Source organism: Andrographis paniculata, unplaced genomic scaffold, assembly GCF_009805555.1.
Source record: "Andrographis paniculata isolate CXL003 unplaced genomic scaffold, ASM980555v1 Contig36END, whole genome shotgun sequence".
NCBI classification, from domain to species: domain Eukaryota; kingdom Viridiplantae; phylum Streptophyta; class Magnoliopsida; order Lamiales; family Acanthaceae; genus Andrographis; species Andrographis paniculata.
In genome coordinates, this window is record NW_026137569.1 from 2741480 (window position 1) to 2809764 (window position 68285).

At 37.0% G+C, this 68285-nt stretch overlaps 13 protein-coding genes across 17 annotated transcripts; 8 read left to right on the forward strand and 5 right to left on the reverse strand.

Moving 5' to 3' along the window:
* The first annotated feature begins 3384 nt into the window (after positions 1-3384).
* On the forward strand, positions 3385-5211 carry LOC127250022 (cytochrome P450 CYP82D47-like). The gene is made up of 2 exons (XM_051273167.1): positions 3385-4360; positions 4523-5211. Exons 1-2 carry the CDS (start codon positions 3419-3421, stop codon positions 5129-5131), a joined length of 1551 nt encoding a protein of 516 aa, XP_051129124.1. The 5' UTR covers positions 3385-3418; the 3' UTR covers positions 5132-5211.
* Positions 5212-6699: 1488 nt separating this feature from the next.
* LOC127249789 (cytochrome P450 CYP82D47-like) lies at positions 6700-8514 on the reverse strand. 2 transcript variants are annotated; one of them, XM_051272784.1, is made up of 2 exons: positions 7568-8514; positions 6700-7495 (listed from the first exon to the last, which is right to left on the reverse strand). In XM_051272784.1, the coding sequence occupies exon 1, from the start codon at positions 8351-8353 to the stop codon at positions 7841-7843; it is 513 nt and encodes a 170-aa protein (XP_051128741.1). In that variant the 5' UTR covers positions 8354-8514; the 3' UTR covers positions 6700-7495; positions 7568-7840. Both variants share the same exon structure in this region, with proteins under 2 accessions (XP_051128741.1, XP_051128743.1).
* Positions 8515-10110: 1596 nt separating this feature from the next.
* LOC127249568 (uncharacterized) lies at positions 10111-15066 on the reverse strand. 4 transcript variants are annotated; one of them, XM_051272450.1, is made up of 4 exons: positions 14688-15066; positions 13830-13996; positions 12511-13314; positions 10111-11904 (listed from the first exon to the last, which is right to left on the reverse strand). In XM_051272450.1, the coding sequence occupies exons 1-4, from the start codon at positions 14947-14949 to the stop codon at positions 10378-10380; spliced, it is 2760 nt and encodes a 919-aa protein (XP_051128407.1). In that variant the 5' UTR covers positions 14950-15066; the 3' UTR covers positions 10111-10377. The 4 variants fall into 4 exon arrangements, with proteins under 4 accessions (XP_051128407.1, XP_051128408.1, XP_051128409.1 ...); XM_051272451.1 differs by lacking the exon at positions 14688-15066 and adding an exon at positions 14132-14589; XM_051272452.1 differs by having other exon boundaries at positions 12511-14250; positions 14688-14836.
* A 3617-nt stretch (positions 15067-18683) lies between these two features.
* On the forward strand, positions 18684-20933 carry LOC127249436 (uncharacterized). The gene is made up of 4 exons (XM_051272196.1): positions 18684-19238; positions 19560-20009; positions 20107-20416; positions 20557-20933. The coding sequence occupies exons 1-4, from the start codon at positions 18825-18827 to the stop codon at positions 20691-20693; spliced, it is 1311 nt and encodes a 436-aa protein (XP_051128153.1). The 5' UTR covers positions 18684-18824; the 3' UTR covers positions 20694-20933.
* A 1962-nt stretch (positions 20934-22895) lies between these two features.
* Positions 22896-25520, forward strand: LOC127249796 (probable serine/threonine-protein kinase At1g09600). The gene is made up of 5 exons (XM_051272795.1): positions 22896-23381; positions 23483-23764; positions 23850-24158; positions 24239-24466; positions 24931-25520. The coding sequence occupies exons 1-5, from the start codon at positions 23049-23051 to the stop codon at positions 25387-25389; spliced, it is 1611 nt and encodes a 536-aa protein (XP_051128752.1). The 5' UTR covers positions 22896-23048; the 3' UTR covers positions 25390-25520.
* A 2491-nt stretch (positions 25521-28011) lies between these two features.
* LOC127249795 (proton pump-interactor 1-like) lies at positions 28012-33247 on the forward strand. Its single transcript, XM_051272794.1, has 8 exons — positions 28012-28167; positions 29018-29390; positions 30569-30760; positions 30867-31046; positions 31163-31357; positions 31840-31938; positions 32035-32562; positions 32644-33247. Exons 2-8 carry the CDS (start codon positions 29058-29060, stop codon positions 32980-32982), a joined length of 1866 nt encoding a protein of 621 aa, XP_051128751.1. The 5' UTR covers positions 28012-28167; positions 29018-29057; the 3' UTR covers positions 32983-33247.
* Positions 33248-33520: 273 nt separating this feature from the next.
* LOC127249794 (dynamin-related protein 5A) lies at positions 33521-38947 on the forward strand. The gene is made up of 9 exons (XM_051272792.1): positions 33521-33894; positions 34062-34253; positions 34338-34544; positions 34694-35122; positions 35221-35448; positions 35531-35726; positions 36631-37303; positions 37384-37561; positions 38813-38947. Exons 1-9 carry the CDS (start codon positions 33625-33627, stop codon positions 38816-38818), a joined length of 2379 nt encoding a protein of 792 aa, XP_051128749.1. The 5' UTR covers positions 33521-33624; the 3' UTR covers positions 38819-38947.
* Positions 38948-38949: 2 nt separating this feature from the next.
* On the forward strand, positions 38950-39291 carry LOC127249712 (VQ motif-containing protein 4-like). Its single transcript, XM_051272644.1, has one exon. The coding sequence runs from the start codon at positions 38950-38952 to the stop codon at positions 39289-39291; it is 342 nt and encodes a 113-aa protein (XP_051128601.1).
* A 900-nt stretch (positions 39292-40191) lies between these two features.
* LOC127249797 (probable bifunctional methylthioribulose-1-phosphate dehydratase/enolase-phosphatase E1 1) lies at positions 40192-43709 on the reverse strand. The gene is made up of 12 exons (XM_051272796.1): positions 43244-43709; positions 43003-43139; positions 42786-42881; positions 42579-42698; positions 41869-41958; positions 41603-41773; positions 41346-41501; positions 41112-41258; positions 40906-41007; positions 40696-40805; positions 40492-40610; positions 40192-40401 (listed from the first exon to the last, which is right to left on the reverse strand). The coding sequence occupies exons 1-12, from the start codon at positions 43509-43511 to the stop codon at positions 40310-40312; spliced, it is 1608 nt and encodes a 535-aa protein (XP_051128753.1). The 5' UTR covers positions 43512-43709; the 3' UTR covers positions 40192-40309.
* Positions 43710-44431: 722 nt separating this feature from the next.
* Positions 44432-45577, reverse strand: LOC127249868 (early nodulin-like protein 1). Its single transcript, XM_051272918.1, has 2 exons — positions 45134-45577; positions 44432-45026 (listed from the first exon to the last, which is right to left on the reverse strand). The coding sequence occupies exons 1-2, from the start codon at positions 45330-45332 to the stop codon at positions 44590-44592; spliced, it is 636 nt and encodes a 211-aa protein (XP_051128875.1). The 5' UTR covers positions 45333-45577; the 3' UTR covers positions 44432-44589.
* A 688-nt stretch (positions 45578-46265) lies between these two features.
* On the reverse strand, positions 46266-50333 carry LOC127249859 (uncharacterized). Its single transcript, XM_051272902.1, has 6 exons — positions 50207-50333; positions 49847-50135; positions 48732-49110; positions 48293-48514; positions 47593-47705; positions 46266-46829 (listed from the first exon to the last, which is right to left on the reverse strand). Exons 3-6 carry the CDS (start codon positions 48915-48917, stop codon positions 46490-46492), a joined length of 861 nt encoding a protein of 286 aa, XP_051128859.1. The 5' UTR covers positions 48918-49110; positions 49847-50135; positions 50207-50333; the 3' UTR covers positions 46266-46489.
* Positions 50334-51983: 1650 nt separating this feature from the next.
* LOC127250015 (squamosa promoter-binding protein 2-like) lies at positions 51984-53190 on the forward strand. Its single transcript, XM_051273156.1, has 2 exons — positions 51984-52578; positions 52691-53190. Exons 1-2 carry the CDS (start codon positions 52265-52267, stop codon positions 52878-52880), a joined length of 504 nt encoding a protein of 167 aa, XP_051129113.1. The 5' UTR covers positions 51984-52264; the 3' UTR covers positions 52881-53190.
* A 5350-nt stretch (positions 53191-58540) lies between these two features.
* LOC127249713 (probable membrane-associated kinase regulator 1) lies at positions 58541-59251 on the forward strand. Its single transcript, XM_051272645.1, has one exon. It carries the CDS (start codon positions 58541-58543, stop codon positions 59249-59251), a length of 711 nt encoding a protein of 236 aa, XP_051128602.1.
* Positions 59252-68285: the final 9034 nt, after the last annotated feature.

The following is a 68285-nucleotide window of genomic DNA, read 5'->3' on the forward strand; positions in this document are numbered from 1 at the left end:
TAATATTAAGATTCATTGACATGTATAAATTAACAATGGATTTGTTCATGCAAGAGTTTTTTAGAATTGTAATTCCCAATAAATAATATTTTATATTTTTTTACACAATTATTTATACTATACATAAAAAAAAATAATAATAAATCAATATTATTACAAAAGGTCAAAAAAAAAATCAAATATTCAATTTAAAATAATATATATTTTATTTTTTTAATACAATTCTTTTAAATATAACCAATATAAAATACTGATAAATTCTTTTAGATAATGGTTTTGGATTAAAATAGTTTAAAATAACTCAATTAATTTCATTTATTTGACAATACAATAAATTTTAAATCCATGAAGTCAGCAATAAATTTCAAATTCATCAACCTTTAATATTCTAAATATTATTAATATTATATTATTTCAAATAGTTTTTCATACTATATACTTATATATTAAAAAATATTTTGAATTCATTTATTTAAAATCGCTATGAAATTCCAATTCATCTAACCAAGTCTTATATATATAAGTCTTTTGTACTTTAAAATAAAAATTTTATTATTTAAATACAATAAAACTGAATAAACAAACAACAAAAATATATCAAAAGGAATATATTTGATTTTTTTTATATTGTGATAATATTAAAATTTTAAATTAAACAATTATTTGATAGATATTATAGATATAAATAAAATTTTAATATAATAACTAAATAAAAATTAAATACAAAACGTAATTGTTTTTGGAAAAAAGTATATTACATCTAATAGTGTAAATGAGCTGTTGAAAAATACAACAAAACAAACTAAATAATTTTATCAAATTATTACTTATTCCTATAATTTGGTAATTCTTTTCAACATATTTATAATTTTATGATTATCTATTATATATTAAAATTATTAACAAAAATAATAATAGTAATAATAAGTCACACTAGGCGAATTATGTGGCGGTCACAAGTTCACTTTTCATGCTACCACGTCATCTATTACTGGACTAAATCAAATTTTTCTTATAAATATGAACAGTAAAAAATACAAATTAAATACAAATTACATAGAGCTAAATAAAATTATGATTTTTGAATAATAAATTAAAAAAAATTGTTAAATAAAAAAAAATAATATTAACTTTGTAATATAATTAAATTGTAATACTCCCTCCGTCCACCGCCTATCTATCCGTTTAATTTTTGCACGTAGATTTTAATATATTAGTATTGTATTAATATGTGGTACCATTGATATATATATAAAGACTATTATACCCCTTAACATTTATGATATTAAGCGGTGTTATATGATGACATTTGTGTAATATTATATAAAGGATGGGATAATTTTATATTTTAGTGAAAAGTACATTTACCAAAAAAAATTGATACATTTGTGATGGACCGATTAAAATGAGAAAATGGTTATATTGGTTGTGGACGGAGATAATAGAAGAATCGGGTGTACCAATTTATTCTAATTTTAAATAATAATGTAACATCTTAACATATTAAAATTATTTAAAATAGAGTATATATATATATATATATATGTGCATGACACGACTATATTTTCACCATGTGGTTGTCGTTATGTGTAACTTTAATGGTTACTTGTGCATATTTCATTAGATATTTTCACCATGTGGTTGTCGTATTAACTTTAATGTTACTAACTTATTTAAGAAAATTAAAAGCTTTTGAGGCTAAAATTATATTAATACTATATTTTACTTCTAACTGTAAGTCTTTTAATACCTCCTCTGTCCGGCTCTAAAATTCTCATTTACCTTTTGTGTTATTATACTTAAAATTAAAAATATATTTATATTTATATAATATTTTGCACAAATATCGTTATAATAGTATTATAAGATAGAAGTATTTTTGTTATTTTTTCTTAATTTGTACTACGTTTTTATATAATAATTAATATTCAAATATCAATACGTAAAACGTAAATGAGACTCTTAGAGTCGGACGGAAGTAGTATTTATTTACAAAATATATAGTAATAAAATAAAAACAAAAAAAATATATTCGTTTCGTCTCACTCGAATGTACCTTTTATGACTTCATATTAGATGAAAAAATAATAATATTTTAATAATTAGTAGAAATGTGTAAAAAAATTTGATATTTTTTCCTTTTGACTTCATGTAGAGTAATTATATATGTAATGATATATTTGTAATTTAAGTAAAAATTTATGATATTTTGATATTACTGTATAATTACTTTATTAAAAAAAAATTTTAAAAAATGACATTTTTTAGTGAGATAAATAAAAATAATAATAAAGATAATTTGAGATAGGAAAGAGGTAGTAATACATTATCTAACACCTCTGTATAATATGGGTTAGGCATCAAATTAACGGTTTATTTATTTAGTATTTTAGTTTGAAATATTATTTTTATATAAGCTATGATAATATTAAAAAAGAATATTTTTTTTATTGAACATTGATTTTTTTATAAAATAAATTATAATATATTATATATATTAAAAATTGTGTCCATAAAAATTTGATTGAAAGAATAAACTTAGATGTCTCTCATAGATAAGATATTTTCAATTGGCCTATCAAAGAATTAATTCATCCCTAACCATGCTAATTAGGTAGTTAACTAATTCCTCATCAAACCCACCCACAGTATATATATGGCTATGGTTAGAGATAGAGATTTTTCGAGACTTTCAAAATTTTGTAAGTTTAACACAAAAAAAAAAAAAAAAAAAAAAAAAAAAAAAAACAAAAACAAAACAAAACAAAACAAAAGAACAAAAATACTTTCGTCTCTCAATAAATTATTTATTTTTCTATTTTGGTATGTATCATAACTAAAGTATACATTTTTCTTTTAATAACTATACTATTTTTTTAACATTAGAAATACTCTTACAATTTACTCCTCATCTCAAAACTATAGTCTTATTTGGATTGGACACGGAGATTTAAGAAATATTAATAGTTGTAAAAGGTATGAGTAAAAGATTTTTTTGCCCCTACTAGTGTATTAGTGTAAAAAGTAATGACATTTGTGTAATAAAAAAAAATAAAGATAATTTTATGATAAAATGAGTATTTATGGAAATAAGACTATTATTTTGAGACGAACAAAAATGGTAAACAAGACTATTGTATTGGGACGAAGGAAGTATAATATATTACAAAAACGTCGTTACCTTTATATTACACCATACTAATAAGATTATTTTAGTTATTTTTACTTTATTTTTACTATATATCAATATAATAACATAATATTAATATACTTTAATCTTCGTAAAAAAACAAACTTATACCCAGAAAAAAAAATATATGTTTGATGTGATATTTAAAAAAAAAGAAAAAAAAGAATAGTGTCTATGTAAAATGAACCTATATATAAAGCCGTAATGTGATCAAACCAAATATAAATCATGGAATTGTTTTTCGTTGCGGCGGTAGTAACGATTATCTTTATCCTTCTTTCCTATTATGCATTCTCTTCTTCAATCTTCCCCAATTCCAAATCCAATTCAAGAAACCGGCAGCCGCCGGAAGCCGGCGGCGCGTGGCCCATCACGGGCCATCTTCACATCATGAGCAAGGGATCCCCCGACAAGCCCCCGCACTTAACTTTAACAGCCATGGCCGACACCTACGGTCCCATCTTCAGCATCCGGCTCGGCTCCCGGCGAGCCGTCATCGTGAGCGGCTTGGAATTGGTCAAAGAAATATACACCACGTGCGACGTGGCAGCGTCGTCCCGACCAAGAACCTTGTCGGGGGACCTCCTCTGCTACGGCTCGGCAATGGTCGGCGCCGCCCAATACGGCCGCTATTGGCGCGAGCTGCGGAAGCTGATCTCAGCCGAGCTCCTGTCCAGCCGCCGGCTCCACATACAGCGGCACGTGCTCGTGTCCGAGACTGCGCAGTCTGTCCGGGAACTGTACGATCTCTGGAACGAGAAGAAGAACGCGTCGGGAAGTGCTCCGGTGGAGTTGAAAGAATGGATTGGGAATCTGAATCTGAATACATTTTTGAGGATGGTTGTCGGGAAGAGGTATTTCGTCTCCTGTGGCGGCGACAGAGCCGAGGCGAGGCATTGCCGGAAAGTTATGAGGGAATTCTTTCGTCTAATTTCACTACTGACAATCGGCGATGTCGTGCCGTATCTCCGGTGGCTGGACATCGGCGGATTCCAGAAGAAGATGAAGGAAACGTTCCTAGAATTGGATGCTCTCGTCTCCAAATGGCTGTCGGAACATCGCGCCGACGGCAAGCAAGAGGATTTCATGGATGTAATGATTGCAGTCGTCAAAAGTGCAAAGCTTGGAAACGAGTACGATGAAGACACCATAATCAAAGCCACTTGTTCGGTAACTGACTAACTTGTTCCAAATTAATATCACAAATCAATCCATCTCATTTGGAATTAGAAAAATGGAACTATCTCTATTTGTTTTCTGCAATTATCTGTGTGCAATTTCATCTTCTATACCTTATATTAGCACCCTAACGCTATTATATATGTATTGCAGAATTTGATTACGGCAGGGACTGATACGAGCGCAGTGATGTTAGTATGGCTGCTGTCTCTATTACTGAACAACCCAAAAGAGCTAAAGAAAGCCCAGCAAGAACTCGACGAGAAAGTCGGGAGAGAGCGGCGGGTGGCGCCGTCGGACCTGAGCAACCTCGTATACCTCGAAGCCATAGTGAAAGAGTGTCTCCGGCTGTACCCGGCGGCGCCGTTGGGTGGGCTACGGGAATTCAATCAGGACTGCAACCTGGGAGGCTACGAAATAGAGAAAGGTACGATATTCTTCGTCAACATATGGAAGTTGCATATGGATCCACAGATTTGGGAGGATCCCGACAAGTTCTTGCCGGAGAGGTTTCTTACCTCCACCGGCAATAGGGATTTCCAGTGGATTCCGTTCAGCGGCGGCCGGAGAATCTGCCCCGGAGTGAATTTGGCGTTGGAGACGATGAAGCTGGTGACGGCCAATTTGGTGCAAGCGTTTGACTTATCGACGCCTGACGATGAAGCCGTTGACATGACCGCAAGTCTTGGTGTGACCATTTCCAAAGCCACTCCATTAAATGTTCTTGTTGCCCCTCGACTGTCTGCTTCTCTTTATAACTAATTTCGGACATGTTTCCATACTAGTGTCTTATGTCATCTTTTTAAAAAATTAAATATTACACATTTTATTTTTATTTTAAATTTTTCAATTAAATTTATTTTAAATTTTAATTAAATTAATTAGTTATCCTAGTTTATCGTCTCGTAATAGCACATTCAATATAGATAGGACAAAGAGAGGTTATAAATATGTATTGGCGGCTTCAAATTTTCATATTAAAAAAAAAAAAAAAAAAAAAAAACCCGATTGTCCTTATGGAAGATAAGGAAGTAGCTAAAATATTACACATTTGAATTCATTGGTTGTAAATTGTAATCACATTACACGCATCAATTTGTTCTAATTTAACCATTTAATTAAACTATCGAGGGTCATGTTTTAATTAATAAAATAAAGTTATATCTATTATATTTATTTAATACTATAAACTATAGTTATCTTGTAATTTATTTTAAATAAAGTTAATTTAAGTTAGAATGATTATTTTATTATTAAGTGATTCAATTTTCTTACATATAATTTTTTTTTTATTTATATTTTATTTATATGATATAAGTATATATATGCTTATTTTAAAACAACTTACGTCACAATATTTATTATTCTTATATCAAAATTGATGTTTATTTAATAAATTAATAAAATTTTATTTTATATTTTTATTTAATAAATTAGTAAAATTATTATATTTTCTCTTTCTTTCATTGTTTAATCAAATACAAAAATATTAATTTTCCTCCCACTCTTTTCTTTTTCTCTCAGTGTGAACCAAACACACTATTACAATTTTAATATATTTTTCTTCTCTTCCATTGAAATCTCTCCTTTAGCCTCCCTTCGTTTAAACCAAACATACCCTTACCACTTGAAAGTCATTAAAACAAATTGTTTTAATTATATTAATAATACAATTAATTATAAAAATTAAAATAATTAATTTATAAGTATTAGCATGGATGATTAATATAATTATTCAACATATGATCTAAATTTTTTTTTTAAAAAATCCAAAAAAATATTATTCTCATAATTAAAAGTATATTTCTACTACTTTATATTTCTTACTCAAAAGCCTATATTAATTATTATAGTAAAAATCACACACTGGTATCATAATATTATTAATTTCTATGTAAATTATAAGCATAAGCATTACACATATATATATATATATATAAATAATCAAATTATCTTATGTATTTTTATTAATTAATAAAATATTATTATTTTTTAATCTATTATAAAAATATGAATGAATATTTTTGTTTGAGATGAAAAAAATACATATTTACTTTCATATCTATCTTACGTAGGGGTTATGGGTTATAGTACTGTATAAAAATATGTCATGTGTTAAAATCAATTATTGTATGTGATATATGAGACTATAATATGTGTTGATAGTTCATGTGTATTATATTAATGTATATAATGTGCTATTTGTAGTAATATTGTATGGTGTCTCTAGTGTTGTCAGAAATTATAGCATATGTTGTTTGTTCATGTATTGCATTTGTATTATATTATATACACAGTGTGATATCTGTATTAATATTATGTGTCGTAAAACACACTTTTTGAATTACTCAATTTCATGATATAAAAAGCTAGAAACTGCACTATTTCAAGACATACATGTATAGACTTAGGAATTTTATCTCCAGGAACACCCACTATTTTATTGACATTAAAATTTACGTTACTTTTCTTTCTTTTAGGAATTTTTATCTTGGTAACAGTTACTATTAATTTAAAAATGCTTTGTAATTAGTTATAAAGAGAAGCAGACAGTCGAGGGGCAACAACAACATTTAATGGAGTGGCTTTGGACAAGGTCACACCAAGAGTTGCAGTCATGTCTACGGGTTCATCGTCCGGCGTCGATATGTCAAATGATTGCACCAAATTCGCCATCACCAGCTTCATCATCTCCATCGCCAAATTCGCTCCGGGACAGATTCTACGGCCACTGGAAATCTTTATGGCTGCTGGCGGTGCCAAGAAACCTCTCCGGCAAGAACTTGTCGGGATCCTCCCAAATCTGGGGATCCCTCTGCAACTTCCATATGTTGACGAAGAATATCGTACCTTTCTCTATTCCGTAGCCTCCCACGTTGCAGTCCTCATTGAATTCCCGAATCCCACTCAACGGCCCCGCCGGGTACAGCCGGAGACACTCTTTCACCACAGCTTCGAGGTATACGAGGTTGTCTATGTCCGACGGCTCCACCCGCCGATCTCTCCCGACTTTCTCGTCGAGCTCTTGCTGGGCTTTGTTTAGTTTAGCACTTTAGGGTTGTTGAGTAAATGGGTCAGCAGCCATACTAACATCACTGTGTTCGTATCACTCCCCGAAATCAAATTCTGCAATTATACATATATATATTACATGTATATATAGTATTTGGAAAAGAAATCGACTAGTTAGTTACTTACCGAACAAGTGACTTTGATTATGGTGTCTTCATCGTACTCGTTTCCAAGCTTTGCACTTTTGACGGCTCCAATCATTATATCCATGAAGTCATCTTGCTTGCCGGCGCCGGCGCCGGCGCGATGTTCCGACAACCATTTAGAGAGGAGAGCATCCATTTCGTGGAACGATTGCTTCATCTTCTTCTCGAATCCGCCAATGTCGAGCCACCGGAGAAACGGCACGACGTCGCCGATCGTTGGAGTTCCGATAAGCTCAAAGAACGCCTTCATGACCTACCGGCAATGCTTCGCGTCGGCCACGTCAGCACCGGAGACGGCATATCTTTTCCCGACCACCAACCTTAAAACTGTGTTCAGATTCAGATTCCCAAACCACTCGATCATCTCCACCGGAGCACTTCCCGACGCGTTCTTCCTCTCGTCCCAGAGATCGTACAATTCTCTGACAGACTGCCCGGTCTCGGAGGCGAGCACGTGCCTCTGCACGTGCAGCCGGCGGATGGATAGGAGCTCGACTGAGATCAGCTTCCTCAGCTCGCGCCAATACTGTCCGTACTTGCTGAACCCGAACATAGCCGAGCCGTAGCTGATGAGTTCCGCCGACTTAAATATTGGTCGGGAAGCCGCCGGCGTGTCGGAGGTGGTGTATATTTCCTTGGCCAATTCCCGGCTGCTCACGATGAGGGCTCGCCGGGAGCCGAGCCGGATGCTGAAGATGGAGCCGTAGTTGTCGGCCATGGCGGTTAAGGTGATGTGCGCCAGCTTGTCGGGGGATTGGTTTCTCATGATGTGGAGATGGCCCGTGATGGGCCACGCGCCGCCGGCTTCAGGCGGCCGCCGGTTTCTTGAACGAGATTTGGGATTAGGGAAGATTGAAGAAGAGAATGCATAGTAGGAAAAAGGGATAACGAAAATTGTGACCGCCACCGCAATGAAAAAAAACTCCATGATTTATATTGAGTTCGATGAATATTATGACTTTATATAGTGTAGGTTTTGATCAATAATTGATTAACTAACCATGGTTAGGGATGAGTGATTCGATAAGCCTATTGAAAATATGTAATGTATATCTCTATATATATATATATTTATTTAATGGCGTTGGAAATTGCCACTACTATTCTTGCCATTCTTTATCCATGGATGTAGAAAATGCTACGGTTTCCATTCTCATATGAGGTCGGAAAGTGGATTGGCAACATATAGGCACAAAGTGATTCATCATGGAATTCACAGCATAATCAAACTAAGTTTTACAAAACAAGTCATATTAGAAGAAGAATATTATGCGACTAGACAAAATCTGAACACATTGAAAGTTTAAATTCATATTTTACGGTCATGAGTCCACCTCGTACCATCAAATAATTCTTTACAAGACGTACTCTGGATAGAACTAGCAAAAATAGACCTAGTTCGAAAATTCAATTCAAATTGGACACAAGAAATGATGTTTGGGCCTAAGAAAATATCCAAAAAATTTTAGGTTATGCTTACCCGATTGATTTTAAAATTAAATATAATTTTAAAAATATATTAAAAAATAAATTTATATGAAAAATAAATAAATATAATCGAATGGTTTAGAAAGAAAATAAAAACCCGGCATGATAGGCCAGCTCGGCATAGCTCTATTTCAAACCAGGCCATGCTCAAACTTGCCGGGCTGAGACGGGCCGGCACAAAAAATATCAGATCATTGAGGTAGTTAAAATCAACCCGACCTAGCACGAAAAACATCAGATCATTGAGGGAAATAAAATTAGATTTTTGGATAGAGATTTGAAAGGACACAATATTGATAAGCTAAAATTAGATTCTTGGTATCTAGAACAGAGAGCAAATATCATAAAAAGCTAAAATTCAAAATCAAAATGATTAAAAATATATGTATATTATAAAAAAAAAAGTTGGTTTGGAAGACAACGGAACCTCGGGTCTCCTTCATGTGGTTGCGGCACTAGGCTAAACATAGTAATTCATTGCGACGAATATGCTTGCTTTAACCCGACAATGGGTAGGAATGTTAAATACGACGGGTAAGCCCGGATCTACTTTTAATGGGACAAATTCGGGTTTGAAAATATATATTTTGGATGGGTTGTGGATTTTAAATCAAATTGTTTCGCTTGCTGTCAGACGGCCGTCACTATGAACAACTGTCAACACTAAATTGTTTTTGAAAAATTTTGCCTCGTCTGCCCCCAACCATCATCACAGCGAACCACCACCAAATATTTGATTGTTGTTATTCTTAAAATTAAAATTTTTATAGCGCTTTTTACACTTATTAGTGTAGTATTAAATTACTAAAATAATTATATTTTATTTTAAAAAATGAGTTTTACAAGTTGGCCCCACATCCGGGTTCGGAGCTAGGCAAATGAATACATATCATTATTATTAGTACATTTTCACACACACGCTCACGTGTGTATATATATATAGATAAATATATAACCGATTAAAACAATTTTTCACATGTGATCGCCGGATCTTCCGCCCGCATCTTCCGATAGCAAGCGAATTCCCACAAAATATAAAATAAAAATATATATATTACATACTTGCTAGATATCTTTTCCTCCAAATGTTGACAAAAAAAAATTCAACTAATCTATATTTCATCTTACAAATCACCCCATCACATCATCATAAGAACCAACATATCAAATATATATATATATCATCTTGATTTTCCACGTTCAGCCATTCACTCCACACACCAAATTCTTCATGTCTTTCTTCTTCCCAGTCTCTTACACTATGAACATCCAACGATGGATCATCAATCAACAACTCACCACCTATAAACGTGTCGCCATCAGCATTGCACGAATTTTGACCCTCAGGTCATCGGGGACCTCGGTGGCACTTTCAGGGAGGGGTTGAGATGGAGCCCTCTCTCTAGAGCTCGTACCCTCAGCAGAAGCTTCTCCGCCGACATGACCATTTGCAACTGCGATTCCTCTCGACTCCTCTGAGACTCTGGAGCTTATCTCACCCTCTTCCAGATTGTTTCTTTCATGGCGTGATCTTTTTCTGTGCTTATTCACGCCACTAGCTTTCCGGTGCTCTTCGTCTGAAGAGGTCCCATTCTTGAGGTTGGATTCAGATTCTCTGTTTCTAGAAGGACGCTTACTCCCGTGTCGATGTTTATCCCTGCTATGATGGGAGGAGCGGTGGCCTTTCCGGGAGTGTTTCCTCTCTTCTTCATCGTGATCATGTTCGTCTTCTTCCTCAGGATGCTGCTTTGATGAGCCCCTCTTCCTGGATTGATGTTTCTTGCTAGATCGTTTATGATTCTTATCCTTTCTATGTTTATCACCACCATCCCTGTCGTGTTCATCTTCCTGCTGTGAACGAAGAGACCTGCGCTTTGATTTGTAATGCCTGCCGTCGTCCTCCTCTTCACTGCTTCTACCTTCATCGTTATTGTCATCAGAAGAATCACCGTGATCTTGGTCCCGATGCCTGGATCTTGATTTACGATCCCTTTTCCTATGGCGCTCATTGCCGTTATCCATTTTGTCTTCTTCATCATCATCCTCAACATCAGGTCTAGATCTATATTTTCTATTCAAGTGTCGCTGAGCATGGTCGTCGCCGAAGTAATTCCTCTCCAACTTTTCACTGTCAGCAGGCCTATCGACATCTGCCGGAGCTATGCTGCCTTCTCTTTCTTTAACATCAACCTTACTGGCAGACATCGAGATTAGAGCTTCTGGAGGTTCTAGCGATGAGCCATGGGAGGTTCCTGTTTTAAATGGCACTTCACCATTTTTCAGTAAGGCGACGAACATTTTAGCCCTCTTCAGCCTCTCCGCCTTCAGCTTCTGTTCTTTCGTCAAGTGTGCCTCGCCAGAGTCTGCTTCATTGGCCACTTCCACAGCAGCTTTTCTCCCAAGCATCTTGGCGACATTTGATTCATTTTGAATCTCAATATGTTCAGACTTTGAAACAGCATAATCTGTTGGTGGAGAGACATGATTGCCTACATTTCCAGGGTTTCCATCTTCACTGCTATTTGTATGAAACAGAGCACCGGAAGAATTACTTGAACTCAGCTTGTAACCAGCATGTTTGGTTCCCCTTGTGGCAGCCTCAAGGATAGCAGCTGCAGCTTCAGCATCAACCATTACTCCAGATTCGGGTTGGGTTCCTTTCGATTCTGTCTCCTGCATTTCTTTCTTTGATTTGCCAATCACCATTTTGAACTTCTCTTTCTTGTCTGATTCCAGGGGCATGTCATCAAATGCAGAATCCTTTTCCTTAAGAACAGAACCCTTTTTACGTTCCTTTCCAGAATACAAACCCTTCCCATTTGCTTGTGACTGCAAATAAGATAAGAGATGTTAGAAGAAAAGAAAACACAGGATTATTTCATTGAGATACCACACTATAATACTATATATAACAAGGTGTACAAAATTTAAGCTCTTGTTTAGCTAGACCATCTTGCTGTAAATCAATTGATCCAACACGGTTCAATAGATCTTCGAGCAACTTTATTGAGATCCCACATCACTAGGATAGAGATAAGACGAGAAAAGAACAAACTTGCGGAAAATTAGCCTCTGCAATTAAAACAGCTCTCTTTCCAGATTGAAAGAGGCTTGCTTAGCAAACAAACCAAATCTGAGGCGTTCATATCTTGGATTGAAAAGACTCACTTTGTAAGATAAAACGCAGACCAAAACTAAAACATAGTTAGATAAGCACCCACATAGGAAGGCGTAGGGATTTATCATATGTAGGACAAAACCAGTTCAAGGGAATATTATATATAAAATCTGGTAGATCCCACCATAAATAAGGGGGGGAAAACAGATCATCACCAGGCACAAACAAAAATAGCAGGAGGTGTCCAAAACTATATAAAAGAAAGACATGCCCATGTGAAAGTTTACTTTTAGTGTATCATAATGGATCTGCCATACCTCCTGAGCTGTCTCGAGGACCTTCAAGTAGTAAGGATGATACTTGTTCAATGGTAGAAGAAAAGGAAATCGTCCGTACTTTGCATCCTGCTCAATAAGAGTTGCCTCAAACTGTTTGCCATTTCTCATAATAAACTCAACAAGCTTGTCAATCACTCTCTTCAATTCAGGTGGAGGCTCTGGAATTACAGGGTCGATATTTGAAGTCACTCCAACAGCTGATTCTCTAGCTTTATCAACATCAGCATGAACTAAATGAGTTTCCCTTTCCACACCCTTAGTTGTTCCAGATTTCGACACGGTGACCAAAGTATTCTTCTTTACAGTGTTAGCCTTCTCTTTAATGGAAGGAACTGTGCTTCTAGGTAATGATCCATCCTTCCCTACATTTAACTGTGATCGAATCTTTGTGGCATCCTGGTGAATAATATGAGTGCCAGAAGAATTGCTGTCCTGTGTAACATCTTTGGCAGATTTTCCACTATCCTGAGCGTCCTCTTCCTCCCCAGATCCATACACAGAACCAAGCAAGGATAATGCTCCACCAACACCATTGGAGATGCCATGATCATTACTTGTCTCTTTCCTGTCATCCTGAGGGCTTCCAGCAGATTCAGAGTTTAGAAGTTCTGGGTGGTCAACTAGATATCTGAAGTAGGGATGAAGTTGATGGTCAGGCATCAAGAACCCAAATGTTGGATTATCTCCTTGTTTCACACGGAGTATAATCTCTGACTGCCCACCATGTTTACTTACAAACAAGGCAGTCCGCGCAATTATCTGATGTAGCTTTTCTGTAGGAGGCTGTAAAAAAAAAAGAAATGCAGAAGAGAAGGATATAAATACAGAAGAATATCTTAATATCAGAAGTACAATAAATAAAATAAAAAATTCACACATCATATCACAAGGACAGAATTTTAACAGAGTTATAAAATTTAATGAAGTGTTAAGTGAAAATGATTGTTGAATAATCATGGTGTACAACCAATGCAAGGATCCATATGAAACATATACATAATGTTTACCCTCTTGAACTGACAGCCTTCATAATCAATATTAACTTTCCTAATCCCACCTGCATTGCCCTTGTTATGAGATCAAAGGGAAACAAGTTGCCAGTGTACGGCAACCTAACACAAGTAGTCCACCCCTGCTCCAAGCATCTGAAAATACTTGACATGGCAAGCCTTAAAAATTGTATATATAAGCATGTTCGGAAATCTTTAAACACCATACTGAGGGATTCTGATTAGCAAGCCAAAACATATTAAGTCCAGCCAGAAATGCAAATGTTAAATCCAAGAGAACAGGCTTACCAAGCTGTGCAGAAGGTCACCAGGGACAGGGAATTGAGGGAGAAATCCAGAAGATTCCATATGAACATCAGTATTTTTTTGATCAATGGAATCATCAGTGCTTCCATACAAGAAGGCAACGGCATGAAAACCAGAAGCTTCTGTTCCATGTTTATCCTCTTCTACATCTAGACATTAGATAAAAAACGGAATTACTTTGGTAGATCTATAAGATCGATAAATATCAAATCTCAAGTAGTGAGTTGTAATCAACCGTCAAAGAGATAATAATGACAATTATCAAAAAATTAATGAGCCCTTACTTGAGAGTGGAAGAAGGATATGATATTTTACATCAGCCCTGCAAATTTTGGAAGTACAATACAGAAGTATGCTAGCAGCACAAAATAGATAGCTATTACACCCATTGTATCGCCCTACCCTGTGTATTAAATATGTTTCAGCATAAGTATCTTGATGACAGCCATAACAAACACCAACCTTCATAACATGATCTCTAGCAAGTTCAGAAATTTTATTCAAGTAGCTAGTAATCAAATTATTCATATATTTAGTACTCCCTCAGTTGCTATTGAACAAAGAATTTCTATCCTTTCTGCTCAAGATATTTACCAAGGTGAGAATCTGGTTAAACCTAAACAGCTGCAGTTAATCAATTCAGCCTATATCCACATTATCCGCCATGTATTATTCTCCTATCGAACAACATGCCAATAGTCTAAATTGATTCCTTTACTAGCTGCCACAAATCTCATCCCACCTAATAGAAAAGACAATCACGCTGTAACACTACATCTTGTAATGGAGAAGCACAAATTAAAATCCTGACTAAACCAATATCAAAAGAAAGATCGGTACCTGGGTGATCGTCCTGTGACGGTAGATCAAAATATCGTTCGTGATCTAGCTGAGATGCAAGGGATAACTCCTCTACGAGAACATGTTCTGCCGCTTTATTGCGGCGGCGCGAGGGAGGAGGAGCAGAGAGGAGGTGGCGAACATCGTATCGATCAATTTGGAGGGAGTGCCACTCCACGAGGGCGTCGCCGGAGTTGACGAAAGCCGCCATGGCGTCGTCGTCGAAGAGCAGGGCATGGCGTCCTACCACCTCTAGATCCATATCCGCTTCACTGCTTCGTCAACCGTAGGAATCTTGCGGTTTGCAGATGGGAAGAAATTTTCACGAAGGATCTATGTGTTTGAAATTCAGGCTGTAAATAGGAACCCTAGAAAAGAGGAATTTCACGAGCACCCGTCGATATTTCTTTCCTATTATTTTGGGCCTAATTTTATTAACTCTACTGGGCAATTATTACAAATTGGGCTTTATCATGGGTCAATGTAAAAGTTTCTTTGGTATATATAGCCGAGTGCGGGCTCTACTATTTTTATTTTTATTTGTTATTAATTTTTTCTATTTATTTTACTCCCTCTACATCCTTATACCGTCAGTTTTTTTACGGAGTTTTAAAAATATTAATATTATATTAATATGTGGTATGAATAAAGTAGAAAATATTAAAATAATTTTATTAGTAGCTTATGATATAAAATTAATAACTTTTGTATGATATATTGTAAGTTGTAAGTATATTTTTAATGTTAATAGAAAGTACAGTTACTAAAAAAATAAATATTTTGTTATGGACGGACCAAAATATAAAAATAAATAGATTGTCAAGGAATTGAACAAGTATTACTTTGTGAATGGTGTCAGGGTTAATGTAGATATGAGAATTTAAATAGAGTATGATTAATAAATTATTAAAAATATATTAATAAAATTAAATATAATATAATATAAGTAATTATAAATTAAGATTAACATACAAATTAGTTTGCCAATAATTTTCTTTCTGAGATATTTTTAATATATATATCTTTTATAAAAAGTTAACATTAAACTTAAAATAATTTTTTATATTACCGTAACAATTATTTATACTTGACACTAAAGGAAAAATAAATAAATAAAATTCTTCAAATCAAAAGATTAAGCAAAAAAATCCTATTTTATTTTGAAATTTTTACAATATGGTCATTCTATTTACTCTAAGTTAGGTTTTAAATTGAGAATTGTAAAATTTTAACTTAGACGAAGGTAAGATATAATATATTATAAATAGAAGTTTGTGTTTTTAATATTTTAAATCAAAGTTAACAGTATTTACTTCACATTATTTTTTTCTTACAAATATATTTTTTTTCAAAATTATCACATCAAAATACTGTTTACACAAAAATTCAAATAATATTTTATTTCAAATCACAAGCAAATAAAGTTATTTGATACAGTATAATATTTTTAAAAAAGAAATACTTTTTTATGCGATAAAAAAAATATGTACTCCATCCGTCTCATCTGAATATACCATTTGAGATTTTGTAGTAGATTAAAAAATAATACTTATGTCATTTGCTAAAAGAGTTACATTTGTTTTTTTTTGCATATTGATTTTTAAATTTTAATTACTATATTAAAAAATAATACAAATTAAGAAAAAGAACACAAAAATATTTCTATTATAAAAATTAAGGGGTGTTTGGCAAATAGCTTTTTGAAGAGCTTTTAGTTTATTGAACAGTTTTAGCCGTTTGACCAGTCAAAAAGCTAATTTAGGTGTTTGGTAAATTAGCTTTTTTGGAATAGCTTTTTGACCCAAAAAGCTAATTTCTGAAAATCTAACTTACCCGGCCTTTTGAAATAGTTTTTTCTGTAAAAAATTTTTTATTCATTATATGCCCTTAAAAATTTATTATGCATTTTACACAAATAAATATATTTTTTATTATATTAGAATATTTTATTATAATATAGTTTTACTTTTATAAATTTAAAATAATTAATTTATATATGAATTATTTTAATTGTAAAATATATAAATTTATTAAAATCAACATAAAATATAAATATTAATAATTTATTTTTATATTAAAATTACATTATATAAATTTTATACTAAAAATAAATTAAATAAATTAAATTTATTAAAAATTATAAATATAATGAACTAATCGATAACTAACATAATAAATATATACACGAAAAATTTATTATTTTATATTTTACATCATTTTCAATAGAAAAAACTATTTATATATTTTAATAAAAATATATTATTTTTTTAAATCTAACTCTAATAAAAATAAATATTTTTATAACATTTTTACAATTTTCAATAACTAATAACAAAAATTTTTAAACATTCTAAGCTCAAGAGAACATAATTGAATATATTAGAAACAAAAATAAAATAGAAATATCCTCAATTGCCATCTTACGTATAAAGAGCTAATATCAAACAATTCTTTTACCAAACATTTTAATACAAACAGCTAATCGAATCAACTAGTCAAACCAGCTAATTGAATCAGCTGACAGCTAACAGCTATCAGCTAATTGCCAAACACGCCCCAAATGTAACTCTTTTAGTCAGACGAAATAGTATTTTATTAGTTAGTGAAAGTATATAAAATATTTTGATATTTTTTGCTCTATAATTTTATATATAAAATAATTATATATATATGATGATATATTTATAATTTAAATGAAAATTAAAAATATTTTAATATTAATACGTGATTATTGAGATAAACCTAGTTGGCTTCCAAACACACCCCAATATTTCGTCCATGTATTTTCTCCATTAAGTTCCTGCCAAATCTTACACCAAATACTTGACCAACCAATTTTCTTATTATTTTTACCATTAAATAACTTATGTGATGGTATTTGTTCGTCCGTATGTCTCATGTCTGTTCACGGACAAGCCATGTGGCCAGTCAACCCGATCGACCTAATCTCTCGCCGTACACGTGTCCTTGTATGTAGACATATTTATGTATTAAAATTATTCTATTCGTCGACACCAATTTTGATGTTGTCCACTACGCCACAAGTCCACGACAGCTATAATTCATCGGAAATTTCTTTATATAAATATTTTGAAAAAATTTGGTATTATAATTTTTTTCAAATAATATTATTATATCAAATAATTTTTTCTCTCAATAAAATACTATTCTCTCAGTTCTAGATAACATAGGTTATTAGTGTAAATACAAAAATTTAGATAAAATATATTTAGCAAGTAATTAAAAAGTATATTAATAAAAATAATTATTATATATTAAAAATAATTATAAATTAAGACTAAATAGTTGAATTAAAATTAAAAAAAATTAAATTTTAAATTTTAAAATAGGATTAAAGTGTAATTTTATTTTTTTTCAAAAACAAAAATAACAAATTATGTAGGACAGACGAAAATAAAAAATACCGATAAATTATGTAGGACGGATAGAGTATTAAACTTCAAACTTTTATCTAAATAGTATCTTAGTTTTTGTAAATGATACTAAAAAATTATATAATAAATAAATAAATAAAAAACTACACATATTTTAACAATAATTTTTGGTATAAACACGGCCCCGTGTTTTTTGCCTGAGATATTTTCCATTTTAATAAAGTAAGGGTGTGTTTGTTTGGAAATTAGATTTTATTTCCACTGTTCATTTCAATTTTTTCCCCAAAAACATCAAATCAAACAATTATTTTTTATTTTTTATATTATACTAAAAATCAATTTTACTTCTAACACCTATTTATATCACATTATACAACTATTCAAATCTCAACTCAAAATTCAAATACCCAAACAAACACACCCTAAATTTTATTGGAAATAATTCCGTAACGCTGTCTAATTAAAAACGTTAATAAGAATACCATATTTGAACAGTCCTTTAGTCACGCCTAAATCAGATGCTTTTAATCATTATACACAAATACATATACAAAATTTATACGTATGTATGTATATATATATATGTATATATACGCGTCTTCAAATTTAGATCATCATCAGGGCCACCACCAGATTTCAGATCGCGACTGATCTCTGCATTCAACCGAAACTGTTGGAAATCGCAGTAGGGAAGCAGCAGTGGTGGATTGGATTTCATGGTCGCCGATAGCATTCAGTGGAGATGGGTGATGAACGCCAGTCCTTGCTCGCCGGTCCCAACAAGCACCGGAATTTTGCGCGGTGTGCTTCGCATGCGCACGACGAGCTCCGGAGCTTCCGGACATGGCTCACGTGGCTGTGCGTCGACCAGTCGAACGCCTGGACGACCTGCCTCTCCTGGATCGTCTTCCTCGGCCTTGCCATAATTGTGCCCGCCCTGTCGCACTTCGTGCTCAATTGCAGCGGCGACTGCGACAAACTCCACAGCAGGCCGTACGACACCGTCGCGCAGCTCTCGCTCAGCGGCGTCGCCACCATTTCGTTCCTCTGTCTGTCTGCTTTCGTCAGGAAATTCGGCCTCCGGAGATTCCTGTTCTTCGATAAGCTCCGCGATGAGAGCGAGACTGTGAGGAAGGAGTACACTCAACAATTCAACGTATGTATACGCTGTTGCCCTCGCATTGAATTAGATTTTCATTTTTGTGCTAATCCCCCAAAAAATTCCAACAGAATTTTCGTCAATAAAACCCTAATTGGATGAAATTGTTGCTGTGAAGATTAGAATTCCATCGATCTGATTGATTTACACTGCGGTTTTGCTCTATTGGTGCAGCTTAAACCTAATTGTTTACTGAACTAGGGTTCTTCCGATTCACAGTACTGTAAAAGCTTAATACCTTATCTTTACTGGATTGCTTGTTAATAGGAGCAGTATACTCGATTCCTTATTGCAGAATGATTTTCCTTGCACTTGCAGAGATCATTCAAAATCTTATTCATCTTTGTGCTACCCTGTTTTGCTGCTGAGGCTGCCTATAAGATATGGTGGTTTAGCTCCGGAGGAACGCGCATTCCGTTCTTAGGAAATGTCATTTTGAGCAACGCAGTTGCTTGCATCCTGGAATTGTGCTCGTGGTTTTATCGAACGGTGGTGTTTTTCCTAATCTGCATCCTCTTCCGCCTGATCTGCTATCTTCAAATTCTTCGAATGCAAGATTTTGCTCTAGTGTTCCAAGTTGAGTCGGATGTAGAATCTGTTTTGAGAGAACACCTCAGAATCAGAAGGCATTTGAAGATCATAAGCCATAGGTACAGAGTGTTCATATTGTGGGCATTGATATTCATCACTGCCAGCCAATTCACCTCTCTTCTGGTGACCACACGCCCCAATTCAGGTGTCAATATATATCACAGTGGCGAATTAGCGGTAATAGTTAACTAACTCGGCCATTCGATACGATTCATATCAAGTATCTATGCTTCTGTGCTGATCAGTGATCTCTCATTTTACTTTGGATGAACAGGTTTGCTCGGTGAGTCTTGTTGCCGGGCTCCTTATTCTGCTAAGAAGTGCAGCAAGAATTACACACAAGGCGCAAGCTGTGACTTCCCTAGCAGCCAAATGGCATGTTTGCGCAACCATAGAGTCATTCGAAGCTAATGATGCAGAGACACCAGTTGGCCGAAGAATTCATGAACAAATCTTCACTGGTAGTTCTGATGGTTCTGCTGAGTTGGACGATGTTGGTGATGAAGAGGATGAACTCGACAACACAAAATTTGTTCCCTCCCATGCCCAGACCACAATCTCCTTCCAGAAAAGACAGGCTTTGGGTGAGTTGAGCTAATCCCACCGGAATAATTGCTCTGTTGTTTTCATATTCCAAATTTTAAACCGAACTACACATTTATGTGAGATATTGCCAAGAATGCGTCGTATGGAGTGATTATATCTGAGTTTTGTTGTGCTGCAGTGAATTACTTTGAGAACAACAGAGCTGGAATCACAATATATGGATTCATGCTGGATAGAAGTTACCTTCACACCATATTCGGGATAGAGCTATCTCTAATGCTCTGGCTGCTAGGGAAGACTATAGGCATTTCTTGATTCAACCACACCCACGGCTGCTGGTTGAGTCGCCTTTTTTGGGACTTCAGATTTGTCGTCGATTCGATTCATTCCACAGTTGCTTGGTTTGTTCATCCTCTTCCTCCTCATCATCATCTCTTACCATTTGTATATTTATACACATGCATATATATATACACGTATATGTGGTTACACTTGCACATTGTCTTTCACTTATTGTTTCTTGGTTCTTTGTGGTTTTGGTGTGGTGTTGGTATAGTGACCTATGTAATGCAGAAGAGAGTTGTGTAGTTAGTTATATATGCAGAGTTTTTTTTGTGAGGATTCTGTGCTTGTCTTTCAGTGGACACAAGATGATCATATGATCCTTTCCAGACTGCGAATCAAACTGGCAAGTTATAAGTGTTTGTTTGTTTAATGTTTTTATTTGAAAAAGAAAATTGAATATAAAAAATAATATTTTATATTAGAATGTTAATTTTTGCAAAATGAAAAAAAAAAATTATATCGGAGAAAAATTGGGCAAATAAACCCTTTGTCTATTTATGTTTTTATTTTTAGTTTTAATATAATTTATTAACCTTTTTTTAAATACTGGATTTGATTTTTATGTTTCATTTAAAATGTTATTAAAATTCAAAATTTTTATTTAAAATATTACATAAAAAATAATAATAAATGTAAGGAAAGGTTAGGTTTTAAATTGCTATGTGTCTTCGTATCATTTATTATTGTTTTCTATATAATGGAGGAAAAAAGAATTTCTTATTTTATATGATTGAGAAAAAGTATAAATTTAGCATGTGTAGATATTGCAAAACAATATTTTATTATTAATGTATAGTTATGATATTGAATGTGTATTATATTATTTTTTATCATTTAAATTTATTTTTACTTTTTTAATTCAAATTTATTCTAGTTTAAAAATATCACTTTTATTTTTTTTACTATAATTTTTTTTTATCTATTTTTTTTTTTTAAATTCAGTTTCTGGTCTGGACATAATTTTAGGTGAGGTACTATTTGCATTATAAGAAAAAATTTAATACTCCGTATTATATAAGTGAATTATAATGTAAATAATAAATGACATATATGATGAAGAGAAGTGTTTGTCTGGGGGATTGGATTGCATTTACACTATTCATCCTATTTTTTTACATAAAAAATATCAAATCAAACACTTATTTTTTATTTTTTATATTATATTAAAAATCAATTTTACATTCAAAACATCACATTAACACATATTTATATCACATCGTACAACTATTCAAATTCAAAATTTTTACTATTCAAATCCCAATTAAAAATCCAAACCACCAAACAAACACACCTTAGAGGTGCATATTTAGCAAAGTTAGGTTCTATGAGTTTCAATCTTAACATCGACCTATCATTAAAATTGATGGGTGTTAATAATGAAAGAGGTTTTGCTAAGGCATTTTCTTTTTTCCTTTTTTTTTTATTCCCTATTACGTGGGAATCCAATATATATATATATATTTTTAATGATGTGGGAATCGTAACTGTTATCCGAAAGTCCGCATTGGGTAAACTTCCGGCTGAACCTAATACCCTGTAAACCAGGCTCGACGAAAAAGTCACACTAGACCAACCATGTATGACAGGTAACCTGAGGCGTCGGAAGCTTGAAAATTGAAGTTTATAGTTAGAATAACTACGACAAATTAGATGACACAAATGCTTAGTTAGATAAAAAAAAAAATCATTATAATAATAGTAATCAAAATTGATAAATATTTTTTTGAATAAAACTAATTTTGATATGTTTTTTTAGAACTATAAGTGATAAAAGTAGTATTGAATGACATCATTGTTTATTTTTACTCTATTAGGGTTTACTAATTTAAAAAAAAAAATCAAAACTAAAAATATTGAATAACCAATATCAATTAAATGATTCATTTTTATCCACAGTTACTATATGCAATTCAAATTCTCAATATGTCAAAGTAAATTTATTATGAAAAACAAAAAAAAAAAAAAAAAAAAAAAAGGACAAAACAAAACTGTGGTAAGTGAAATTGAATGTTTAAAAAAAAATAGAAATTAATTTAATTACTTAAAGAATTATTGAATATACCTTAAATCGAAATAAACATATAGGATTATAGAATCATGTTCAACTTTCTCCTAATTTAATTCTCAACCTTAACAAATTTAAAAATTTCTCCCATTAAGTAAAGTTACTTAAAATGTTTGATGTTTGGATAAAATGTAAATATAATAATAATAATAATAATAATAATAAGCTTGTCCCAATATTGCAGCAGCTGGAATTCAACCTCCACAACGATGGTTTGATCATCAACACCAATCTTTATCTCAAATTGCATCTAATCGTGAATGGGCTGTGTTTGCGTTAAGCCCACCGCCGCCTCCGCGGCGACGGGGAATCGGAATCCACGGCCAAGCAGGTTTCCCACCACGGCGTCGGCGCCGCCAAGCTGGTTTTCCGGTGATCAAAATACTACTGTCCAAGTCCACAGTTCACCCAAATTTCGAGGAGGCAAGATGAACCATACCCCTAACCACCCAGGCGCTTGGACGGTCCCCGGAGCCACCGCTGGCGAGCACATCGCCGCCGGTTGGCCTCCGTGGCTGGCGGCGGCGGCCGCCGGCGAAGCTGTCAGAGGATGGGTTCCCAGAAAGGCCACATCTTTCGAAATATTAGAAAAGGTCCCTTAATTTCTTAAAATATAATATGTAATTAATAAAGTATTTTTTTTATAATTTTTTTTATTTTTTAATATTAAATTAAAAAATTCGATACTACACAGGTTGGTCACGGTACTTACAGCACAGTATACCGCGCCCGCGATCTCGAATATGGCGGGAAGCTAATGGCATTAAAGAAAGTAAAGTTCGACAGCTACGATACCGACAGCGTTGGCTTCATGGTTCGGGAGATCGTCGTCCTCCGCCGCCTCGACCACCCGAACATCATCAAGCTAGAGGGCCTTATTACATCAAGAATGTCTACAAATCTCTACCTTGTCTTCAATTACATGGACCATGACTTATCCGGGCTGTCGTCGCGGCGGCCGTTGCCCGAGCTGCAGGTCGATCGATCACAACCGTCCGATCGCTTCTTCTTTGATATTTCGCCGTTGATCGGCTAATTGCTCTGTTCTTGCTATGTTTCAGATTAAGCTTTACATGAAACAGCTCTTCCTCGGCCTCGATCACTGCCACGGCCGCGGCGTTCTTCATCGAGACATAAAAGGATCGAATCTTTTGATCGGTGGCGATGGAGAGCTTAAAATAGCCGACTTTGGGTTAGCTAGTTTTGTCGAGAGTCGCCCCATGACGAGCCACATCGTCACTCTGTGGTACCGGGCGCCCGAGCTGCTACTCGGGGCAACGCATTACGGTCCCGCCGTCGATTTGTGGAGCGCCGGCTGCATACTGGCGGAGTTGTACGCCGGCGCGCCTATTATGCCGGGAAGAAATGAGGTTTCTTTATACGAATTTTGTCGTAATTGTCGCTCGATTCGTTTGAATACTTGATGTTGTATCGAACAAATCGTGCGCAGGTAGAGCAGTTGCACAAGGTCTTTAAACTCTGCGGATCGCCTTCGGAGGAGTATTGGGCGGCGTCGAAGTTGCCGAATGCTACGATCTTCAAGCCTCGACAGCGGTATAAGCGGCGTGTTGCGGAAATATTCAAGGATTTTCCGGCACCGGCCTTAGCACTCGTGCAACGGCTCCTCGCCGTTGATCCTGCCGATCGTGGATCGGCAGCATCCGCCTTAAAGAGCAAGGTATATTGTGCGCATATATACAGTGACGAAACTAACATCTAAATTCCGAGGGGCAAAATATGATAATATATTTAATATTTAACTAATAAATTTAAATAAATAATAATGACAGAATTATATATATAAATTTAGATAATTTTTGGGGACAAATTGTATATAAATATATAAAAATTAATATTTTTAATACTAAAAAAATCATTAAAAAATTAGCTTGGGGTCCCCTAAGCCCTAATATAATTTCGTTTCTGCATATATATATATATATATATGAAAGCTGTTACAATGCTGAATTTTGTTGAGTTGACTTTTGTGTATCGTTTTACAGTTCTTTAAAACAATTCTAATTGCACATATTCAGAGGCCGTTACAATGCTAAAGAACTCCGCACATATATATATATATATATATTGAGCTGTTATAATGTTGAATTTTATTAAGTTAGACTTTTACGTGCCATTTTACAGTTTTTCCGGACAACTTCACATTCCGAAAAAGTGATCGATACGAAGGTCCGAAGCAAGACAAGAGGATTACGGCGCGAGTCTCTCCCCGTCGCTCTGATTGAATACATTCCAAGTAAGCAATCAGTTGGGGCTTTCGGGGCAAAGGCTAGAAAGGACATCATCGGAGGCGACCGGAGAAGGATTGGCGCGGATGCGGGTGATCTATCCGGCACATTGTCCAATTCGGTTGGTCCGAGGACTATGATGTCGGAAGATTTTCGACATATAGGACCGATGTCAATACATGGTCCGAGGCTAAATACTAGGTTTCTAGGAGTAGCAAAATCTACGACGAGGCAAAATGGCGGAGAGATGGATAATGCGAGTGTTGATCGTCGGCGGCGCTGCGGAGCTGACGGATCCGCCGCCGGCGATCGACGCCGAAATGGCGGCTGTGGATCGAATAAGAACCAAATTTGATACTCGGGGCCGCTGTTAGCTGATCTATTGTTTAAAGATATTAATGATTTTGGTATCGAAAAAATTGTTGGAGGTCAAGTGGGTAAATAAGAAAAGCATTGTTGGTTTTATTTAGTGTGTTTGTTCGGAATTTTTTTTTTCAAAATTTATTATTTATCAGTTTTTTAAAAAATATCAAATTAAATATTTATTTTTTATTTTTTATATTATATTAAAAATTAAATTTACGTTTAAAATATCACACCATCAACCATTCCTTACGGGACTACAACATACAAAAATTTGTATTGCCTATCTCTATAATATAAACCCAAATCTAAAAAAGGGAATGCATCCCATATTTTAAATGTATTGTTTATTTAGATTAAAAATAATATATTTCGAGATAGTTCCTATTATTCTTTAAAATATAAATACAAAGTGTGTGATGTAAATCGACATAAACGTTGCTGTGACCAATTTTAGACGGCTCCATTTATTTGCATTATTTATTATTAATATTTTATTATTATTATTTAAAAAAATTCAAAAGTTCTGAAATTTTTATTTAAACAAAATGAAGCATTTTTTATACAGAATAAACGTGAGACTTTAACAATGAGGGACATGTTTTTGTCATTGCCAGCATCAATTTATGTGGGCAGCTTAAGGTGTCAAAATTGAATTCCATCCGAAAATCGAATCCATTTGATCTGAAAAATTGTTAGATTTGGGTTTGGGTGTTTAGATTTTTAAAAAAATCAAATCAATTTGAACCCGAAATGAAAAAAATGAATTTGATCCGATCGAGTTTTGAGTTGACCTAATAATTCGAAATATAGAAATCAGGTCATCAAACAATTCGAATCTCAAACCCGACTTAGTTTAATAATAATAATAAAACAAAATAGTAAAAAACCCCATGTAGTTTTCCGAATATGCTGAAAATCGATTGTGGTTCTAAAATTTCAAAAAAACTTACTTGTGATTTTCAAAATGTTGCAAAAATCCCCCTCCTTTATGATTAACGACAGTTGCATTTCACAGGCATGAAATGCTATTTTTGTCCATAAATATTTTTGTATAAAATTACTAAAATACCATAATAATTGACTTCTTACAACAATTTTTCTTCTTCCTCATTCTTCTTAGTTATTCTTTTCTTTCTTATTCCTCTGCATATTTTTTAAATTTAATATCTATTCTTTTTTTTTCCATTTTAAATCAGCTAAACACGATTAAATTTGAAATCAATCTCAAATTTATAACACTCATCTAGTTCCAAACCGCCGTTTCTTGAACCGACGATTACGGTTCAAATAGAAATCAGATTCAAACCGGGAGCTGTTGTGAAGAACAAGAAGGAAAAAGAAAAGGGAAAAAACTTGGTGCAGCTGGTTGCGGCAGTGAAGAAGAATTCGGGATGAAAGAATAATTGGGGAGAAAAAATAAAGAAGAAGAAAAATTGAAAAAAAAAAAAAACAGAAAATTTGAGAAAAAAAACAAGATGTAGCTCCATCCCTTCAAACCCACTTCTTACTCCTCTTTTTCTCCTTATTTCCTGCTCCATCAGCTTACGTCGGTCGTTTTCTTTTTCTTTTTATTCTTTAATAATTCTTAATTCTTTAAAGAAGAATTCGAGCTGAAGAATAAGAAAAAAAATTGAAAAATAAGAGAAAAGAAAGAACTGGGTAGGGCTGCGGCCGCGGCCACGTGAAGAAGAATTAGAGAAAAAAAAAAAGAAAAAAACAAGAACGAGAAAGAGTCTGGTACTGGTGAAGAAGAATTTGGGAAGAAGAAGATGGAAGAAAAAACAATATGGTGTGATTGAGAAGAAGAGAAGAAGAAAGAAGAGTAAAAAAGATAAATTAATTAAAAAATATATAAATAAGAATATAACAGTAAAATATGATAAAATTTAAGGTTGTTACTAAAATTTAAAGAGATGACGAATGTGCAACATTTTGTAAACTACTTGTATGATTTTTTGGAATTTTAAAATTACTAATTCGGAAAACCACGTGGAGTTTTTTTGCTATTTTGCTTAATAATAATAATATTAATAAGTTATTTATTTAAAATTATAATATATTATTTCCGTCCGACTATAAAATAACGTTTACTCGAGTTGATCTTTGGAAAGAAAATGGTAAAAATATTAATATAACGATGTTTACCAAAAAAATTATATAAATATAAGAATATTTTTAATATTAAGTATAATAACACAAACAAGAAGAAAAAATATTACAAATAAAATATTATAAAAATACAATATACTAATTATAAAAGAAAAAAATTAGATTTTCGAATTTGTTTTGTATTATATTTTTTTAAATAAGTTTATATTTCCAAAATAAAAAAAATTAATACATTTTATATATAAAAAAAAAATACACTTTTCTCTTTATTTTTTTATTGACTTATTTTTATAATTATTTTTAAATAAGATTAAAAATAAAATAAAAGTTTGACCAGTAACAATATTGATTTATGTTTATTAACAACACAATCAAGTAAACACACCCAAAAAAAAAAAAAAAAAAAAAAAGGGACAAAAAGGAATAAACCCATCGCCAGACCCAATTTTACGAAATTTCGTAATTACATATTTCACTTTTTTACTGTCCTTTTTTGTATATATAAATTTCTATATTGACTTCTCTTTTCCTCTCTCTCTCTTTATTTCTCTGTGGAAGAGTTTCGAGAGATCTGGGCCGGGGTTCCTGTTTCTCTCTCCGAAACGGTCCTTTCTGTCAAACCAGGTCCGCTCCTCAGATTCTCCGCCGTAGCTGTCCGGTGAGCTACTTCATTGATCTTGTTATTCATCCTGGTTTCCTTAATTATTTGGATTGTTAACGGTGGTTGTGGTTGTCCAATTTTCGATTTCTAGCTGTTCTTTGAATTTTCGCTTGATTGAACTGTAATTTTCTCGATCCTACAAGTTAAATCAGGATCCTGTTGTTTGATCGAGTGAGAAATGCGTGTTGACTTTGTTTGTTCCGTATTCATTTTTAATGGTGGAGGCACAGTGAATATTGTTTCCTTTTGATTTGGATTGCTTCCTTGGATTGGTTGTATGCATCATCTTTTGATTATCTCTGCTGCGTGTAATTTGTTGGAGGCTAGTTTTGGTCGGCTGCTTGTGCATGTTGTGAAATGAAGGTTTTGTTATTTGACTATTTTTTTTAATTTAATTTAAATGTTTTTTGTGGTAATTTTCCGCTGAAGGTTTTGGATTTGATTTGTTACTTATGGTTTTGCGACTAGATTTCAGATCCGTTCTAGTTTTCAGAGAACAGGCTGCTTTCAGGTTTGATGTTTTGATAGTTCTTAGGCATGGTTGTGAATGGTTTTTGTTTATGTTCGGGATCTATCAATTGTTGTCTATGATTCAAGAGATTAGGAAAGTTTCAATTGTTATCTCTGGTTGGTTTTATGGGTAGTTGTGTTTGTCAAAAGAAGATAATTTTGTGGTTGAAGATGATTCAAATTTCTAACTTGATCGGTTACATACATGTTCATATATTATGTTAATATTTATTCATTGACGACATTCCCCCTTACAAATTGTTTCTTCTTCATCTATCAATGGTGATTTACTGATTTCAAATGTTTTTAATTATATATTTTTTTCCCTTTGGTTCAGGGAGACTCAACCGTTTTTCAAGTGGTATTTAATATATATCATGGGCGTGGAGATTGTGGAATCTAACTTACCAGTTGTTGAAACCAAAATTGAGGAGAACATGTCAGGGGATAGTGAAAAAGTGAACATAACATTTGGATCTCATGTTGTTGAGCCATTCAATGGGGAAGCTAATAAAGTTTCTGATCACAATCTTCCAAAGGATGCAGTTGATGAATGGCCAGAGCCCCAGCAGATACACCCCTTTCATATTGTTAGATATCGTGTGCTGGAAGACCAGAGTCTGAAGGCCAAGCTTGATTTGGCTGATAAAGAGCTACAAAAAAAGAATCAGGCTCGGCTGCAGATTGTTGAAAAACTAAAATCTAAGCGGGTATAATATGGTCTTCTTGTGCTTGGTATAGATCATATATTAATTCTCTGTTACAGAATTATCTGCTGACTTCCAATTTGCTGCTACTTTTTCAAAGATATATGTTATGTGGGAGCTTATCAATGTATCGTTTTGAACTACATAAATATGCTCATGCACTGCATGTGTATCTGAGATGTATTAAGGCAATGCATGAGCATTCTCGGGAAGATCCCCGTAACAGTCTTATCTGAAAAGCTTGACCAACTAGACTCATGTGGAAACACAGGTTTAGGAAAATAATGTTATTTAGAATTTGAAATCCTTCTGGAAGAGGTATCAATTAAGGGGATACATGGGTCAAATTTTGTGACATGCAACAAAAATAGGTGTTATTTTCACCTCGATTAGAAGAGTCTAAAACACTAGGAATATAGTCCAAATTATACTGAAATATATGCGACTCTTTTCTTAAATCCATTTCAAGACAGTTGGAAGTGTACAAAAAAATGCACTCTCTTTGTGATGTTTCACTTTCAAATTGTTTTGAGATTGCCCAGCTTGCTTCTAATATTTTGAAGAATTTATGCTCTTCATTGTTGGTAACATCTTTTGGTTTTTATATAAGCATTTTAAATACCAGAAAACTATGATATCTTTTTATTTTTTGTCTCTTAGCCACATGAAATTTTCATGTTTTTTGTTATCTCATCAAAATATGTGAATGTTTATATTTTCTTGTTTACTGTGCTTCAAAGTTAAAGGTCTTTGCAGATGAAAGTATGATTGATAGTTTCCAATTTTTGTAATAAGCAGTTGCTAGTGTTCTGTCTGGAAATGATTTTCCTATTATAGAGGTTTGAATCATGCATCATGTGGGATTCATTCTAGTGTCTGCATTGAATTCCAGGGGCTTTTGTTGAATTGGCAATAATATATGTTGAGTGAAGTTGTGATAGAATGCTTCAGTATGCTTATAGCCTTAAAATGTGCTATCTATGTTCGCATAGCCGAGGGGTTTTCTTTTTTAATTTGTATCGTTCAATTTTCTTTGCATATATGCTGTTTGCTTAATCTATACTAGCTCTGATATATCAATGTCACATGCTCACATCTTTGTCTAACTGCTTTTTAGGGTTAGAAGGTCTTCACATGGAATTCAATTATGATATATTAATGACATTACTAATGTATTGCAGGCAGCTCGATCTCAAGTGATTTCTCAAATAAGGTTATTAAGTGCTGAAAACAAACAGTTTAGGACACTCATGGATGAAAAAAGAAAAGAAATGGAACCTCTCCAGCAGGCTCTTGGCAAGTTGAGAGGATCTTCTGGAGGTAGAGACAGGGGCCCAGGTGTATGCTCTTCTGAGGAAGAGCTCAACAGTGTTGTAAGATCTAATGTGCATTTTGTTGAATTTGTAGTACCCACACTTCATTGATCGTGGCACAAAGATTTGACTGAGAATTTGTTCTTACCACAAAATAAATTGTCAGATAAAAAGTTTACAATACCGGATTCAGCACGAAAGCATTCCTCTCAGTGAAGAGAAACAAATCCTGAGGGAAATTAAGCAGCTTGAAGGGACAAGGGAAAAGGTTAATGCAAATGCGGCTGAGAGGGCAAGGATTCAGGCTGCAATGGGTGAAACGGATGCAATTCAAGGCCAGGTCAAAGTAAGTAGTTAGGGGTGTTATATTACACATTTGGTCATTTTCAAATTATTCTGCTGATAACTTTTGCTATCATGTGCTGTGGTATTGGTTATTATGTTTACAATTACGTGTTGCAGTTGATAGGAGTGGATCTTGACGAAGCTCGAAAGGAAAAACAAGTGGTCAATGCGAAGCTGAAGCAGCTTGATGAAGAGAAATTGGCAATAGAAAAAGAGATTGATGCTTTAGAGGAGGAACTGGCATCGGTTACTCAAAAGAGAGACAAAACTTTTGAAACCATTAAAGACATGAGGAAACAGCGAGAGGAAGGGGTAAGCTCCTCCAGACTATGGGTTAATATATTGATGTTCTAAATCTAGTACAATTATGAAGCCTTACATATAATTTAAACAACTTCACATAAATTCTTATTAATATCCGGTTTATTTCTATTATCATTCTATGAAGCAATATGCATGACAAAAAGTAAATCAGTATAACTATAATTAAATGAAGTCGGTAATACTTCTTATAGCTGGCCTTCCAAGCCAAGCATATGACTTTATTTTTCACTATGATCCTTACTGTGAATGAATTATTGTTATAATATATATATATATATATCTTTTCACCACTTCTGTATATGGTAATTTGATTGAAAGAGGTCCAAATCATGGAGACTGCTCTATGGTGTGGAATATATGACAGCTAGTTAATTGATCGAACATAATCATTCTCTTTGTCACTTAGTTCAAATGCCACTTCTGAAGCCATAAATTTAAATGTTCTACTGATTCTATTTCCTAACTTGCAGAATTCCCCTTTCTATCAAAACCGTATGCTGTTGACCAAAGCAAAATCACTTGCAGCAAACAAGGAAGTTGATGCACTGAAGGAGCTCGCAGAAGCAGAAGTATGATGGATAATCTACTTTAACCAGTCTCGGTTCTGTGCAACAATTTTCTTTTCTTTTTTGACATACTGAATTTTTCCAATATTTGTCTGGTAGGTTGAGAAGTTTATGTCCCTCTGGAATAGTAATAAAGCTTTCAGAGATGATTATGAGAGAAGAATCCTTCCATCCCTCGACATGAGGCAGTTGAGTAGAGATGGTCGCTTGAGGAATCCGGGCGAAAAGCCACTAGTGGAGACATCAACTCTATCTGAAGTTGAAGCTGTCAAAGCAGTCACAAAACAAAACCCCCAAGAAGACGTCTTAGCACCTACCCCGGTTGACATCTCTTCTGACCAGAAAGTTGAGAAAACAAAGAGTGCTAAAAACTCTAAAGATGGAAATAAGAAAAAGGAAGCCGCCTTAGAAAAACATGAACCAGTCGAGGAAGAGGAGTACTTCTCCAATGATAAGGAAACTCTTCCCAAGAAGGAAGAAGTCGATGAGGAGAAATTGAAGCAGCTGAAAAGAGAAGAAGAGATAGCCAAGCGTAAGCAAGCTGAGGAAAGGAAGAAAAAGCTAGCTGAGAAAGCTGCTGCCAAAGCCGCAATAAAAGCTCAGAAGGAAGCTGAAAAGAAGCTCAAGGCAATCAATATTTTCCGCTGCTTATCTCCATTCTCTGCACATTAGCTCTAAACTAATCACTCTTTGTTTCGATTCACTCAGGAACGTGAGAAGAGAGCAAAGAAGAAGGCCGGGGTTACTGATGCTCGTGCAGATTCTGAAGAACCAACTGAAGATGCTGCTGTTGCTGCTGCTGCAGAGGTCACTGAACAGCAACCGGCTGAGGACAAAATCGAAACTCCATTGCCACAAAAGCCCAAGGATCGCAAAGAGCGTGCTACAGTGAGGCATAGAGGTCGCCCCAGAGGTACAGATTCACTCCCTAAGGTTATGCTGAAGCGCAAGAAAATGACGAACTATTGGATGTGGGGTGCTTATGCTGCTGGTGCAGCTGTGGTGATTCTGCTACTGGCGGTGGCTGGATACCGATATCTTAGTTGAGGTATTGTTCCAAATAGGGCAGACTTGTCCTTGAGACGATCAGACAGACAGACAGACTGTAATGGTGATGGGTTTCGGGTAACGGGAAACTGGTTTTGTATTAAGGAGAGCCTAAGTTTTGTTTTAGCTTCGGATGTTGTGGTTTGTTTTGGCATATACTATAGAAAGGCCTGAACTTGAAAACTAATAATGTTTGGTGTCACAGAATAGCCTCTTAAAAACACTTCACTTGGAAACTATTAGTATTATGTTTCTTTTACTTGCATGTTTTGTCTGTGTTTTTAAAATGTGTGTTTAACTACAAAAATTGGCAGTCTAAATTTTATCTGATATCACGATTTCAAGAATATTTCGATAATACTATTTTATCAGAAAAAAAGTGGTGTACACGTGTCGGGCGATGATGTATCCGGTGCAGAACACCGGGTTCAGCATGGAGTAATCCTTGGCCAAGGATCTAAAACGGCTCTTGATTTCAAATTTGAAATTCCAATCTTCCCCCGACACAGCCTTTTTAGTGCCACCACAGGCAGCGGCGCCACCGGGAAGACAACCACATTTCTGAGTTCTCCGTCGAAGTCTCAATCAGCGGAGAAATCTTCTTCGACGAAGCAGCGCCACCGCCAGTACCAACAATCATCAATGGAAAGCTTTAGCAATTCCGGTTCCGAATTCAAAAGGAGATTTGAGGCCTACAACAGGCTTCAGGCTGCCGCCGTTGCATTTGGGGAGAAGCTCCCCATCCCTGAAATTGTAGCTGTCGGTGGACAGTCCGATGGTAAGAGTACACTGCTGGAGGCCCTCCTAGGGTTCCGTTTCAATGTGCGGGAAGTCGAAATGGGCACACGTCGCCCCCTCATTCTACAGATGGTTCACGATTCCACTGCTCTGGAGCCTCGGTGCCGATTTCAGGTCCTTCACGTTTTCTCCTTCTTTAGGTTTCAATAATAGCTTCCGCGAGGATCGTGCATCTTATTATTATATGCATTAGGGGTTCAAGTAGTTTTACATTGGATTTGAAATTTTGAATAGAAATCAGTAAAACCGCATCTTCATTTTGCTGATGATCTGCATATCAGGAGGAGGACTCTGAAGAATATGGGAATCCTATTGTATCGTCCACAGCAATTGCAGATACCATACGCTCTCGTACGGAAGAGCATTTGAGGAAGACAGGATCTGCAGTTTCTTCTAAGCCCATTGTTATGAGAGCAGAATATGCTCACTGCCCGAATCTAACTATTATAGATACTCCGGGATTCATTCTCAAGGTATTAGACAAAATTCTGGATAATAGATTGTGCATGTTTTGAATATTATTTGGTAATAATGGTTAGAGATTGAAATGGAAACAGGCAAAGAAAGGTGAACCTGAGAGTACTCCCGACGAAATTTTGTCAATGGTGAAGTCCTTAGCTAGTCCGCCACATCGGATACTTCTATTTCTTCAACAGAGTAGCGTTGAGTGGTGCTCATCCCTCTGGTTGGATTCTATTCGTGCAATAGACCCAACATTCAGACGAACAATCATTGTTGTCTCCAAATTTGATAACCGGCTTAAGGTATGCTATTTCTACATTTGTTTAAAGGTTCTGTTTGAGAAATCTTAGTACTGAATCTATCAGTGGATCAGCATGCGAATTTTGTATTATGCTAGAGAAGAGTGTGCAACTTATTGATAAGTGTGATATGTACTGTTAAATATGTTCAGGAATTCAATGACCGATGGGAGGTGGATCGATATTTAAGTACAAGTGGATACCTTGGAGAGAACACTCGACCATTTTTTGTGGCTCTACCAAAGGATAGAAATATAGTTTCCAATGATGGGTTCCGTAAGCAAATAGCTCAGGTAGATGCTGAAGTTTTGCAGTATCTGCGTGATGGTGTTAAGGGTGGATTTGATGAAGAGAGGTACAAATCCTACATAGGTTTTGGTTGTCTCAGGGATTATTTGGAATCTGAACTCCATAAGAGGTATAAAGAAGCTGCGCCTGCCACATTGGCCATACTAGAACAGCGCTGCAATGAAATAACTGTTGATTTGGCTAGAACTGAAAGCAAAATACTGGCAACTTCTGATGTTGCTCATCTTCGCAGAACTGCCATGTTGCATGCTGCGTCACTCTGCAACCATCTGGTATGTATTTATCTGTGTCCGTATATAAAATTTAGGGATCATGGAGCAATGAAAATTTAGTTATGCAATGTGATTATTGTTTGTTATAATTGCCCCAGGAATCACTTCTGGATGGGGCAGCTGATCCAGCACCTGAGCAATGGGGAAAAACAACAGAAGAGGAAAAATTGGAGAGTGGTATTGGTGGTTGGCCTGGCGTTATTACAGATACAAAGCCACCCAATGCAACCCTTCGTCTGTATGGAGGTGCTGCATTTGAGAGAGTAGTTCACGAATTTCGCTGTGCCGCATATTCTGTGGAATGCCCAGTAGTGTCAAGGGAGAAAGTACTTTTCAAAATTTTGCTTTCTCTCTCATTTATATTATCAAATTGGGAAACTAAAAATTTTGTGCTCTTTCATTTAACAGGTTGCAAACATCTTACTTGCACATGCTGGCCGAGGCGGGAGTAGAGGTATTTCTGAGGCTGCTGCAGAAATTGCACGATCTGCAGCTAGGTCATGGCTTGCTCCTCTTCTTGACACAGCATGCGACAGACTTGCTTTTGTGTTGTGCAATCTGTTTGATATTGCTATTGAGAGAAACCGACATCGAAACTCAAGATGTAAGTTCTTAAGCATAGTATTTGCATTCTGTTACACGGTTTATCAGGATAAAGGTTTCTTTTGAGATATTTTTAGGAAAATTACTAGTCTGATCAATAATTGTGGTCCAAAAAACTTTAAGGTCTGTTCTATTTTCCTGAAGTGTCTCCATCTGTAACTGTAAACACAGTCGAGTTTGAGCCCTTGTGCATTGCTTTAGAATTAGGATTTTTAATTCTGAATGATGATAATATTGACAATGAACACTTTAGGATTTTCAATCTTACAAACTTAGTCATTACGGCCATGTCTCAATGCTATCAAGATACGTAGTGCTATGAGCTGGATGTGAGACCTCATAACATGGTAGATGTGAATTCCTCCCTTCAACAGGATTGTTTTCTCCTTCTCTTTTATGTCTGTGTTTCCATATTTATATTTATTTGCATTTCCTGGAAAGTTATTAATGTGATTTGCTCCTTCTATAATTATACTGGTGCTCATTCCACCATCACTCCAAGTAGCCTTTTTAAGTCATTAATAAATATGTTTAAAAGACAATATTGGTACAGTACTGCCAAGTTTATTTATAAGAGAAGATGACAAAACAAGCATTATAATGCATTGAGGCTTTAGTTTAAAATTTTTAGTGGCGAGCTTGATTGAGATTTTGAGATTCTGAGGGATATGAATGGATGTTCTTGTGATTGTTAAACGAGAGAAGATGCATATAATGATCTAGCTGAAGGTTTTATAATTATTACTTGTTCAAAACATTAATCATATTTTAAAGTGTTAGCTTCAACCCCTTTTCCCTTCTGGCTATTCCTCTTTCTTGTTTCCCTTGTTTCTCCCTGTCGGCTAGTATTCCTAGTTTTTACTTGATTTATTCCTTAATTATTTTTTCCTTTTACTTCTATATAGATGGAGACATGGATGGCTATGTTGGTTTCCATGCTGCATTGAGGCAATCTTACCACAGCTTTGTAAGGAATCTTGCAAAACAGTGCAAAAAAGTGGTCCGTCACCATCTTGATTCAGTGACTAGCCCATACTCTCTAGTCTGCTACGAGAGTGATGCAGCCGGGAACTTCAACTATCGAGCAAATCAAACTTCAGCTGGATCATTCTGCTTTGATCTGTCTGCTGAGAAGCATGTATCATGCAAGGAAAGAATCAACAATCAAGAAAACATCCCCCTTGAGAAAAATGAGATCACACCTGGTAAAGCACCTGAAGCTAGAGAAGCTCTTCGTGAATGCCAGATGACTGTGCCTGAGACCCCATCACCCGACCAGCCCTGTGATGGAGACTATGTAGTCAAGAAGGAACTCGGCAACTGCATTGACGTTGGTGCAAGAAAGCGCCATTCCAGAATTGTAGGAAGTAACAGGAATTCAGATAATCTCAGAATCATCGCAAACACTGCCAATGGTACCCTATTCAGTAATGGAGATAATGCATCCAAACCAGGATCCGGATCATCAGCATACATAGAGATCTGCTCAACTGCTGCTCAGCATTTTGCTCGAATTCGTGAGGTTCTGGTTGAGAGGGGTGTGGCCTCATCTCTAAATTCCGGGTTCTTGACCCCATGGTATCTTCTTAAAATTAATATCTGCATTTCTGGTCTACTATGTTGATTGTTGTTGTAATAATTACCGAATGTTTGTGCAGCCGAGAAGAGCTGATGGTGGCACTAGGGGTCGATTTATTTGGCGTAAAGGATGAGAAATTCATGGACATGTTCGTCGCACCGGAAGCAATGGATGCACTGGAGAATGAAAAACAGTCCCTCCAGAAACGCCAGAAAATCCTCCACTCCTGCTTGAATGAGTTCAAGAATGTTGCCAAGGTACTCTAAAACCACTTTTATGTATACTTTTATCCATTGATTGGTTGATGATCATCAACAATTTTATTCTCTTTTACATGCATTAAAGTTGTTGATTTATTCCTGTTCTTATTTGATACCAAAAATGAAATTTTAAGTCACACAACTTGCATTTTTAGATTCCTTTATGTAAAAAATATGCCAAATTTCAAGTAACAACTTTTCATGGCATTCCCTTTATTTAGGGGGAATCAAGAATTGGAGTTGTCATTTAAATTTCCCACAATGTTGTTTGCTGTTGTCTTTTTACCTTTTTGGTTTGTGGATAGAGAAAATAGTTTCAAAAACCACCCACTCCAAAAAACTCTACTTTTGGCCTGTATAAGTTGGACTTTTGGAAATGGCAATGTGTGTGTCCAGTTTGGTTTCTAAAATTATTGGAATTTGGAATTTGGAAGTTAGATCAATAGAATAAAATACTATTATTGAATATGACCATAACTGCTTTAGAGAATAGGATGCTCCAACCCACAAAATTACAAATAAGAGTATCATATAATACTCTCTTTGTTACACCACAAATGACATTTTATTTTACAAAAAGATATTTTATTTAATTTATCAATTTTAAATATATTTAACAAATATAAATCAATTTAATTAAAATTTTAATTTCTTAAACATTCTTATTTTTATATCTTTTTAATTAACAAATATTTTTATTTATTTATATTATATAAAATTTTATTTTTGACAAAATAATATTCATATCGTATATATATTTTATTAAGATATAATTATAAATATTGTACATTGCTCAAATAAATAGGTTTTATCTTTGCTAAAGTTAATTAAAAAAAAAAATAGCCTTTCTTTAAATTAAGTTTTTAAAATTTTAAATTAAAAATACTACTCTTTTCATTTTGCTTGCCATGTTTGAATGATGTAAACAAGGATAAGTAATGCGGACATTGTAAGGGGAGAGGAGTAATTTGATGTTATATTTTATTAAAAAAATAAATAAATATTTTATATAATATTTAAGAAAAAAATTATTAATAAATAATACTCTATTTAAAAATATCAACGTAAATAGATTCTAAAAACATCCAAATAGAAAACACCACTTTAAAATTCAAAAAATAAAAATAAAAAAACAAACGCAAGAGTGGGCGAAAAGAGAAGAAACATATAACAAGAAATTCTTCAACCTTTTTCATTCTTCTTCTTCATCACTAACTAATTCCCATCTCTCTCTCTCTCTCTCTCTAGAAATGATCATCAACAACAGCATATCAAGTGAGACTGAAACTCCGCCGCCGCCGCCTCCGCCACCATCATCGTCGCCGTCGTCTCCGAGCACCACTTTTGTCCAGGCCGACATCTCCACCTTCAAGCACGTCGTCCAGATGCTGACCGGTTCCTCCTCCGCCGCCGCCGCAACCACCCACGGCAGCAACTTCAATCTCAATCTGAACCTCTACCAGCGCCGCCACAGCAACTCCCTCGTCATCGACACCTCTGCCCTTCCCCGTCACACCTCCGGCCTGTCTCCCTCCATGCTTGATTTTCCGGCGCTGGTGCTCAGCCCCGAGGAGGAGGAGGAGAAAGCCATTGCCCACAAGAAATTCTATCTTCATCCATCTCCGACCACCGCCGCCGCCGCCCGCCCCCAGCTCCTGCCGCTCTTTCCGGTGACCTCGCCGCGAGCTTCCTCCGCCGTCTCTGCTTCCACTACTACTACTACTTGATATTTATATATATATATATATAATCAAATTAATGATTTACTATATAAATGAAATGCTCGTACTTATATTACATAGCATTTTACACACACAACAATTAATAAAATCTGAGTACTAATACACAGGCCTTTCTGTTCTGTCCAGTTCAGTTCATGCAATATTTATTTATTTAATTAATTCCCTCTGTCCTTCACCTCTTCTCCATAAATCATATCTTACGATAAACAAAACCTTGGATTACCAAAAAAAAAAAAAAAAAAAAAAAAACGGAATGATCCAAGAACACAAGACCCACAGAAACCGTAAGAAAACTGTGGGCGTAAATTTTGAAAAGGACAAAAGCTTGACCAATCTTACGTCATCAGTACTCAGTACGTCGCCTAGTGTAACTAACGGCTTTAACTTGATGATGTACTGTTGTATTGTTTATCTCACGACAAGACAAGACTAGACTAGACTAGACTATTTATTATAATTTGACAAGTAATTATTAATTGTAAGAAAGAATCCATATCCACACTTCAATTAAAATTAGCCCATCACTCACTCACTCACTCACTAATAAGTAGTGATGCAATAACAATGGTGCAGATTGCAGAAGAGACAGAGACCCCATTTAATTATTTAATTAATTGATAATTAGTGGTCTAAGTTAAGTTAGGTTAAATTATTTTTGGCATCCGATCCAATTCCACATTCCCAGATCCACTTACATCAAAATTCTCCTACTCATATAATACATTGCTTTATATTAATATCGTCATCATTATCATCTTCATTATTATTATAAGTTAAGACATACATACCTGTAATTTTCTTGGTGAAGACTCAGATTCCTTGCCACTAAGTAAGTAGTGTAAGAATAGGATCCCCAACAATAATTGTATAGAGGAGGACAAGTCATACTTAATTGATTGATTCATTGCAATTCAAGAAAACCTTATAATTAATCATCAATCATCATCTTCTTATTCATACTTAAGCTACATACCACACACCAGGTTTATTGAAAATTCCTCATCTATATTTCTGAGAATGACTCGACTGTCTTGAACCCATGATTCTCCGGCAGAGGCCCGTTCCCGGGCCGAATGGATATTATCGCTTCCAAACCTGTATTACAACCACGTAACCGAGCAAGCATTATTAAAGGCTGGAAATGCACAGACTCATGTTTTCGGATAATTCCATGTTTGACATTACCTGCTGCTTTAGCTGCAATGGCTTCTTGATAGACATCTGTGACGAATAAAACTTGTGCCGGATTATCTACTCCCAGAGATTCTGTGATCTCAATGTAGCTTTGGGTTTCTTTCTTGTTCCTGCGATGCATACAGATGAATGCCAAACACAGCCAGGAATTAAAAACGAAAAGATGAAAGATTTATTTTGATTGAAGCTTCTTACCCTACTGTGGTGTCGAAAAATCCAGATAAGTATTTTCTGAGATCCCCATGATTCGTATTGCCGAATAAAAGCCTTTGCGCCAATCGGCTTCCACTAGAATATATGTATACCTACAGGAATTGTGTGGAGACGAAAATTTTGTAGCTTTAACATATTATCGCTTTAATCACGACGCAAACATCCACATCCATATAGAATCGAGTTATCAACCTTGATTCCGGAAGAATGCCACTTCTTTAGTGCATCGGGCACATCATCATACACGACGCCTTTTATCTCCTTATTCCAGAACCCAGATCGCCAAATATGTCCCTAAGAATTCGTTTTCGAACATTAAGCACTTCCCAGGGTAAAAGAAAAATTCATCATTTACATAAAAATTAATGAAAACACAAAAATATAAATTTTATTCCCACCTGTAATTGTTTCAAGGAAGTAATTTTCCTATCAGCTTTAATCATAGCTTCCACGTTAGCAACCAAAGCGGCGATTACTGCCTCTTTCTCTCCATCCGATGGAATTGGGACTGCCCCTTCAATGCCGTTTTCTATGTCTTCTTGCACCTACTTAAAACGAATTCTATCAAGCTCGAAAATTATGCCAGAATTTTGACATATTAAGCAAAACACTAGTTCTAATATTTGAATTACTTGAGCTCGCAGCAATTTAATATCCTCTGCTGTTTCGGCTGTATCATATGTCAGTTCCAAATGCTTCCTCACATTATCACGCGCATATGGGAATAGGACATCGGCAACAAATGTTATCGGGGTAGTAGTTCCTTCAATGTCCAGTAAAATGCAGCGCTGCAATTTATTTTTTCTTGAAGTGCTTAATAGGCATAAACAAAACTGCTCCGACATTTTGTAGCGTCGTAAAAATCTGTAAGAATTAGCTAAGAGCATACCCTTGCCATGCCAGCACCTTCGTTTAAAGCTCCCGCCTTCGTAGGGACTTTACCAAGAGTGCCTGGAACTCCTTTTGGAATTTGAATTGGACCGTGGGATGGCGTAGTCCAGTCCAATCCCAGCTGATAGAGTTTAATGGCAGCTTCAAACAGATAATGGTAGCATTCGGCCTGAGATATTAGTTTGTCGATAAATAATCAATATAATGTTTTAGTTGGACAAATGATGCGACAGAATCTTGGCTCTCTTTTCCCCCAAAACTCACCTGTGTTTTTGCGCTGATCCATGAATCTCCCCACACATATAACCCATGATTCCGAACAAGCACAGCTGTAGTTTTTGGGTATGCTTTAATCTGCCAAAATGATGAATTAATTACTCTATTGATACCAATATATAGCCCAACTAACATCTGCATTATCATCCAATCTAATTTGCAGCTAAAAACCAAATTTGGAGTGACGCAAAACAGTCTCAAAGTTCATTGCAAGGGTATGAACTGCTTGATCAATAAATTGCAATGTATGGTTTTGATGAAAAGAACATCCAATCCAACAAAAGATAATCGCCAAATGATTTTCAAGTTATTACACTGAACCTCGTTAAAATATTCTAAGGAAACCATGAAAAATGAGAACACCTTAGAGTCCTAGCATTCAGGATCATATTAGAATTGCGCATATCTCCAATTACGTAAATATGGATTTCCCAAATTAACAAAACAATAAAAATTATCTCAAGATTGTAAGGACAACATAGTTGAGAAATAAAACAGAGATCATCAGCAATCATCACTAGGGATAAATACTTTATAGCATGAATCCCCAATTCTGCAAATGAACTATGGCATTGTTCACTAACCGAAGCAATTCTAACCTCATTTTGAAAATGAACTCGTCATTTATTTAGAGTTAGCTAAGTCAAACTAAATAAAGATAAAAGAGATTTTCGGACAAGAAGCAAAATAAACCATACTGCTTCGGCAAAAGTATCTGCCAGCTCTCGCTCATGGGCAGTATTCTCTACAATCGGCACAACAAGCTCGTCATGATAACCATGGCCCTGAATTCCTTTGATCATTTCCATGTGAGTGATCTACAGGACAAACAGACATAAGCTGGAGCAGAACAAATTTTTTTAGCTCAAAACTTCACTAATAAGCATCCAATTCAAATTCAATACCCGAAATTCTTTCGACAATGGATCGATCATTGTGGCAATGCAAGTCTCCATCCCATGGCTGTGGATAACTGCACCGGAATTCCTAATTTCATACGCCTATATATATAACATATATTATACGATATCACCAGAAAACTCAGCAGCAGAATGCGCCAAAAAAATATTACTGAACTTTTATAATTGAATACAGAATCAAAATGATATGAAAACCTCAAACCTTCAAGAAGATGGGGCCGCAATCGGAACATTTGGGAGGCTTATTCGGCCATGGCTTCCCCGAAGGCGCAGATAATACAGATCCATCGGAAGATAGCACATACATATCCTCAGGCATCATCCTCTCCTTCTGCACACCTGCAAAATACCGGACAGAATCAACTCTCTCATCCCCAAATTAAAAACCCTAGAAACAAAACCCAATAGAGATGATCTCAATTAAGCACCAATTAAATCGACACCTGAGGGGGACATGACGATAAGCTGCTGCGATTTGGGAACGGAGTCGTCGTGAACCTTAATTGTGATGCTGCCGCCGGTGCCCGACACCCAGCCCAGGTGGTAAAAATGGCGGCAGAGCTCCGCAATCAAGGCCTTCGTTTCACTGACTCTGCTGCCCTCCAGATATGCCTGCGAGGCTATGTCCATTCTCACGGCTCCGTTAACGGCGGAAGCTGCTGCCATCCTTGTAGGGTTTATCTGGAAAGTATATAGGGAGTTTCCGAGCATATATACTTACTTTTCAATGGGATCGAAGCAGCAGAAGCGCCAGCGCCATACGTTTTTTGTTTTTCTTTTAATTTACGGTGGCATGACTATTGCAGGATCCTGATGCATCTTGGAATTTTAAGACCGATTCGATAACCTATGAACGTTCGAAGAAAATCAATGCCACCACCAGGACACACCCTGAAGAAGATGCTCTGTTTGGATCATTGTTTTGGGCCGTTTTATTTGTATTATAAAGATAAATTAATATTTAATTCACATCATTAGTATTTTTATAAAATATTAAATTAAAATAATAATTAAATTAAAACTTAAATAAAATTATAAATTCAATCAAAACAAAATAAATCGGTAATCTATTAGTTTAGTTTAGTTTAATTTTTTTCTAACTTTTGTTAATATAGTTTTAAAAAGTTAAAAATTGGACCTATTATTTTTAGTTTTTGATAAAATAAAAAATTTAGAAGATTAAAATACATAATACATATTTTAATAAAATAAGTAACAAATATAAGAGAGAAAAATAATATGTTCATAAAAAGAATTATAAATATTTCAAAATTTTGTATATAAAAAATAATTAAAAAAATATACATACCTTTAAAATATCAAATTATACTTTGTGAAATGATTTGATGGTTTCAATTTATGGAAAGATCAAGATGTGATTGAACTTTTTAAGTTACAATATTGATTTTTATTTATACGATTTTAATTTCACTATTTCATTTTGAACTATATGTATATGTATTCATTTCAATAATACATTTTTGTTAGCACTGCAACCATGCAAAATCAATACAATCAAAATTATAAAAGACCGTACCAAATAATTAATCAAAATACTAAAATTTGACCACAAAGGTAAAAACCATTGTTAAACATATTTAAACCTCCAACAGTGACGAGGCGGACCCACCAGCAGTTAATCACATTATAATTAGAAGGAAACTAAGATTAAAATAAATAAAATAAAAAAACCCACCAAATATATATAAGGTGAGTTTGAGTAATAATTAGGACAACCTAGCCAAAACCATACCAAATTTAGACTTAATTAATTAATAATAATATCTAATTAATTAAGACCAAACCCCATGCTGAAGACCAAACCCGACACCATCGGCACCACCACCACTGCCCAACGACTGCTCGCCGGCGCCACCGCCACCGCCGCCGACGGAGTATGTGGTGATCCTCCTCCGCCGCCGCCGCCGCTGGATCCCTCCTTCGGGGGGGCGTTCCTGCCGGTAGGAGCAGGTGCCGGTGCAGGAGCAGCGGCGACCGGCGGCGGCGGCGGCGGGCTCCGGACAGCGAGCACGACGATGATAAGCTTCTGGCCCTGGGCACAGTTGGACTTGTTGCCGGTGATGAAGAAGAACGGCCCCGACCGGTCGAATTTGAAGACGGAATTCCCGCCGGCGAGCTGGACCAGAGGGTTTCCGGCGCTGCATTGGGCGTAGTCGCCGGAATTCACCACCGCCACCGTGTCGGAATCCTTATTGTACTTAAACCCTGCGCCAATTTAAAAACAAAAAATAACAAAACAAACATGAATCTCCGGTGAAGACAAAAATAAAGAATAATATAATACAGTATATAATATTAATTGATATTCTCACGGAGGGTGTCGTTGACTTGAAATCTGAGGCGTTCGGCCCAGTGGGGGTAGGGCTCGGCGGGGCGGACCACCCACCCCACGGGGAACTCATGGGCACGTGAGGAGGAGCATCCCATTCCCGTGAGAAGAATCAGACACATACACAAATAGGTGCAGACGACAATGCCCGGGTTATTGCCCATTGAGATGATCACGTGCATAAATATATATATATTTATATGTATGTATGTGTGTGTATTCTTACTGATCTTTCTGCTTTGTGTATATCTGGGCTAACAATGGAGATCGATATTGCTTTATATGGAAGTGAAGTGAGAATGTACATACGTGTATATATATATAAGAGAGAGAGAGAGAGAGAGAGAGAGAGAGAGAGAGAAGGGGGGGAGAGAGGGAAATAAATCAGGCAATAAAGCATAATGAATATAGGGCCATAAATGAGGTAGAACATGTGTGGACTCAACGCCAACAAAAACATGCACACGTCCAATCAAATTGTGAAACGCCAACACCCCCCCCCCCCCCCCCCCCCCCCCCCCCAATTAATTTTATTAAAAATAATAATAATAATAATAATAATAATAATAAGTGTAGCAACGTAAAGACCAGTAATGCAATATAACCTCGAATTAGAATTTTCATGTAATAGATTTCTTAACATGTTAGTTACTATTTCTTTATTTCGTTGAACAAGATTATACGGTAACAATAATAGATTTTGCTATATATATATTGAACAAAGACAGTTGTAATTTTATTGTCAAATGACAGACAACAATACTCATTTAAAGGTATACAAAGTTTAAGAAAGAATACTCCTTTGTCTCAAATATCACCCTATATTCCGCATTGAGAATTTGAACTAATAATATTAAATATAATAATTTGGGAATAATTTGATCTAATAAAAAAGAAAAGGGTATATTTATTATTTTTTTATTTGAATAATATGATTAGAGAAAACATAAATTAAAAATTAAATATATTTAATCATTTTATATTTTGAAAATATGGCAAGATGTTTGAAATAGAATAAAAAAAAATATTATAAAATATTTAGGACGAAAAGAATAATATTTTGATATAAAAAGCAATAATTTGATAATAAAATAAAAATATTTATAAAAAAGAAATAATAATAAAATACTTTTAAAACAATTAATTTGTAATTAGACAATTCAAAATAAATATATATACTTTGTTCAACAGACTGAAACTTAAATAAAAATTGCAAGTAGCATCGTAGTGTTTTTACCCATCCTTGACAACAAGATGTGTCCATCTTGTGCTACATACAACAACTACCATAACAAATCTACATGAGAATTACTGTGCACAACCATAGCTGATTGTGGCTTCATATTTTGCTGTAGTTGTATACACCAGCCCCGGTTTTCCTACCGAGGCGCCCAGCATCGACATACTGCACGAGCAGAGGGCATGGCGCGTATTTACTATCCCCAAGGCCAGAATGGAGGATTTTCATGATAGACAAGCAGACATCGAGCCCAATGTGATCGGCAAGTTCTAGTGGCCCCATCGGGTGGTTAGTTCCCAGCTTCATTCCAGCATCGATATCTTCCTTTGTTGCCACTCCTGTGTAGAGCGTGCAGAATGCTTCATTTATCATTGGCATCAGAATCCGGTTTACTATGAAGCCGGGGAAATCCTGAGAACATATTGTCTTCTTTCCTAACCTGCAAATCCAGGTGTGATAAGAGGCATGAAACACCACAATACTTGTTAAGATAATGTATCATTCAATGAGGAACTAGGCACACTTATAAAGACATCGAATTGGGCAAGGAAATGTGGAGACATCATCTCCTGTGCCCCTGATGCATAGAGCAGGCCATGGTTCACATGTAGGAATACATTCAAACTTATATACTTCCCATATTCGAACCCCCAATTTAGAAAGTTATACGGAAGAATTGGCAAGAATTCTTGAATTCTAAAACAGATACAGTTAAATCACACACAAGAAATGGGAATCATTCCAATGTATAAGCCCCTTAACCTTTTCACCGAACATCCCCAAAGTTTGGCAAGTGATAATAATGCCTAATTACCAGAGTTTTTCGAGCAATCTTATGTGAACAGCTCCAGCATCTTAGAAAGATAGCTATCAGAAAACGTTCTAATAGTTGGAAAGATTAACATATCCAAGTACAGATAAGAAAAAAGTTCACTAAATTTGTTATAGCTGTGAGGACGAGGTTGATATAGTCGACGCTATATAAGATTTGAGCAAATCACGACACAATAACAGAAAGAAATATAAAGCTCCCAAGAGGCATTGGCAAATGCAAACAAGTACGAGTGAATAATATTTCTGTCGTCCTTATAAAGATGCACATAACTTGAGTTCAGGATTCATAAAAATAAATTCTGCCATTGCGGGAATATACAATCCTAACAAATAGCAATAGCAAGGAATTAAAGGTATGTGTTATTCACCTCTCAGCCAATAATTTTGTGGCCTCAAAGGCATCATCTGATGTTTGAGCTCCTCTGATAATCTCAACCAGTTTCATAACAGGTGGAGGATTCATAAAATGCATTCCAATTACCTGCAAATATAGGTGCTCTATTGATCCAAGGAGACAACAAACATATATTACATATAAATTATCATTAAATCTACCACTGAAGAGCACAATACCAAATCCAAACTGGATACATTCACAATAGTGAATAAGAGATTTTCTAGCATTTACCAAACAGTCCAAAGATGCAATCGTTATAATCATACATACTCTCATCTTTACAATACTGATACCCAATCCTCCATGTATGGTGACTTAAATAAGGGCTCATGATCTATATTCTATAGATACAATTAGCAAGAATCTGTGGGGAGAAGTGCATACAAGATATGATCCAGATATCAGTAAAATCATCTACATTTCACAATTCCAAAGTTTCAATAAACTTCAGAATTTCACATAATCTGAAAGTTCCCACATATTTCAATCCAGCGGCAAAAGCCTCCAACATTGGAATTGATCAATCTCTTAGATGGGCAAGTCGTTTAATGTAAGATTTCGATATCCAACTAGGTCTGAAACAGAATTTTTTTTTACCAAAATTTATTGCAAAATCGTTAGAATTGGCCACAGCTACTTAGAATTATGTAAAAGGAGGATCAAAATGAAACCTGGGCAGGACGACTGGTTACAGAAGCCAAACGAGTAATCGAAATTGAGCTAGTATTAGACGCCAGGATTGCAGAAACTTTTACAATTTTATCCAATTGTGAAAACAGCTTCTTCTTCACCTCCTCAGACTCCACAATCGCCTCTATTACAATATCCACTTGGCGAAAATCTTCCAAACTCGAAGTGCAATTCAAGTTCCTCAAAGCTTCATCGCCTTTTTCCTGTAGGAAAATCAAATCACCAAGTCAAACGCAAAGTTTGAATACTTCCAAAAAACTCTCCATCCGAAATTCGCAATCAAAAATCGATTCCGCTTACAACAATTTGCAATTCTCCTATTTGAGAAATTTCAACTAGAAGCGATAAAATTACAACCTAAACCGGTTCTGATATCGCAGATCAGCAATTTAGCGGTTAGACGAATACGAGTACCAATACCTTACTGATATGGGCTTTGGAAACAAGAGCCTGGATTCTGGAATAGATTGAGGTTTGCGCTTTCTCGAGAGCAGCGGAATCGGAATCGTGAAGCCAGACTTGAAGACCGTTCACGACACCTAGCTGCGCTATGCCGGAGCCCATCTGACCCCCTCCGATAACCCCAACGCTCCGAATCGCCGCCATGCCAACACCCTCTGAGACTTGTGTTGAACGACAGTCGCCGTATGTGTAAACAAATCGAATTTCATTTCCCGAGACTCTGAATATAGGGGGGAAATCCTACCGCTACCAGCAGTCCACCCCGTACTACTGACGACACACTCCACCCATTTTTGTACGTATTCGTCTTTTTTCTGTTGGGGTTGGTTTGGTCAAACTACAAAACGACGCTCCAGTCAATATGATCAAGTACACCATTAGAACACGGCCGTGTTTAGTGTTATCCTTTCTCATGTTTACTTAGCCCTATCAGTAGCTGATTTATGGTTATCTTTGTTAAATATTAATAATAATAATAATAACAATAATAATAATTTATTGTTATTATTACGATATGATCAAAATTTCTGATTATTTTCAAAATGAAACCTTACCCTTCTACTTATTTGATTATCATCAATAAGACCAAATTAAACGAGCATACAAATAACATGGAATTAATTAACAAAACATTAGTCCTTCAAACGACAAAATTAAATATCCGTTATTTATAATATAATAGTGTACATTGAAGATTTAATATTTGTATTTGATTAATAGTCAATTCAAATTTAAATATCAGAATTTCTAATCTATAGAAGATCAAATAAGGTCGTGTATGTTTGGGGGTTTGGATTTTGAGGTAGAGAATTGAATAGTAAAAATTTTGAATTTAAATAGTGATATGATGTAATATAAATAAGTGTTGATGTAATATTTTGAATATAAAATTGATTTTTAGTATAATATAGAAAATAAAAAATAAGTGTTTAATTTGAAAAAAAAAAAATGAAATAAATAGTGAAAATCTAATCCTCAAACAAACACATCCTAAGTAGCAAAATATTATTCCTTTACAATTATTCTACAAACAAACAAACAACAAACGGTTAATTAATCCTTCAAATGACAACCTCGTGCTTGCCTCCGCAGCTCCTCCACGTGTTTATCGGGTCGCCGGCCGCCGTCACGGTCGCCGGCGACGGAGTCTCTCACCCTCTCCGTCGTCGTTTTGGTGACGTCCCACGTGGCGTCCGCTGCCTGCTTGGCCATTTCGCCGAGCTTCAGCCCCGTCTCCAGCGCCCCCACAACCCCAATCCTCGCCATCTCCGCCACATCCTTCGCCGCATTCTCCACGTCCGCCGCCCCCGGCCCCGCCCTTCCCTCGCCCGACGCCGCCGGCGTTGTCGCACCGCCTCCAAACTGATACATACAGAAATTGAGAGATGAATTTAATTATTATTATAGAGATTCAAATAATGAAATCAACGAACCTTGTTGTTGACGGAGGCGGAGCAGAACCGAGCCACGCGGCGGTCGCCGGCGATGAGGAGGTTAAGAACAGGTCGTTTACAGGAAGACATTTTGGTACTTACAATATATTCAAATAAAATCGATTTTCCACTCAAGGAATTCTCTTAATTTCAATATATATATAGGGTAGAGTAGGGTAGGGTAGGGAAGAGCGGCGGGTCGTGTGGCGTGTCTATAAAATCGACACGTGTTTGGCATGCGCACATTGTGGGACACATCATATTCATTGGGTTATTAAAAGCGATCGGTTTTCCAAAAGTGGGGATGGTTAGGGTAGTACTATTACAAGTGCATGATCATTACTCCTGCTCTTGTACGACAATTTTTTAATTTCTTCTCCAAAATGTATATCGCGTCAAATTTATTTATTTATTTATTTTTTTAACTCCTTTCGTTAAATTTAATTTATTATTAATTTTGATAAAATTAATAAATTAATATTTAATTATTATCATTCATTTAATATTTATTTACAATAATATTAGTATTTTTATTACATTATTTTTTTCATTTATTATATTTATAATTAAATTTCTCAAAATACTTATAATTATTTTTTTTACTTGTTTGAGAATTTGGATTTTGAATTGGGATTTCAACGATAAAAATTTTAAATTTGAATAGTTGTATGATGTGATATAAATAGGTGTTGATCTGATATTTTGAATATAAAATTAATTTTTAATATAATATAAAAAATAAAAAATAAATGTTTGATTTGATATTTTTAAGAGAAAAAATGAGATAAATAGTAGAATTAAAATCCAATCCCCCAAACAAACACACCCTTAATATTTTTTTAATAAAATATTTCTTTTTTTAATCTATGAACTTACCCAAATTAGCTAATTTATTTTTTTCTATTTATTTTATAATTTTTTAATAAATTTTGTATAATCCTTTTAATTTACTTTTTACCAATTTATTTTTACTTTAAATTTTAGTATTATCTTTGAGTTTTTGTACTCAAACAAAGTGGCATAGTTAGCCGGACCTCATTTATTTTTCACCGTATTAATATTTAAATATTAATTATTATATCAAAATATAATATAAATTAAAAAAAAATTACATAAATATGTTTCATTAGTATCTTATAATAATAATAAAATGACATTCGTAAAAAAAAATTATATATAAAAATATTTTTAATATTAAGTATAATTATGTAAAAAATAAATATAATCTTTAAAAGCTGAGGAAGAGAGTACTGTAGATTTAATTTTTTTCCCAAAAAAATCAAATCAAACATCTATTTTTTATTTTTTATATTATACTAAAAATTAATTTTACCTTCAAAACATCACATCAATATCTATTTATATCAAGTTATAAAATTTAAAATTTTTAATGTTCAAATCTCAATTCAAAATCCAAAAACCCCTAACAAACACACCCACTTTTGGTTTTTCAGATATATATGCAAACCAACTTTACCGAGAAGATGTTCCCATTCAATGTTCAAATACATAAACATACATATATATGTGTAGTGTATGTATATATATATGTACACTCGAGCATACATGTGATTTGACACAGTTGCTTTTTCTTTTGCACTGAACCATGGTTAAACCCTGGTTGGTTAATTGGGAGCATCTGGTTAGGCAGGTATGCAGGCACCTACTGTACATAATTAATCCATAAAAAAAAAAAAAAAAAAAACCCTAACCTGTCGAATGATTCTGCAGATATATATATATATATATAATGTGGGTGTGGCCCTTTGTGGTCCTGATAGCTCTCTGCACTGCACTGTCGGGATTTTTTCTTTCTTTCTTTCGTCTTCAAAATGCACTGTTCCCTATTTATCTTTCTTCCTTTTTTTTTTTCAATTTTTGTTCGTTTTGGTGGTCTCATCAACATGACTTAGAGCTCCATTGATTGATTGATTGCCTTTTCCACACCTCCTTCTATCTCTTGCACCTAATTCTCTCCTCTCTTCTCTATTCCTCTCCTCTTCAGAAAAAATTTAAATTAGTTTATAAAATTATCTGGATTGCATATTCCGACCGGGTATGACGTCATCGTATCTGAAATTTAAGAAAGCGGAGGAGGACGAGGATGAGGACGAGGACGACGAGGAGGAGGAAGATGTAGAGGATATTATTGTGGAAGGAGCTGTGAGGGAGAAGAAGACAAAATTGAGCGGCGGAGAAGGTTTGTCCGGCGGCGGTGGTTCGCGGCCGTGCTGCCTGGTGGAGAATTGCGAGGCTGATCTGACCGGGTGTAAGAAGTACCACCAGAGGCACCGGGTCTGCGAGGTCCACGCAAAGGCTCCCGTCGTGTTGGTCGACGGGCTCAGGCAGAGATTCTGTCAGCAGTGCAGCCGGTAAGTGCGTCGCCGTCGTCGTCGAATTGTAAGATTCCGACATTTATTTTGATTTGGGGATTAGGTCTACTGTTTTATTTGGCATCTGTTGGTTGGGCGAAAATTACGACAGGTTTCACGAGGTGTTGGAATTCGACCAGTCGAAGAGGAGCTGCCGGCGGCGATTAGCCGGGCACAACGAGCGGCGCCGGAGGAAGAGCTCGCTGGATTCCGGCAGGGAGGCGGCGGGATCGAGCCGGCGGTTGAAAGAAGTTAAGGGTTCGGACAGGCGGTCCGGTAATCACAACTTGCACATGGTGTAGTTGCTGCTGCATAAGCTCGAATTGCTTGCTCTCTTCTGTCATGATCAATTCTACTATTACTATTACTATTACTATTACTACTACTTCTAATGAGAAAAAATAATGGATTTTGGATTTTGGATTTTTAAGTCGTGTGTGGGTGTGCAGACATTTGGCAAATCTTTTTGTAATTTAAGGTACGTATGTGTATCTCTGTAATAATAATAATAATAATAAGAGATAGTTGGGACCTCTGCAGATGCATAGATAAGATAAGATAAGATGTAATCCTCCTTATTCTTGGAATAAAATATTGATTTCTGCTTGTTTAGTTCCTTCTGTTTATCTCTGGCACTCAAATAACAATGAAAGGGAAGTTAGGTCGGCCGACGACCCACGATACATCCTTAATTAATTCGTTTAGGATCCCTGTCTCTCGTTACGACTGTTTTCATTGTCCTTCCTTCCAAGTACCGTAGCTCTCATTTTGCGCCTCGGCTCATTTGTCAAGTATGGTTCATTTTAAATAGAATTTTACTAGAAAAATGAAGTTTTCAATATAGATAATTATATTTTTATTTTTCCAGAAGAAAGATAAAAAAAAAAAAAAATTAAAATAAGTTTTACCTGATTAATGATTTTATATATTATATAATTAATTAAATAATTTATATTTATTAAATATTTTTCAATTTAATAAATTTTACCTAAAAATAAAAAAATTGTCATTGTTAAACAGACAAAAATTAAAAATGGTAACAAATATTTTTCAATTTAATAAATTTTACCTAAAAATAAAAAAATTGTCATTGTTAAACAGACAAAAATTAAAAATGGTAACAAATATTTTTCAATTTAATAAATTTTACCTAAAAATAAAAAAATTGTCATTGTTAAACAGACAAAAATTAAAAATGGTAACAAGATAGAGGAAGTATAATACAACAGCCTATTCAATAACCATTTCATTTAAAAATGTCAATATTATATGTATACTTTGGTATAAAAAATAAAAAATAAAAAATACTGAATTATGGTAAAAAGTTTGTACAATATGTCCCGTAGGGAGTGGTGCATAGGAAAGACAATTAGCAGGAGTCATGAGGATCTGTTTGCTTGTAAGATTTTACTCTTAATTTTATTATTTTAATATTTTTTTTCTTCTAAAAATATCAAATCAAATATTTAATTTTTATTTATTTTATTATATTAAAATCTAATTTTATATTTAAAACATCACATCAATATATATTTATATCACATCAAAAAATTATTTCAATTTAAAATTTTAATATTCAAAATCAAAACTCAAAACCAAAACCTCACTTATAAACACACCCCTGGGTGTCCTAGTGCTGCTTGGGCTTTGATTGTTTTTGGGCTCTCACTAATTCCAATATCCACATAATACAAAGCTATTTAGCAAGTCCAAAGACAAATTTGGCAATAATGTGGTGTTAGTAGTTTTGGATTTTGATGTCGAACATTTGTCCATCAAACTTCTTTCCAATCAATATTGAAGTTAACATTGTCCACTGAGGATGACCGGTGGCGGAGAGTGAACTTATAACCGTTAGAATCAGGATCCAAATCCGAACCAGCTACCACACATGATTTTCTGAGACTTGCCTTGTCGGATGTAGTTTGCAGAATATTAGGTTCAATCGAGGATTCCACGCCATAATATATATATATATATATATTTGAACTTGACATTTAAATACATAGGTTTCCCCAATAATCTTAAATCTGGAATTCAGTAACCGATTAAGAATGTAAATTACAATGAACATATATGATTGAATGACAAAAATAAAAATCCAGGAAGAACTACCTAAGCTCTTGAGCTCTATCTATCTAATGATCCATCCTTACATAGGTAGGAGACTTATCCAATTATAGATCGATCGACAAGATACAAATATATGAAAATTATGGTATAATCTTATATAAGAAATTAATATGTTAACAGCACCAGAATCAGTTGCAATAATACCATTGGAAAACAGAACGATTGAAGAAGAAGAAGATATAAAATTAAAGCAATACCACCAGCAACAGCTGTGGTCCTACCCAGACAAACGAAAACCAATTCGAAAGGAAATGAAGAAGATGATGATGATGATGATGATGATGATATATGTACCGATGGAGTAAAAAGTGGATCGAATTGCGCGACAACCTTGTCGCCGACGCTGGGGATATGATTTCGAACAACTAATTAACTAATAATGCATCAATGTTGATCCAATTTATTATTGGTAGAAAGGTGTTGAACAGAAATACCTGGATTGGGTTGATGAAACCATCATTATGATTGCAATTCCATCCCCTCCAAGACATCCCTGCAAACCCTAATCATGGCTTCAGCCGCCTATTCTGTTCTGTTCTGTCGCCCGTACACAAAGCTCCCTTTAAATATGTTTTAAAATTAAATATTTAATTTTTTAAAATATAATTTCAAAATTTTTTAAAAACTTCCCTCGATGTGATACTCGCCCTTTAAATAAATGTATTAGTTTTATTTTTACTTTTTTTCTGATATAAGTTTGATGATATATATATATTTTTTAATATGAACTATTATAATTTAATTTTAATTTTTTTTCAAAATGTAACAAAAAATATCATTAAATGATGTTAATGGAACGATTTATACTCCCTCTCCATTGTCGTTAGTTCCCGTTTCCGAGACTCATCCCTCTGGGAATTGTTCGAGACCAATATTCCATCGCGCAACTTAATTTCCTCGACTTCGCAGATACGTTGTTCCACCTCGTCAAGCTTGTCATGATGATCTCCAACGGTCAGCTCCACCCTGGCCAACCTGGTCTCTAATGATCCCAAGATGTCTGCAGGTTGGTCCCTCGTGTTCCTCCGGCTCCGCCTCGGGACCCGGTTTTCAACCTCGTGTTCCTCCACCGCCTATTTATCCGTTTACTTTGTGCACGTAGATTTTATTATATTAGTATTATATTGATACGTGGTACAATTGATATACATAAAGACTATTATATCTCTTAACATTTATGGTATTAAGTGATGTTATTTGATAACATTTGTGTAATATTATATAAAAGGTATAGTAATTTTATATTTTAGTGGAAGATATTACTATTAAAAAAAAAAATATTTGCGATAAACAGACTAAAATGATAAAATGAATAAATTAACAGTGAACGAAAAAAGTATTATATTTTGATTTTATAATTCTTTTTATATATTTAATGGTCAATAATATTTAATTGGGAAGATAGATATATAAATTAGGGGGACAGAAGAAGGCTCTTTGTGAAGTCCTTTCCGACATTGATATGATTAAAGTAGACGGAAGACCATCTTCTTTAATATTGTTTTGTTGCTGTGTTGAATTCCACGTACTGTGCGTTGCACCACTAACTCTACATAAATAAATATATGTAGAAAAAAATAATAAATAGATAAATAATGAATTATTATTATTATTATTATTATTGTGTTGCCATGTGAGGTTGGTGACGGACAATTCTGAAATGGCCAGATTTAGACGATGGAACCAATTCTAGATTACGTTTATTACAAAGTACAGATTTTGAATATTCTACCAATAAAAAATAAATAAAAATCATAATCGTAAATCCACATTTTTTAAAGGATTATTAAGATATTATTTGCGAATGTTCTTCAAGAAGCAAAAGTCATAATGAATTTTTATATTGTTACAAATCTATTATTATTATTATTATTATTTATCTGCAGTGATTTGAGCACAATAAATTGTTATTACCAATTTTAAAAAATAAAAACAGAATAATGGAAATTTCAAAAGAGCAATAAATATTGGTTGAAATTAATTAATTTATTCTAGAAAGAAAATACTATTCCCTAATAATCGACAAAACACGTAATAGATGAAGGTTAATTAATGGTGATGTAATTGATTTTACGCTAACATATATTTAGATATTGGTATTTTTTGTTTTAATACATAAATCTTTTTTTTTTTTTTTTTTTTTACCTTGACAAATTTGAGTTCTGTTTAAATGGATGTATTGAGATTTTTACAGTTTTTTAATATTTTAAAATAGTAAATATTTGAATGTTTAATATAATATTTTTTTTAAAAAAATAAATAAATTGAATGTATTTTTTTTTTTTAAATAAACAATTATTGTCAATCAAAAAGTTTTTCAAAAAGTCTCTATAAACAGTATTTTGATTACTCATTCTACATTTTGATTCAATTATAATTTTTTATGACTAATTTCGTTACAATATTAAATAAATTATCAAGAGTTAAAAGTATTTGTGTTAAGTTTGATTTATTTGTGCTATGTTTATAAAGATAGTTTTAGAATTTTTAGTGCTATTTAATTACAGTATTTTTTTTTTTATAAAATAATAAATTAAATAGTATTTTTTATATATATATAATTTATTTTTTTTCAATACTCCACTGCCAAAACGAAAATTTGGGGTTTGTTTAGATAGGAGTCTTTTTAGGTTTTTAAAATTTTGACAAAAAAAAAAAAATAAATATTAGTATTTGATTTAATATTTTGTGAAAAAAAAAATGTATTTGATATATTATTTTTTAGAAAATAAATAGTATCAAATAAATGAAAGTTTGTTAGGTAAACAAACCCCTTTATAATTGAAATTTTAAAATTGCAAAAATCTTTTGAGCTTATTGTATCTATCAAGTCTTATTAGCTCTTGAGTTGGATCTTAATATAGTCGAATCAAATCAAATACAAGGAAGACATTGGATCAGCACCATGTTGATAGTATAAAAATCATTTATGATAATTTATTTTATCAATTATATAATTAATATAATTATGTATAAATAATATTTACACTATTTTTATATATATTTTTTTTACGAAATTTAAAATTAGTTCCTAATCCTCTCCAAAAAATGTCTAATTCAAATATCAAGTTGGATTTGGTTCCAATTATACAAAATTTAATCATACCAATTGTTATCTCTATTTTTTTACCTCAAGAATGAATGTATACCAATAAATAAGGCTATATTTATATGATATATTTTTTTAAATATTATATTAACCAAATTTTTTATTATTTTTAAATTTTTTTAAAATTTCAAAATAATTATCTAAAACAAGGTAAGAATTAATTATTCACTCAATTTTATTCTTAATTAAAAAATACAAATTAAATATTTTTAATTTTAAATTGTTTATTAAATTAAAATTAAGTTTATATTCAAAATTTTAAATCAATATTTATTTAGATAGTATTAAAAAAATATATTTCATAATTTGCTCATTCCAAATTCAAATCCTTCCATCAAACGAAAGATACACGTATGAGAAAGTTATCCGCATGCGTATCTCTTTCATTTTAATTAAGACAATAATTATTTAATTTTACAACCCAAATCACTTTCAAAATCCCTATTTTATTTTATTACAGGCGAGATAATACATACATATACATACATACATACATAGATCGAGTGAGAGAGAGAGAGAGGCACAAAAATAAAACTAAGTCGATGATGGGGCCATGATGCAGCGCACGGAGGATTAATGGCGGCCCCATACTGATCCTGCCAATTCTCCATCAAATATTTTCGATATATATATATATTCCCGTCTGTATGTAATTCCATTTCCAGGCAGGGATCGGATCTTCAGATTAATCATCACTCGCTGGATCGATCGGAGGATTTCATGGAAAATCCCGGCCGGAGAATCGCCGCCAGTTCCTGCGACAGGTTCTCTTTCCCGATCATAGTTCCGCCGCCGGCGATGGATTCCGATCAGTTCGAGTTCGGCGCCGCCGTCACGGCGCCGGGCTCTCCTACCTCCCCGGCCGATCGCCTCTTTTCCAACGGCAAGCTGCTGCCTCACGTCTTCCCCGTCGCACAACCGCCGGCGCCGGCGGGGGGATTTCAGTTCTCCCGGTCGGCGAGCCGGGCGAGCAGCGCCGGCAGCAAGGATTCGCTTTTCTCGTCGCGCAGCAACAGCACGAGCAGTAATTGCAGCAGCGCCAGGACCAGCACGAGCGAGGCGGCGGCGCCGGCGCCGGAGAGGAAGGTGTCGCCGGCGGCGGCTAGGCAAGATCAGAGGAATCGAATCAGCGGCGGCGGTGGCGGCGGAAGGGTTTCTGGATTGGGGTCTAATCAGTACAGTTACTATTATTCTCCGGGATCGTCTCAGCGGTGGCAGCTGATTGCGGCGGCGCCGGCGGTGCTGAGCCGCCAGAGCTCTCGATCATCGTCCGGCTGCCGGAGGGCGGAGAAGATTGATCGGAGAGTGTCTCCGAAGTCCGGCGGAGGCGGCGGTGCGAAGCCGTGGTTGGGGAGGAGGATTTTGAAGTCGGTGGTGTCGGGGTGCAAAGAATGTCACGCTATTAAATCCAGTATTGCATTAGAGCTGTGAATTTTGATATTTTGATGAAGAAATGTAATTTTAATTAATTTGATTTGTTGAGGGGAGATTCTATTCTGTTCGTGTTATTAATCCGATATATTAGCCATTGAAATTTATTGGTGATCATATATATATATATATATATAGATATATGTGTGTATAATGAAATTTATGTATCTGTGTAAACAGAGCTTGGTTTGATTGATGCCTGATTGTTATTTTCTTGCTTTATATTTGGTTCAACTTATGCTATGGAGAGTAGGAAATTTTATTTTATTTTTTAAAATGGGAATATGCAATTGCTGCTATCCGACCGTCCTGGTAAACCCTAATCTAATATACCGCGTTATCGCGACAAGTCGAATAAGTCTTATCATTTAGAAAGAGGAAAATTTGTAAAATAAATTTTATAGGTGAACCTGCGAAAGGATCATCGTTAATGTCTGCCCCGGCAGACAACAGCTTACTCGTGACCCGACGTACGAATGCCGCTCAGGTCGTCGATCGAGACTGAGTGGACGCCACGCGTCCAAAAAAACTCATGAACGGATTTTCGTACATATGTAGGCAGCAAAAATAAGATTTCCTGCGAACCACGTCGCGGCCAGGAATCGCGAAACGACGACCCCGTCAGCCGCTAACGGAGCCGTCGTCCAGCCGAATTTTGTGAACAGGGGTTCGCGTACGGGCGCCGACGAACCCGCGTCATCGCGAGAAGTCGAATAAGCCTTATCATTGAGAGAAAGGAGAATTCGTAAAATGAATTTTATAGGTGAACCTGTGTAAGGATCATAGTCGATGTCTGCCCTGGCAGACAACATCGAACTCATGACCCGATGTACGAATGGCGCTCAGGCCGTCCATCAAGACTGAGTGGGCGCCACGCGTCGCAAAAAACTCCTGAATGGATTTTCGTTCACACGTAGGCAGCAAAAATGGGATTTCCTGCGATCCACGTCGCGGCCAGTAATCGCGAACGACGGCCCCGTCAGCCGCTCACGGAACCGTCGTCCAGGCAAATTTTGCGAACGGGGGTTCGCGCACGGGCGCCGACGAACCCGCGTCATCGCGAGAAGTCGAATAAACCTTATCGTTGAGAGAAAGGAGAATTCGTAAAATAAATTCTATAGGTGAACCTGCGAAAGGATCATCGTCGATGTCTGCCACGGCAGACAACAGCGTACTCGTGATCCGACATACGAATACCGCTCAGGCCGTCGATCGAGACTGAGTGGGCGCCACATGTCCCAAAAAACTCCTGCACGGATTTTCGTACATATGTAGGCAGCAAAAATGAGATTTCCTGCGAACCACGTCGCGTCCAGGAATCGCGAACGACGACCCCGTTAGCCGCTGACGGAGCCGTCGTCCAGTTTGCGAACGGGGGTTCGCGCACGGGCGCCGACGAACCCGCGGCATTGCGAGAATTCGAATTAGCCTTATCGTTGAGAGAAAGAAGAATTCGTAAAATGAATTCTATAGGTGAACCTGCGAAAGGATCATTGTCGATGTCTGCCCTGGCAGACAACAGCGAACTCGTGACCCGATGTACGAATGGCGCTCAGGCCGTCCACCGAGACTGAGTGCAGGCCACGCGTCCCAAAAAACTCCTGAATGGATTTTCGTGCAGACGTAGACAGCAAAAATTGGATTTCCTTTGATCCACGTCGCGGCCAGTAATCGCAAACGACGACCCCGTCAGCCGCTCACGGAGCCGTCGTCCAGCCAAATTTTGCGAACGGGCGTTCCCGCACGGGCGCCAATGAACCCGCGTCATCGCGAGAAGTCGGATAAGCCTTATCATTGAGAGAAAGGAGAATTCGTAAAATGAATTCTATAGGTGAACCTGCAAAAAGATCATCGTCGATGTCTGCCCCGGCAGACAACAGCGTACTCGTGACCCGACGTACGAATGCCACTCAGGCCGTCGATCGAGACTGGGTGGGCGCCAAGGGTTCCAAAAAACTCCTGCACAGATTTTCGTTCATATGTAGGCAGCAAAAATGGGATTTCTTGCGAACCACGTCCTGGACAGGAATCGCGAACGACGACCCCATCAGCCGCTCACAGAGTCGTCGTCCAGCGAAATTTTGCGAACGAATGTTCGCGCACGGGCGCCGACGAACCCGCGTCATCGCGAGAAGTCGAATAAGCCTTATCGTTGAGAGAAAGGAGAATTCGTAAAATGAATTGTATAGGTGAACCTGTGAAAGGATCATTGTCGATGTATGCCCTTGCAGACAACAGCGAACTCGTGACCCGACGTACGAATGGCGCTCGGGCCGTCCATCGAGATAGAGTGGGCGCCACGCGTCGCAAAGAACTCTTGAACGGATTTTTGTGCACATGTAGGAAGCAAAAATGGAATTTCCTGCGGTCCACGTTGCGGCCAGGAATTGTGAACGACGACCCCGTCAGCCGCTCACAGAGCCGTCGTCCAACTGAATTTTGCAAACGGAAGTTCACGAACGGGCACCGACGAACCCTCGTCATCGCGAGAAGTCGAATAAGCCTTATCGTTGAGAGAGAGAAGAATTCGAAAAATGAATTCTATAGGTGAACCTGCGAAAGGATCATCATCGATGTCTGCCCCGGCAAACAATAGCGTACTCGTGACCCGACGTAGAATGCCGCTCAGGCCATCGATCGAGGCTAAGTGGGCGCCACGCTTCCCAAAAAACTCCTGCACGAATTTTTGTGCATATGTAGGCAGCAAAAATGGGATTTCCAGCGATCCACGTCGCGGCCAGGAATCGCGAGCAACGACCCCGTCAGCCGCTGACGAAGCCTTCGTCCAGCCGAATTTTACGAACGGGGTTCGCACACGGACGCTGACGAACCCGCGTCATCGTGAGAAGTCGAACAAGCCTTATCGTTGAGAGAAAGGAGAATTCGTAAAATGAATTGTATAGGTGAACCTGTGAAAGGATCATTGTCGATGTCTGCCTTGACAGACAACACCGAACTCGTGACCCGACGTACGAATGGTGCTCAGGCCGTCCATCGAGACTGAGTGGGCGCCACGCGTCGCAAAAAACTCCTGAACGGATTTTTGTGCACATGTAGGAAGCAAAAATGGAATTTCCTGCGATCGAAGTTGCGGCAAGGAATCGTCAACGACGACCCCGTCAGCCGCTCACAGAGCCGTCGTCCAACTGCATTTTGCGAACCGTAGTTCGCGCACGGGCGCCGACGAACCCTCGTCATCGCGAGAAGTCGAATAAGCATATCTTTAAGAGAGATAAGAATTCAAAAAATGAATTCTATAGGTGAACCTGCGAAAGGATCATCGTCGATGTCTGCCCCGGCAGACAACAGCGTACTCGTGATCCGACGTAGAATGCCGCTCAGGCCGTCGATCGAGGCTAAGTGGGCGCCACGCTTCCTAAAAAACTCATGCACAGATTTTTGTGCATATGTAGGCAGCAAAAATGAGATTTCCAGCAATCCACGTCACGGCCAGGAATCGCGAACGACGACCCCGTCAGCCGCTGACGGATCCGTCGTCCAGCCGAATTTTACGAACGGGGGTTCGCACACGGATGCTGACGAACCCGCGTCATCGCGAGAAGTCGAACAAGCCTTATCGTTGAGAGAAAGAAGAATTCGTAAAATGAATTGTATAGGTGAACCTGTGAAAGGATCATTGTCGATGTCTGCCCTGGCAGACAATAGCGAACTCGTAACCCGACGTACGAATGGCGCTCAGGCCGTCCATCGAGACAGAGTGGGCGCCACGCGTCGCAAAGAACTCCTTAACGGATGTTTGTGCACACGTAGGAAGCAAAAATGGAATTTTCTGCGATCCACGTTGCGGCCAGGAATCGTGAACGACGACCCCGTCAGCCGCTCACAGAGCCGTCGTCCAACTGAATTTTGCAAACGGAAGTTCGTGCACGGGCGTCAACGAACCCTCGTCATCGCGAGAAGTCGAATAAGCCTTATCGTTGAGAGAGAGAAGAATTCGAAAAATGATTTGTATAGGTGAACCTGTGAAAGGATCATTTTCGATGTATTTCGCGCACGGGCGCCGACGAACCCGCGTCATCGCGAGAAGTCAAATAAGCCTTATCATTGAGAGAAAGGAGAATTCGTAAAATGAATCCTAGAGGTGAACCTGTAAAGGATCATCGTCGATGTCTGCCTCGGCAGAAAACAGCGTACTCGTTACCCGACATACGAATGCCGCGCAGGCCGTCGATCGAGACTGAGTGGGCGCTACGCGTCGTTATAAACTCCTGAACGGATTTTCGTGCACATGTAGGAAGCAAAAATGGAATTTCCTGCGATCCATGTCGCGGCCAGGAATCGCGATCGACGACCCCGTCAGCCGCTCACAGAGCTGTCGTCCAGCCGACTTTTGTGAACGGAAGTTCACGTCCAGGTGCCGACGAACCCGCGTCATCGCGAGTAGTTGAATAAGCCTTATTGTTGAGAGAAAGGAGAATTCGTAAAATGATTCCTATAGGTGAACCTTCGAAAGGATCATCGTCGATGTCTGGCCCGGCAGAAAACAGCGTACCCGTGACCCGACGTACGAATGCCGTGCAGGCCGTCGATCGAGACTGAGTGGGCGCCACGCGTCGCTATAAACTCCTGAACGAATTTTCGTGCACATGTAGGAAGCAAAAACGGAATTTTCAACGATCCACGCCGCGTTCGGGAATCGCGATCGACGTCCCCGTCAGCAGCTCACAGAGCCGTCGTCCAGCCGACTTTTGTGAATGGAAGTTTGCGCACGGGTGCCGACGAACCCGCGTCATCGTGATAAGTTGAATAAACCTTATCGTTGAGAGAAATGAGAATTCATAAAATGAATACTATAGGTGAACCTGCGAAAGGATCATCGTCGATGTCTGGCCCGTCAGAAAATAGCGTACCCGTGACCCGATGTACGAATGCCGCGCAGGCCGTCGATCGAGACTGAGTGGGCGTCACGCGTCCCAAAAAACTCCTGCACGGATTTTTGTGCATATATATGCAGAAAAAATGGGATTTCCTGCGAACCACGCTGCGGCCACGAATCGCGAACGACAACCCCGTCAGCCGCTGACGGAGCCGTCGTCCGACCGAATTTTGCGAACGAGGGTTCGCGCACGGGCGCCGACGAACCCGCGTCATCGCGAGAAGTCGAATAAGCCTTATTGCTGAAAGAAAGGAGAATTCATAAAATGAATTCTACAGGTGAACCTGCGAAAGGATCATCGTCGCTGTCTGCCCCGGCAGAAAACAGCGTACTCGTGACCCGACGTACGAATGCCGCTAAGGCCGTCGATCGAGAATGCGTGTACGCCATGCGGCCCAAAAAGCTCCCGCACGGATTTTTGTGCATATGTAGGCAGCAAAAATGGGATTTCCTGCGAACCACGTCGCGGCCAGAAATCACGAACGACGACCCCGTCAGCCGTTCACAGAGCCGTCGTTCAGCCGAATTTTGCGAACGGGAGTTCGCGCATGGGCGCCGGCGAACCCGCGTCATCGCGAGAAGTCCAATAAGCCTTATCGTTGAAAGAAAGGAGAATTCGTAAAATGAATCCTATAGGTGAACCTGCGAAAGGATCATCTTTGATGTCTGCCCCGGCAGAAAACAGCTTACTCGTGACCCGACGTACGAATGCCGCTCAGGCCGTCGATCGAGACTGAGTGGGCGCCACGCGTCCCAAAAAACTCCTGCACGGATTTTCGTGCATATGTAGGCAGCAAAATTGGGATTTCCTGTGATCCACGTCGCGGCTAGAAATAGCGAACGACGACCCCGTCAGCCGCTCACAGAGCCGTTGTGTAGCCGAATTTCACGATAGTAGTTCGCGCATGGGCGCCGAACAACCCGCGTCATCGCGAGAAGTAGAATAAGCCTAATCGTTGAGAGAAAGGAGAATTCGTAATATGAATTCTATAGGTGAACCTGCGAAAGGATCTTCGTCGATGTCTGCCCTGGCAGACAACAACGTACTCGTTACCCGACGTACGAATGCCGCTCAGGCTGCTGATCGAGACTGAGTGGGCGCCACGCGTCCCAAAAAACTCCAGCACGGATTTTCGTACATATGTAGGCAGCAAAATGGGATTTCCTGCGAACCACGTCGCCGCCCGGAATCACGAACGATGACCCCGTCATCCGCTTACGGAGCCGTCGTCCAGCCGAATTTTGCGAATGGGGGTTTGCGCACTAGCGCCGATGAACCCGCGTCATTGCGACAAGTCGAATAAGCCTTATCGTTGAGAGAAAGGAGAATTCGTAAAATGAATTCTATAGGTGAACCTGCGAAAGGATCATCGTCGATGTCTGCCCCGGCAGACAACAGCGTACTCGTGACCCGACGTACGAATTCCGCTCATGCCGTCGATCGAGACTGAGTGGGCGCCACGCGTCGCAAAAAACTCATTAACGGATATTCGTGCACATGTTGGAAGCAAAAATGGAATTTCCTGTGATCCACGTCGCGGCCAGAAATCGCGAACGACGACCCCGTCAGCCGCTCGCAGAGCCGTTCTCCAGCCGAATTTCACGATAGTAGTTCGCGCACGGGCGCCGGCGAACCTGCGTCCTCGCGAGAAGTCGAATATGCCTTATCGTTGAGAGAAAGGAGATTCGTAAAATGAATTCTATAGGTGAATATGCGAAAGGATCATCGTCGATTTCTGCCCCGGCAGAAAACAGCGTACTCGTGACCCGACGTACGAATGTTGCTCTGGTCGTCGATTGAGACTGAGTGGGCACTACGCATCCCAAAAAACTCCTGCATGGATTTTCGTGCATATGTAGGCAGCAAAAATGGAAATTCCTGCGAACCACGTTGCGGCCAGGAATTGCGAACGACGACCCCGTCAGCCACTGACAGAGCCTTCGTCCAGCCGAATTTTGCGAACTTAGGTTCACGCACTGGCGCCGACGAACCCGCGTCATCGCGAGAAGTCGAATAAACCTTATCGTTGAGAGAAAGGAGAATTCGTAAAATGAATTCTATAGGTGAACCTGCGAAAGGATCATCGCCGATGTCTGCCCCGACAGAAAACAACGTACTCGTGACCCGACGTACGAATGCCGCTCAGGCCGTTGATCGAGGCTGAGTGGGCGCCACGCGCCCCAAAAAACTCCAGCACGGATTTTCGTGCATATGTAGGAAGCTAAAATGGTATTTCCTGCAAACCACGTCACGGTCAGGAATCGCGAACGACGCCCCCTACAGCCCCTGATGGAGCCGTTATCCAGCCGAATTGTTCGAACGGGGGTTCACGCACGGGCGCCAACGAACCCGCGTCATCGCAAGAAGTCGAATAAGCCTTATCGCTGAGAGAAAGGACAATTCATAAGATGAATTCTTTAGGTGAACCTGCGAAAGCTTCATTGTCGATGTCTGCCCTGGCAGACAACAGCGTACTCGTGACCCGACGTACGAATGCCGCTCAGGCCGTCGATCGAGACTGAGTGGGCGCCACGCATCACAAAAAACTCCTGAACGGATTTTCGTGCACATGTAGGAAGCAAATATGGAATTTCCTGCGATCAACGTCGCGGCCAGGAATCGCGAACGACGACCCCGCCACCCGCTCACAGAGCCGTTGTCCAGCCGAATTTCGCGATAGTAGGCGCACGGGCGCCGACGAACCCGCTTCATCGCGAGATGTCGAATAAGCCTTATCGCTGAGGGAAAGGAGAATTCGTAAAATGAATTCTTTAGGCGAACCTGCGAAAGCTTCATCGTCGATGTCTGCCCCGGCAGACAACAACGTACTCGTGACCCGACGTACGAATGCTGCTCAGGCCGTTGATCGAGACTGAGTGGGCTCCACGCGTCCCAAAAAACTCCAGCACGGATTTTTGTACATATGTAGGCAGCAAAAATGGGATTTCCTGCGAACCACGTCGCGGCCAGGAATCGCGAACGATGACCCCGTCAGCCGCTGACGGAGCCGTCGTCCAGCCGAATTTTGCGAACGGGGGTTTGCGCACGGGCGCCGACGAACCCGCGTCGTCGCGACAAGTCGAATAAGCCTTATCGTTGAGAGAATGGAGAATTCGTAAAATGAATTCTATAGGTGAACCTGCGAAGGGATCATCGTCGATGTCTGCCCCGGCAGACAACAGCGTACTCGTGACCCGACGTACGAATTCCGCTCACGCCGTCGATCGAGACTGAGTGGGTGCCACGCGTCGCAAAAAACTACTTAACGGATATTCGTGCACATGTTTTAAGCAAAAATGGAATTTCCTGTGATCCACGTTGCGGCCAGAAATCGCGAACGACGACCCCGTCAGCCGCTCGCAGAGCCGTTCTCCAGCCGAATTTCGCGATAGTAGTTCGCGCACGGGCGCCGGCGAACCTGCGTCCTCGCGAGAAGTCGAATAAGCCTTATTGCTGAGAGAAAGGAGATTCGTGAAATGAATTCTATAGGTGAATCTGCGAAAGGATCATCGTCGATGTCTGCCCCGGCAGAAAACAGCGTACTCGTGACCCGACGTACGAATGTTGCTCGGGCCGTCGATCGAGACTGAGTGGGCACTACGCATCCCAAAAAACTCCTGTATGGATTTTCGTGCATATGTAGGCAGCAAAAATGAAAATTCCTGCGAACCACGTTGCGGCCAGGAATTGCGAACGACGACCCCGTCAGCCACAGACAGAGCCTTCGTCCAGCCGAATTTTGCAAACTTAGGTTCACGCATTGGCGCCGACGAACCTGCGTCATCGCGAGAAGTCGAATAAGCCTTATCGATGAGAGAAAAGAGAATTCGTAAAATGAATTCTATAGGTGAACCTGCGAAAGGATCATCGTCGATGTCTGCCCCGACAGAAAACAACGTACTCATGACCCGATGTACGAATGCCGCTCAGGCCGTTGATCGAGGCTGAGTGGGCACCACGCGTCCCAAAAAACTCCAGCACGGATTTTCGTGCATATGTAGGAAGCTAAAATGGGATTTCCTGCAAACCACGTTGCGGTCAGGAATCGCGAACGACGCCCCCGTCAGCCCCTGATGGAGCTGTTATCCAGCCGAATTGTTCGAACAAGGGTTCGCGCACGGGCGCCAACGAACCCG

Bases quoted from the DNA above. Each gene is read 5' to 3' on its own strand.
- LOC127250015 (XM_051273156.1), top strand. From the start codon at position 52,265: ATGACGTCATCGTATCTGAAATTTAAGAAAGCGGAGGAGGACGAGGAT. The intron at 52,579-52,690 runs GTAAGTGCGTCG...AAATTACGACAG, and splicing joins TTCTGTCAGCAGTGCAGCCG to GTTTCACGAGGTGTTGGAAT.
- LOC127249859 (XM_051272902.1), bottom strand. From the start codon at position 48,917: ATGGCGGCGATTCGGAGCGTTGGGGTTATCGGAGGGGGTCAGATGGGC. The intron at 47,706-48,292 runs GTTTCATTTTGA...CTATATTTGCAG, and splicing joins TAACCAGTCGTCCTGCCCAG to GTAATTGGAATGCATTTTAT. The intron at 46,830-47,592 runs GTGAATAACACA...CTGGATTTGCAG, and splicing joins ACAAAATTATTGGCTGAGAG to GTTAGGAAAGAAGACAATAT.
- LOC127249712 (XM_051272644.1), top strand. From the start codon at position 38,950: ATGCTGACCGGTTCCTCCTCCGCCGCCGCCGCAACCACCCACGGCAGC.
- LOC127249868 (XM_051272918.1), bottom strand. From the start codon at position 45,332: ATGCACGTGATCATCTCAATGGGCAATAACCCGGGCATTGTCGTCTGC. The intron at 45,027-45,133 runs GTGAGAATATCA...AAATTGGCGCAG, and splicing joins TCAAGTCAACGACACCCTCC to GGTTTAAGTACAATAAGGAT.
- LOC127249797 (XM_051272796.1), bottom strand. From the start codon at position 43,511: ATGCTCGGAAACTCCCTATATACTTTCCAGATAAACCCTACAAGGATG. The intron at 43,140-43,243 runs GTGTCGATTTAA...GGTATTTTGCAG, and splicing joins TATCGTCATGTCCCCCTCAG to GTGTGCAGAAGGAGAGGATG. The intron at 41,774-41,868 runs GTGAGTTTTGGG...CTAATATCTCAG, and splicing joins GGATCAGCGCAAAAACACAG to GCCGAATGCTACCATTATCT.
- LOC127249794 (XM_051272792.1), top strand. From the start codon at position 33,625: ATGGAAAGCTTTAGCAATTCCGGTTCCGAATTCAAAAGGAGATTTGAG. The intron at 35,123-35,220 runs GTATGTATTTAT...TAATTGCCCCAG, and splicing joins CGTCACTCTGCAACCATCTG to GAATCACTTCTGGATGGGGC. The intron at 35,727-36,630 runs GTAAGTTCTTAA...ACTTCTATATAG, and splicing joins CCGACATCGAAACTCAAGAT to ATGGAGACATGGATGGCTAT.
- LOC127249789 (XM_051272784.1), bottom strand. From the start codon at position 8,353: ATGAGAAACCAATCCCCCGACAAGCTGGCGCACATCACCTTAACCGCC.
- LOC127249568 (XM_051272450.1), bottom strand. From the start codon at position 14,949: ATGGATCTAGAGGTGGTAGGACGCCATGCCCTGCTCTTCGACGACGAC. The intron at 13,997-14,687 runs GTACCGATCTTT...TCTAATGTCTAG, and splicing joins GTCACAGGACGATCACCCAG to ATGTAGAAGAGGATAAACAT. The intron at 13,315-13,829 runs GTAAGCCTGTTC...TTTTTTTTACAG, and splicing joins GTGACCTTCTGCACAGCTTG to CCTCCTACAGAAAAGCTACA.
- LOC127249795 (XM_051272794.1), top strand. From the start codon at position 29,058: ATGGGCGTGGAGATTGTGGAATCTAACTTACCAGTTGTTGAAACCAAA. The intron at 30,761-30,866 runs GTAAGATCTAAT...ATAAATTGTCAG, and splicing joins AGGAAGAGCTCAACAGTGTT to ATAAAAAGTTTACAATACCG. The intron at 31,358-31,839 runs GTAAGCTCCTCC...CCTAACTTGCAG, and splicing joins GGAAACAGCGAGAGGAAGGG to AATTCCCCTTTCTATCAAAA.
- LOC127249436 (XM_051272196.1), top strand. From the start codon at position 18,825: ATGGGTGATGAACGCCAGTCCTTGCTCGCCGGTCCCAACAAGCACCGG. The intron at 19,239-19,559 runs GTATGTATACGC...TTGCACTTGCAG, and splicing joins AGTACACTCAACAATTCAAC to AGATCATTCAAAATCTTATT. The intron at 20,010-20,106 runs GTAATAGTTAAC...TTGGATGAACAG, and splicing joins ATCACAGTGGCGAATTAGCG to GTTTGCTCGGTGAGTCTTGT.
- LOC127250022 (XM_051273167.1), top strand. From the start codon at position 3,419: ATGGAATTGTTTTTCGTTGCGGCGGTAGTAACGATTATCTTTATCCTT. The intron at 4,361-4,522 runs GTAACTGACTAA...TATGTATTGCAG, and splicing joins TAATCAAAGCCACTTGTTCG to AATTTGATTACGGCAGGGAC.
- LOC127249796 (XM_051272795.1), top strand. From the start codon at position 23,049: ATGGGCTGTGTTTGCGTTAAGCCCACCGCCGCCTCCGCGGCGACGGGG. The intron at 23,382-23,482 runs GTCCCTTAATTT...GATACTACACAG, and splicing joins CTTTCGAAATATTAGAAAAG to GTTGGTCACGGTACTTACAG. The intron at 24,159-24,238 runs GTTTCTTTATAC...AATCGTGCGCAG, and splicing joins TTATGCCGGGAAGAAATGAG to GTAGAGCAGTTGCACAAGGT.
- LOC127249713 (XM_051272645.1), top strand. From the start codon at position 58,541: ATGGAAAATCCCGGCCGGAGAATCGCCGCCAGTTCCTGCGACAGGTTC.